Source organism: Cervus elaphus, chromosome 3 (assembly GCF_910594005.1).
Source record: "Cervus elaphus chromosome 3, mCerEla1.1, whole genome shotgun sequence".
In the NCBI taxonomy this organism is placed as follows: domain Eukaryota; kingdom Metazoa; phylum Chordata; class Mammalia; order Artiodactyla; family Cervidae; genus Cervus; species Cervus elaphus.
The window spans coordinates 43,621,099-43,693,187 of record NC_057817.1 but is presented as its reverse complement, the minus strand read 5'-3'; the positions used below and the strand labels follow the sequence as shown (position 1 = coordinate 43,693,187).

General features: G+C 37.6%; 1 protein-coding gene and 1 long non-coding RNA gene across 3 annotated transcripts; both read left to right on the top strand.

The window, feature by feature from the left end:
• Nucleotides 1–18,930: 18,930 nt before the first annotated feature.
• On the top strand, nt 18,931–62,331 carry RAP1B (RAP1B, member of RAS oncogene family). 2 transcript variants are annotated; one of them, XM_043887751.1, is made up of 8 exons: nt 18,931–19,123; nt 52,804–52,885; nt 53,887–53,955; nt 55,182–55,238; nt 56,105–56,245; nt 57,998–58,141; nt 58,777–58,893; nt 61,003–62,331. In XM_043887751.1, the coding sequence occupies exons 2-7, from the start codon at nt 52,829–52,831 to the stop codon at nt 58,861–58,863; spliced, it is 555 nt and encodes a 184-aa protein (XP_043743686.1). In that variant the 5' UTR covers nt 18,931–19,123; nt 52,804–52,828; the 3' UTR covers nt 58,864–58,893; nt 61,003–62,331. The 2 variants fall into 2 exon arrangements, with proteins under 2 accessions (XP_043743686.1, XP_043743678.1); XM_043887743.1 differs by having other exon boundaries at nt 18,932–19,114.
• A 6,583-nt stretch (nt 62,332–68,914) lies between these two features.
• On the top strand, nt 68,915–71,178 carry LOC122683840. Its single transcript, XR_006337841.1, has 3 exons — nt 68,915–69,141; nt 70,238–70,240; nt 71,168–71,178. It is a non-coding gene; the product is annotated as an uncharacterized LOC122683840 (long non-coding RNA).
• The last annotated feature ends 911 nt before the right edge of the window (nt 71,179–72,089 follow it).

Below are 72,089 nucleotides of genomic sequence, written 5' to 3'. Positions count from 1 at the left end.
ATTTCTTTCACGCCTATAAAAAATTTTAAACATTAAGAGTAAGAAACTGATCCACACATTATTCGATGAAGTGAATTTAATTTCTAACCTTAAAAGCCTTGGATTTTGTAGAGAATATTGTATCAGAATGTTGGAAAATAAAGCATGACCTACTTCAAGTAAAGACGCCTTAAATAAGGTCTGTTTTAAATAGCACGCCCTAGAGTATTCACCACAAAAATTGCCAACCATTTATCAAGTGAGCTACCAGTATGTGTGTGTGTGTGTGTGTGTGTGTGTGTGTGTGAGAGAGAGAGAGAGAGAGAGAGAGAGAGAGGGCATCTCACCCACTGCTTTATCCTCCAGACATTTGGTAAATAGACTTGTGATATCGTTTTTGTTTTTGACACCAAATTATTTAGCCTTAACTTGACCCTTGAGCTTGAATGCAATGTGAAGCAAGGTTAGTCACATTTTAAGGGAAAGTATGTAAGCATCTGAGACCCCTATTAGATTTCGAAGTTTTTGTTACTGGATTTTTATCAAATAATAGAAATCCCACAAAGGAAGGAAGGAAACGAAGGAAAAAAAGGAAGGAAGAAAGAGAAAGAGGGGAGGAGAGAGGGAGGGAGCTTCAAGCTAAGGCAAAAGAATATAGCCACAGACCTCCAAATCAATAGGAGAGTATTTCAAAAATAAATTTGAAAGATGACGTCCATCAAATGCTTCAAAAGCAAAATTAAATGAAACACACACACACAAATAAATAAATAAATGAAACACTTTTAGTGAGACAAAAACATACTGTTTGTGTATTTATCACACACATTAAAATTCAGATTTACATTCTGTAGCTTTGATGACAAAGGAACCAGTCTACTGCTGTAAATGAGAAGAAGAAATAAAGGTTTCATTGGTCATAAAATGCAGCTACTTAGTAGGAACTGGGAAAGGAGTCTGCAGGCTTGTGGCTGTGGACAGTTGGCCAAGCACTGCGATATGACGTCTTATACAGCAGGGCAGAGGTGCCCTTTCCATTAAAAATCACAGTTCTGGGCTCTGTTTCAGCCTTGCCGTTTAAGTTACTATGTGGTTTACAGTGAATTATTTAAACTCTTTGAGTGCATTAGAAATGATGATACAACCACAATTAGGCTACGTAGTGCGTTTGAAACTCTTAATTTAGAAAAGTAGTTTGAATGAAATATCAGTGGCATGATTTCTCCCATTTCTATTTGTTTTCAATGTATTTCAGGTGAGATGAGACTAAAAATATATACTTCAAATATGGCAATTTGCTCCATGTTTATGGCAAAAAAGAAGAGGTGTAGACAGTGAATTCTTACTAATGGGTCTCTTCTCTTGGGGTTACTCTTCATGTTCCAGGCAGGGGAAAAGTGTGTAAAATTGTAGAAATATGAAGTCCATTAGATGAGAGGTGTGTTAATCAAGAATAAAAGCTCTAGCAAATTACACAGCCTACGTCCTAAATTTTGTTTTCTTGATTAAAGTTAGATTTTTTAAAATGCTAATTATAGTGAAATTCAATAGCAGAGAGAAGGGAAAAGTAACCAAACTGACCACAATTTATTTTTCTTTAAGTCAATTCGTTAATTGGCTTAGAATCCTACTGTTAAAAGAAAGAGGACTAGAGAAGATTATTTTTAGCTTGTTGCTCTAAAATTCCTTAGCGCTTCTTTCAGCTTCATGTCAAAAGAAGAATAAATGTCTAAAAGTGATAAAAGGTTAAAGTTTCTTTCACATTGGCAGCCTGGTTCTAATGACCAGACAGTTTGATTTAAAGACATCAGACCTATGTTCTGTTCATTACTAGTTCCCAACCTCTGGCTTATGTTGGTGGAGGTTTTACCATTCCCAGCATTAATGTATTGTGGTTGAGCGCTTTATCACTTTAAAACATACACCACAGCCTCATATGTATTCATTTCAAACTATTTACCAGCTCACTGTTTTTTTTTTTCTTCCATGAATAATGCATAAGAGAACAAGTGGAATCAGCCTTTTATTTCTCCACCATCAAAACTAAAAAAGAAGAAACTCCAGTGCCAACTCCTATTGAATACTTTTCCAACCTAAATCTTTACCACTGAATCACTGGGAAGCCCTGCTTATTCCATCTTGGATGACTCCGTAGGACCAACCTCCATGTCTTACAGACAGTATATATTCAATGCATTTTGCTATTACTTTTCTTTTTATGAAAGGTATCATCTTTATAGAAAAGAGAATGAAGAAATAAAAAGACTTGCCCAGGGCTACAAACTGAGTAAAAAAAGAAAGTGCCAATTTGCAAGATAGCTTTAAGGTGTTTATCATTCTATTATTAAGTGGGCCAATAAAATTATCCCCATCATTGAGTTACTTTATCAGAGGACTTTATTTTATTTTATTTTTTTCTTTGCAATCCCACGGACGGTAGCCTAACAGGCTCCTCTGTCCATGGGATTTTCCAGGCAAGAATACTGGAGTGGGTTGCCATTTCCTTCTCCATATCAGAGGACTTTAAAGGGACGTTCCCAGATGTGCCTGACTGTGCTCGCATAACTTTAGGCCATTCATGGTAAAACCACAAACCTCACCACCTCTGAGGTCACTAAAAGCTTTATTTACGGGAATGATGGCCACACGGAGGTTAGACTGTTGACTCAGATCTGCCTCAAAGCACGGTGCTGTCGGTTGTCACAAGGTGGAAGGGGCTGGGCTCTTATCCAGTATGTAAAAGGCTTCCCAAAAAGTCCAGGTAAGGCAGGCAGTTGCAGGTGACTCATTGTTCGGAGCCCTCATCCTGAGTCATTCTCCACCAAACCTCCCAGGATAGTGTTAAGGAGAGACAGAGCCAGAGCATCCTGACCCCAGGGAACTGTGAAGTAAGCCACTCTTTTCTCTGATTGCCCACTCTTCTTCTCTGTGCTGCCTTCCTGGCCACGACTGCCCCTCACGCTGCCACACCTTGTCACTATCACTGATGTCTTCCTCAAACTCTCTTTCCTGATTCTTCAGAACCAGCAATTAGTTTCATAGCAAAGAAGCTCTTTTGTGCTAAGTTGCCCCAGTTGTTTCCAACTCTTTGCAACACTGTGGGCTATAGCCCTCCAGGCTCCTCTGTCCCTAGGATTCTCCAGGCAAGAATACTGGAGTGGGTTGCCATTTCTCTCTCCAAAAGAAGCTCTTACTCCTGGTCAAGGCAACCTCTTCCTTGCCAGGAAACACATTTTCATCCCACTATAACCTTTTAAAGCTAAGGCCACTGTTCTCATTCTCTAGTCCAAGGATGACAAGTAGGTTTCATCTCACATGTTAATTCCAGCTGGTTGGTTAGTGGGGCCTGGGATGCTGGGCTGGTCAGGGTGCTAAGGACATACCTGGGCTCAGAGGTGGAGAGGACTGTGAGAGTGAGTCGGTGCTCTGGGCATGGGCATGTCTCCCATGTGTTGGTCATCCCTGACCACAAGGAAGTACTTTCAACAGAGGGAATCTCCAGAGATTCAGGAGAAAAGGAACCACCACCATAGCAGTTCCATGTGACTGACGTATTTAACTAGATCAGCCTCCATGGCTTTCTGCAAATTATTTCATTCAAGAAACCTCACACTTTGCCATACGCAGAATCAGTTTAGACCAGAAATGCTATCCAGCAAATACAATGTTCTCATGAAGTTTTAACTAACATATTATCTGAAGCACTGTCCCACTTTTATATTTTTTTCTTGTTGTTTCCTTCCAGAGTAAAGGTTGGAATTCTACCTCTTGGTCCTAGTTATAAACTGGGTGATTACTTACTGTCTTTTTCTCTGGAGAGCCCCAGCTGAACACATTATTTTTAATTTTCCTTTCTAAAAACAATGTTATATAATGACATTGGGTAGCTACCTCACACCACTGAACTGAAAATGCTGCGAGAGTTGTAGAGTGATCTTAATTTACTACATATTCATGGAAATATGAAATATTTGAGAAATAAATAATTCTCATCACTACCTTCAGATCTAATACATTTCCAAGCAAGTACAGAAGGCATATTTTCACTTAAAAATATCCTTAAGTGCATTTGACTTCCATGTAATTTGCAGAGGTGCTGGAGGCCACAGCTACCAATTAAAGACCTCTTGTGGCCACCCCTAAGACTTTTGCACTTGCCATTGACAAGCAGACTGCTTCAAAGCCTGTCCTTTCAAAGTCCATCAAAGTGACCACTGCCAATGTGTAAAAAACCATTACCAGCAACAGGGGTCTCCTTGCATTCACTATCAGAGGTACTGTCTAGTCACCAAGTCACCACAAATGCCAATTGTGCAACCAATGAAGGAACCAAGACAAGCCCAAGAAAACCTGGAAAGTGGAAAAATGTCTTCATGCTGGCCTTTAGCTGTCATCCAAAAAAGACTTTAAGCTCTGCAAGGGTGGAGACCATGTCTTTCTTACTCATTTTTGGAAACTTTAGTAGCAGAGAGTATGATACACAGCTGGAACTCAAGAAATCATTATCGAATGTGTAGCTGATGGATGGAAGGATGCATGAATAGGGGGAGGATGGATGGATGGTTGGATGGGAGGATGAATGAATGTTGTTCCCTTTCGGTCCTTTGTGTTAACATGCTGGCATTGGCGTGAAATAAACAACAAACCCCCAGATGGCTGCAGAAACATTTGATAGTTTTAGTTTGACACAGGAAATAGCTATCAAGCAGATGATTTTTTTTTTTTTTTTTTTTTAGTATCAGGAGAAGCCTTTTTGATGTCGTACTCAATCTAAAAGATGTTTTCTTCCTGTCACGGTTATTGCAGTATGACACATTGAAGAGATAGAAAAGAAATTTCAGGGTATTTGCAGGCAACTGTAGAAATCAGCATTTTCCTTGGAGAATGATTTCTTAAACCCCAGTAATGCCTGAATCTGTACAATAGCAAATAAGAATGGGAATAGCTGCTAAAGAATGGGAATAGCTGCTAAAGAATGGGAATAGCTAGAGCTATATAAATATAGTTCTTAAAAGATTCCCTCCCTAAAGTTTGAATGCTTAGTGTTCAATGCTTAGACTCCATTGTCTACACATGATTTACCAGTCCTGATAAGAGAAATTCACTACACTAGGGTGGATCAGTGAGGGGATGGAATGGTTCTGGGCATAAAACATTATGAAGCCCAAATGAGGTTCAGCAAATAATGTTGGACTAAAATAGAGATTTCTTCTTTCTTAATTATTTTTACCTATAGGTTTTACTGGTAACTCAGTCAAAATGACTGAATAGAAGAGAGAAGAAGCTTTATTGAGATATAACTTACATACCATAAAATTCATCCTTTAACAAGTATATGTTTCGATGATTTTGGTAAATCCATGCATTTGTACAACCATCACAGCAATCTAGCTTTAGAACATTTTCTGTCACCTTCAAAATTTCTGTCATTCCCATTTGTAGTTAATCCCCACTCCCAGGCCCAGGCCAGGCAATTACTGTTCTGTTTATATGTCTCTGTAGATTTACCATTTCCAGAAATTTCATATAAATAGGATCATGCAATATATAATCTTTTGTGTCTTTCTTCTTTCACTTTGCATGGTGGTTTTGAGATTCACCTATGTTGTGCATATATCAATAATATGTTTCTTCTTACTGCTAAATAGTATTATATAATAATACCACATTCAATTTAACCAGTCAATGGACATTCAGATTGTATCAATATTTTACCAAGAGCCAATGCACATGAGCATGCTAAGTCACTTTAGTCATGTTCAACTCTTTGCAATCCTATGAACTATAGCCCACTAGGCTCCTCTGTCCATAGGCTTCTCCAGGCAAGAATTCTGGAGTGGGTTGCCATTTCCTCCCCCAGGGGATCTTCCTGATCCAGGGATTGAACCTGCATCACTTACGTCTCATGCATTTTCAGGCGGGTTCTTTACCACTAGTGCCGCCTGATCCACTTTTTAGCTATTATGAACAATGATTGTGTGAGCATATTTAGACAAGTCTTTGTATGAACATATGTTATTTATTTCTATTAGGTATGTACCTAGGAAAGGAATGGCTGGGTCATATGCTAAATTTATGTTTTACTATTTAAGACATTGCCGAACTATTTGCCAAGGTGGATGTATTGTTTCATATTCTCACCAGTACTGTGAATGCATTCCAGTTTCCCCACACCTCCTATACTTGATAAAGTCACTCTTTCATCACAGTCATTCCAAAGAGTTTATACTGGTATCTCACTGTGATTTTTAATCTGCATTTCCCAAAACAAGAATGTCAAACATCTTTTCATGTGTTCATTAGCCATTCAGATAGCTTCTGGTGAAATACCTTTCAAATCTTCTGCCCATTTTTCAATTAGTTAGTTTGTCTTACTATTATTATTATTGAATTTTAAGTGCTCTTTTCTCCTGGACTCAAGTTCCTTGTTAGATATATGATTTACAAATATTTTCTAGAAGTATTTGGCTTGTCCATTCTTTTAGCGGCAACTTTTTTTGTTTCTGTTTTTACCATTTTAGCCTACTTTTTCTTTTTTGAATTTATTTACTTCTCAAGTGAAGGATAATTTCTTTACAGAATTGTATTAGTTTCTGCCAAGCATCATGAATCAGTTAATGGCACCTTTTAAAGAGCCTAAGTTTTTAATTTTGATGAAGCCCCATTTATTAATTCTTTTCTTTGTGGACTGTGCTTTTGATGTTGCTTCCATATTTTTTCTTTTATTGTTTTTATTTTCTTTGTTTTACTTCTTTTCTTGATATCTGATATTGTCGTGTCTGTATTTATGCCTGAGTTCAGCCAAACAGGTATTTCATAATGAAGTGTTTATCTGATTGTGTTCCTCTTTCTTTCATAAAGTTACATATTAAAAGAGCCCCACTGGGTATTTTTGAAGTGAGGAGAGCCCATTTGATGATTTCAATGAATATTATGATGTGTCAAAAGCCAGATAATAATAGTGATTTATCTGGGGCTTACTATGTGCCAGGCACTGTTTTAAGTTCTTTGCTGGTATTAGCTCATTTAATCCTAATGTTCTCATGTAGTAAATATTATTATTATCATCACTCTAGAGAAAAGCAAACAGACACACAGAATACTTAAACGAGTTGCCCGGGAAGTGATGGGGCTGGTTTTCAAGTTCAGGCAACACAGCTCCAGAGCCAGCGCTCTCGACCACCTCACACTATTCTGTCTAAGCAACTGACTGTACAGGCTGACTCCCCAGATAAGATCTGCGTCTGTAGGAATACGCGGCAGTTCTCTAAGGCAGTGTTAGCCCAGCCCCTCTTCTCTGGGAGCTGCCCATGGGGACGGTTCCTGTTTCTGTTGTGTGAACTTGTCTCGGTGCGCATCCCTGCCCCTTCCTGCCCCCACAGCCACTGCTGATCAAGTCAACTGTGAACACTCACCTAAACTGAACACAGTATTCTCACTCTTACTTGAGGCTTAAGATATACTGGAACCAGGAGCCAAGTAAAGTCGCTGATTGCTGTAGGCTGGGACCTCTACCAACCTCCGCTGCCATCTCAGAACCTTCCTCGGTTCCTCTCTTCCTGAGATCTGTAGTGGCTTAGCTGCTAAGCTGTGTCCGACTCTTTGCAACCCCATGGACCAGGCTCCTCTGTCCATGAGATTTTCCAGGCAAGGATACTGGAGTGGGTTGCCGCGTCCTCCTCCAGGGGATCTTTCCCATCCAGCGATTGAACCTGGGTTTCCTGCATTGCAGGCAAGATTCTTTACCATCTGAGGCACAAGGGAATTTCCTGAGACCTAGCTGACCCGTAATTCCAGGATTCCCCGAGATACCTCCCTATTCTTTTAATCTGCTCCCTTTCTGCTTAAGGTACCTCAGGCTGGTATCTGCTACTTACAACCAACAGACCCTCATTATCCCAGGCAGCCGTGACTGAGGCCCACACTGTCCCAGGGTCCACAGTCAGCCCCATCGCTATGTGGGTTTCAGGATTCCTACCCAGACTCGCTGGGCTCCTGGGGCACTGGTGACACTTGCTTGTCAAGACTACTTCTTTTCCCAGAAGTAGTCTTTCTTGGCTTTCCAAGAGACAACAAGCTTATGTGATTAACTGTGCTAATGAGAGAGAAAGCAAGTACTGGGAGTGCCTGCTTCTGACTCCCAGGTATATACTCTAACTAGGGCTTTCTGAAGACAAAGTGCCCTTTTGTTTTCCAAACTGAGCGGCTTTAATAGTGGCTATTTCAGGTCAAGAAGGAGGTGAAGAAATATTTCAGGGTGAGAGGGGTGTTATTGTGCCCTCTGGTTCACCTCCTCTGGTTGGCAGCTTCCTGCCTTAGCAGAGGGCGGGGTGGCAAGTAGAGCCACCGTCACAATCGTCCATGGACGGTTGTCATCTCCAGAAGATGATCTCAGAACCTGAGCAGCTCCATTAGTGACACTAACTCCAATGACAGTAACAAGCAGCAAGAAGTTCTGGCTTGGAGAGTGTGGTTTGAGAGAAAGAACACAGCATTGGAGCCAATCTACATTTAAATTCCAGTTCAGTGCTCACACAGGCAAGTTCCGAGCCTGTTTCTTCATCTTTAAAATGCAGTGATGACCCAAAAAAAATGTTTCTTAGTAAATAAAAATTTTTTAAAAATTAAAAAAATGCAATGATGACAATGGTCACATTGAAGAGTTGAGGATTTGTTTGCAAAAAGCATGGCACGCTGTCTCCTTTGTATTATTCAGGTTTACCCTTTTCCAAAAGCAGCAACGTCACAGCTTTTTCTACTGTTTCTTCTTCTACATACACACATACACACACAGATTGATGAAAAATGATTCACAAAGAGATCATAATTCTGAGTGTAAAACTGAGACATTTCACAATTATAGTTCTGTAATTATTCAAGTTAGCAGATGTATTCTCAGTGCTAGCTTTCCAGAGAGCCATGATCCAGGCTGGAGGAAATTTCCCTGTGGTTGCAACTTGGAGAGTATCTCTTGGATTATGCAGCAAATGCCACCAAACTATTGAAAAACTATCTCAAGTTTCAGATTATTCAAAAATCAACATTATTTTCTTTGCTACTTATTTTCAGAGAGATGAGAGAAAGTGGCTGAAAATTTCATTTCCCAAACATAAAGGGATAGTTTTAACATGATTCCAATACCTTTGTTTTTTCCACCAAACTTTGCAAACTCATCAAAATGTCATGCGGTTTGTCAGTATCTCTGGATCAGCTACCTTCGCAGCTGATCTAGATCCTGAATCACCTTCCTGGATCCACATAATTAAGAGATCTAAATCTAGAGTAAATTTCCAAAACCCATAGGAAAATCTACCCATCTAACTTGGGCTTTCCTTGTGGCTCAGCTGGTAAAGAATCCACCTGCAATGTGGGAGACCTCAGTTTGATCCCTGGGTTTGGGAAGATCCCCTGGAGAAGGAAAAGGCTACCCATTCCCAGTATTCTGGCCTGGAGAATTCTACGGACTATATAGTCCATGGAGTCACAAAGAGTTTGACACGAATGAGCGATGAAGTAGTATAATCTTTAAAAGTGAGCTAAATGTAAATAAATGATCATAAAATGACAGTGTCTAACATTGCGTGCTATGTGCAAAGCAACATATTAATATAAACGATATTAGACTTGTATTTAATTCTCACAAGCCTTTGCTTGTTTGTTTAGGGAGGAAACAGACTTAGTAAGGAATCGTTGCTCTTCCCATCATATATTTAAGTACGTACTCTTCTTAATCCAGATTTTAGGTGAAGCAACTCAAACTCAGGATGTGGAAGTAGTGTGGATTCTCAAAGCTAAGTGAAGTGAAGGAGTCAGAATTTGAACACAGGTTTTCTGACCCAGAGTCCAGTTTCCTAACAGTTTTTTTTAATCGTAGTAAAATTTGCGTAACCTAAAATCTACCAATTTAACCACCTTTATGTGTGCAGTTTCATGGCATTAAATACATTTACACTGCTCTGCACCCTTCACCATCATCCATCTCCAGAACAATTTCATCTTCCCAAATTAAAACTCTGTACCCATTAAACACTAACTCCCCTTTACCCCCAGCCTCTGACAATCACCATTTTACTTTCTGTCCCTATGAATTTGACTACTCTAGGTATCTCAGATAAGTGGACTCATGCAAATTTGTCTTTTGGTGGCTTGTTTATTTCCCTTTGCATAACACTGTCTTCAAGGTTCGCCTATGATATAACATGTTTCAGAATTTCCTTTGTTTTAAGGCTGAATAATATTCCATTGTATGTATACACCACATTTTGTTTCTCCATCTATCTGTCAGTGGACACTTGGGTTGCTTCCACCTTTTGGCTATTGTGAGCAATGCTTCTAAAAACAAAATAATCTATTCTCCCCGACACTTCAGTTCTTTGGGAAATATACCCATTAACTAAGACATTGTAACTACTTTCCTTCTCTTGGCTATTGGTTAGTTATTCTTTGCTTTTTGTTTGTTGATTGTGGATGTCTCTATTCATGAAGCAATTATAAATGTGTGATTTTTCAGGGTGATTCTTGTGTCATCTTAAGCTAGTAGCACGGAGAACAGCAGGAGGAGGCCAGGCTATCTCACACCTGGAGTAAACGCAGGAACATGCAGGCACAGTGGTGAAACAGAATTTTTCAAGCCAAATACATTTTAAACATAATTTCTCTCCCTTGGCTAACGTAGCCTTTTGACATGCTTTGTTAGGCATTAAGGACATGACAAGTCACGGAAGAATTTAGATAGAGACAGTTAGGAGGGGCAAGGGATCCTGGTGAAAAGAAGTTGTGGTTCTGAGGTCTACAGAAAAGCAGGAAGGAAATGTATAAGCACATTAGTGATGTTAAAGTCCGTCTTAAAAAGGCAAAAGGATATAATTAAAAAAAAAAAAGAAATGGACAGAATCAGCTAGAGCAGGAGGGCACTGAGAGATAAATGTCCTTAGAAGGCTGTTTCTGTCACTATTCAACTTTTATCAGACTTTTACCAGTTTTTATTGGAATCACACTGAGTACTTTCTCATATACATTCAGTTCAGTTCAGTTCAGTCGCTCAGTCGTGTCCGACTCTTTGCGACCCCATGAACCGCAGCACGCCAGGCCTCCCTGTCCATCACCAACTCCTGGACACCTTACATCAAAATAATCTACTCCCTCTGATATACACTCAAGTAGGACTTGGACTCTTTTTTTTTTTCATTTTAAGCTGGGTGAAGGATCTATCAGAATTGTCTTTGATAGTTTTTCCTCTATTGAAACCATCCTTCACTACTTTATTACTATAGCAGCATGGCTGGATGGAGAGACCAGGAGCCGCTGGGAAAGAGTCTGGGGCTTCGATTCTGGCCCTGTTTCAGACTGACACCGTGGTCCCATATTTTTTACTTAGCCTCTCTCAATCTGTTTCTTAATCTGAAGACAGGGATAAAAATATCCAACTCAAAGGATTTTTTAAAGAAGCAAATGAGATAAGTTCTAGTATGCAGTATATTCACTTCTTATCTGGATTTTGAGATAAATAAGTAGTTTTCAATCCATCTTCCATATTTTTCTACATAATGTAAATATGTGAAAGGAAGATCCTTTTTTTCTCAGTCTAGCATTTGTAGATAAATATGTGTAATATCAAAGCTATAGGATTTTTTCTAAAGCTATAGGATTTTGCCACAATTATCCACCAAAATCATATTGTTTATACAGAAGTTGAAAGATGAAAAAAAAAGGCACATCACACAAAAAAAACCACAAATGGATATCTACTCAACAAAAGGAAGAGAGCTATCAGAGACTGAAAGAGATTTAAGAGGCATAATAATTACATATTGTGTTTGAACTTGTTTGGATGACAAATGGAACAAATCAACAGTAAGGAGCCATCCTCAATACAATCAGAAAATTTTAAATTTGGCCTGGGGATCATATTTTGTTAAGGAATCTTTTAAAAGTTTATTAGGTATGATAATAACATTGTGGTTATATTTTTTAAAATGTTCCTATCTGTGGGAAATGCATACTAAATTATTTATAGGGTTTTCCTTAAACTACTCCAACCAGAAAAAAAAAAAAAAAGAGGGGACAGATGAAACAAGAGTGGCAAAAATTAGGATAAATGTTGGAATTGAAGGATGTGTACATGGAGGCTCATTAATTCTTCTATGTGTAACTGAAATTTTCCATTATAAAATGTTTTTTTTTTTTAATTAAGACCACTTTTATTGAATGGATGAAAGGAAGGGCAAAAGTACATAAATGAACCAGACGATGAAAATGGAGAAAAGTGGTCATATTTTAATGGTTTAGGAAGTATAGTTGATCCTTGAACAACATGGGTTTGAACTGTGCTGAGCCACTTATATATAGATATTTTTCCAAGAGTAAAAACTACAGCTCTATAGTACCTAAGGTTGGTTGAATCTGCCCATGAAGAACTGAGGATCTAGAGGACCCTCCCAACTCATAAGGAGGTCCAACTACAAATTATACTCAGATTTTGGCCTAAGTGGAGGGTCAGTGGCTCTAACGCCCATATTATTCAAGGGTCAACTGTAAAGTCAACAGGACTTGGTGAAGAATTTGATATGTGGAGTAAGGCAAAGGGAAGTGATAGTTCTCAGTTATAGGGAGCTGATACTATTTGTTGATAGGAGGATTCCTGGAGGAAGAGAATGTTTGGGGAGGTCAGCCAAGGTAAGGTTTCCTGGAGGCAACTGGTTCTATGCATCTGGAGCAAAGAAGTTTGAACTGCAGATATAGACTTATGAGCCACTGGCACTTAAGTGGCATACAAGCCATAGGAAAGACTAGAAGTGCCCAGAAGCAAGTATCCAAGAAGAAAAGGGCCCGGGATCAAGCCCTGGGGACTCCAACCCCTAAAGGTCAGGAGGAAGAAGGGCTAGCATAGCAAGCGGAAGATGAGAAAGTTGGAGAGAAAAAACCATGAGAGTAAGGTGCCATGAAAATTAAGGGAAAAGTGTTATAAATGTTGATTAGTAGCAGTTGAAATAGTACTTTTGGAACTGTGTTTTTCAGTGTCAATGGATTAACACAGGCTTTTTTTTTTAACCTTTCCTAATAAGTCATATTTTAAGGTATCCACACTATAGACTTTATAGCATTGTTTCCATTCCATAAATATTTTCAAGTTACAAACTGTTGACGTGAAGAAAGTTTAGAACACAGCCAACCCTTCACTGAGGACCGTCATGTCATTCAGTCACTAAGTCATGTCCGACTGTCATGAGCAAAGCAAAAGGAAAGTTTAACAAGCATTTGTTGAATTCTTGCTATGTTTGTGTAAAGTTTTATTGTGCCAGAGGATGCAGTATGAACCAACATTTATTGAGAATCTTTTCATGATGACGTAGCCAACATTTATAGAGTACTTAGTTTGTGGTGAGTACTATTCTATTTGCATTGTTAACTCTTTTAACCCTCACAATAAAACCCTAACATAGGTTCTATTGGTGTACTCCTTTTACAAATGAGAAAACAGGAACCAGAAGTAAGTTCCCTAAGATGAATGGAGACTCCATTTGAACTTGTAATCTGATTCTAGCACCAATCCATTTAATTGTTACTCTATATTACTTCCATTTTTATACAGGATCCCTTATTTTAAAATATCAAAACTATATTTTAAATACTTTTATGTACATTTTAAAGATTACTAATAAGAAACTCTGAAAGGTTAAGTAACTGCCAGAGGTCACAAATCCACTTCGATCAGCTTGGAGAATACAACCAAGACTGGCAAGATATCCCCCCAAACTACATTTTTATTTCTAATATGTGATGCCAAGCAGTTTGGTAAGTACAAAGAAGTGTAAGATATGTTTGGGTTCGCAAAGATCTCAGGATGGAGAGAAGACAAAAGCAATTTAAGTAAGGCAATATTTGATAAGTACCAAATGAGTGTTACAAACAATAATTATTAAGGAAATTCAAAGAAGCAAGAAACCGCAAGGTCTTGAGCGATGACTAAGATTTAGAAAATTACACAAGAGACAGAAGAGATTTTCTGGCTGAACAAAGCCTTAATAAAGGAATAACAGGACAGTATGGTGCCAAATGAAGGTAGCCAAACTAAGATATACATTTCAACTCTACCCACATTTTTATATACAGCCATGGTCACTTAGCCTTTCTAGGCTTTAGCCTTCTCATCTGTATAATGGATTATTCAAACCAACCTCCTGGAACTGGTCATCATTACTGAAGTATGTGATGCATACACTGGACTTGGGAGTGATTGAGAATAAAAGCCAGGACTGTCATAATTATAGTCTGAGAGGACACCTAACTTTTGAGCATCTTTGGCATTAGCTGTTTGATTTGGAGACAGCCCAGATTCTGAAAGTACTTTTATGTGGTTTTTGAAGACTTTCTTAATTTAAGTTTCTTTTGAAAGTTTCACAACAGGGGGAATTTTGTGAAGCTGGTTCTTCCAGTGGTTTTCTGCTTCAACATTTATTTGCATGATGGCTCTGGGAATGTCATTTTCATTTGTATGGTTTTTCTCAGCTATAGCTTAAGAAAGGGGAAAATTTTTAAGTATAATCTGTTCCTTACACTATAGACATTATCAATGACAAAATTATCGACCTGTTAAGAGTTATTTGACGTGGTGTAGGCAGACCTGGTGGTCGAACCTACAACTACTGAAATAGAGTGCAGACAGAATTTGAAACATATCTTGAGACAAATAAGCAGTTATTATAGCTATTACACAGAGTAGAAACCATGCCAAACTGCCTCACTTTTCTTATATATAAGTATGAGGTTTCCTCAAATCAGAAATCTTAGAGAAACACAAACTACCCTAGGAGAGTATGAGTCCTAAGTTGTTTTCCTATAATAGCAATGGTCTAATATGCTTATCTGTTCTCTCACATGATTAAATGCTAGAATTTCTAAAATAACTGCACAGAGTTTGAAACACAATTATGAACCAAGAAAACAGAACAAAACTAACCTGGGATTTAAGTCATTGTTTTTTCTCTATTGTATAAACAAACAGCCTTCTTATCCTTCTCAACCTCCAACCCCAGCTATGAAAGGTGTTGCAAAGAAACATAACTACATTTATATAATCATATATTACACACACATACACACACACATGTACACACTTACACAATAAAAAACTTGTAACAAAGTGCCTTGAAAGGATCAAATTTTAATATTATCCATTTGTGAATGAAATAATATAATAATATTTAACATTAATGATTCTCAATGCTACTGATAACCATGCTTAATTGGAAGTTAAACAGCATGACTCTTGTTAATGTGAATAATCATTAATTGTTAATTAGGAAAGTTGTAAATGTGAAGGTTCTTTAAAATCTAATTTTGCATTGGCAATAAGACCTTTACTTATATGGACCGTTGAAATGAAACTAATGAGGTATAAATGGTATTTGAAGTACAACATTTAAGAGAGCAAATACATAGAAAATCATAAATATAATATCAGGTTAAATACAGCAAGAATTATGGGTGAGCACACTATTAATTCACTTCCCCTAAAAAGGGGAAAACTAATTTTGAGCTGCTTCTTCTAGTCCCAGGAGGTAAGACATGGTTATTTTCTCTATCTTACAACAGTTTCGTAAGGCAGAGGTTATATATCCCCATGTTGCAGATGAGAAAACTATGCCTTGGTAGAATTAAGGAATTTGCCCAAGACTATGCAGCTAATTGGCTTCCCAGCTGGCACAGTGGTAAAGAATCTATCTGCCATAGCAAGAGATGCAAGAGATGTGGTTCATCCCTGGGTTAGGAAGATCCCTTGGAGCAGGAACCGGCAACCCACTCCAGTATTCTTGCCTGGAAAATTCCATGGAGAGAGGAGCCTGGCGGGCTATAGTCCATAGGGTCACAAAGATTCAGACATGACTGAATGATTGAACACCACCATCACATGCAGCTAGTAAGGGGTGGAGCTGAACTCTGACTCTGGTGCTCTCCACTATTCCACAGTACTTAAGGAACAGAAAATCCAACACTGCCTAATAGAGGAAAACAACCATGCCAAACATGAGAAATATATATCCTTATCTTATAGACTTTACCTCCTAGTACCAGTAGGACCCACTAGATGATTTGAGGGACCTAGTGCAAAATGAAAATGCAGAGCTCTTTGTTCAAATATCATTAAAAATTTCAAGATGGTGACATCAGAGCTCACTGAAACAGTTATGGGGACTTTCTAAACACAGAGCCCTATCACGTGCCCGCAAAGCTGGCCCTGAGTACAGCGGGGCAATCAATGGCAGCCCACCGCCTGTTTTTGTTACAGCCATGAGCTAAGAATAATTTTCACATGTTTAGTGATTCTTTTAAAAAGAAAAATATTTGAATTACATGAAATTCAAATTAGTATCCATAAATAAAATTTTATTAGAAATAGTCACACTCATTCTTTATGTATCCTATGGCTGTTTTTGCACAACAGAGGCACAGTTGAGTAGCTGTAAATCTGGCCCACAAAACCTTAAATATTTTCTGTCTGGCTTTATAGAGAAAGTTTGCAAGCCACTGCCCTAGTAGGAAGGTAGAAAATAAGTGACAAAAAAAGGGAGCAGTAGTGTTACGGGGATTCAGCAGAGAAGAGACCACATTAAATTGGAAAGATGCTCTTTCTTGGAGAAAGTAAATGGACCCTGAATGAAGGGCAGAGGTAGGAAGGGGCATTCCAGGCAGAGGAAATCACCTCTGCACACCAGAGAGGTGGGGAAGCACTATGTCTGGGCAAGATGAGAGGTCTACTCTGACTGTAAGCCATTTTTAAGTGGAAGGGAAAAATAAGATACAAGGATTTTAATTTTAGTAGGGCAGGAGAGTAACTGAATAGTCTCTTAGGAAGAGAGTGGCTTGCTTAGTAAGCTTTAAGGTAATATCTGGCAACAATGTATAGAATGGATGACAGTAGGAACAGAAAGGAGGCCAGTCAAGGTAGGAAGGTGCCCCCGAAGTCCAAGAGTTAAGAAGAAATGCCAACCCAAACAGCGTGGTCTCAGGAGAAATGAATTACTATCTGATAGACGTGCCAATTGACTGATGGCTTCAGGAAAGGCAGAAAAAGGAGTATCAGGATTTAACACTGGTAATTTAGTCTAATTTAAATTAGATGATTTAGGGTAATTTAAAAGATGATTTAATTAACAAAGGAGAAGAAACTGGTTTGGTGACAAAGGTGATGGGTTCAGTTTGCACACATGACCTGTTGAAGTTGCCAGTGGAATATCGTGGTGAAGTTTTCAAGGTGATAGGAGCTTTCAAGAACGCAAACCCAAAAATGAATTCAGCACTTAAAAGATGTTTGCCCGGAAAATCCCATGGACATAGGAGCCTAGTGGACTACAGTCCATGGGGTTGCAAAGAGTCGGACATGACTTAAGTGATTGAGCAAACTTACATGCTTAAAAGATGTACAGTCTGGCATTCTCCGCATAGAGAGAAGAGCCTAATACACATGGGACGATTTCAGTCTAACAGAAGAAAACAAATGTTTTTCTTTTCTTACAAACGTATTTTAATTAAACTATTTTACATATTCTCTCAAACTCGAAATAATTCTAGCTCCAGTCTTCTAAAACCGACTCTTTCCAGGGGAAAAAAGAAAATCAATTGCCCAAAGGTCAATCAAACAGTTTAAAAAGAGAGAGAGAAAGGAAAAAACAGTATAGCCAGGTAACATTGCTTCTATGAACTCAGTTTACAGACTTTTCAAAGTTTTATGCAATAATTGAAAGGTCAATAAATTCAAGTTTATTGGAGATTCATTCATTCAGAATTTACAAGAATTCCTACAGACTGCTCTGACACTTGCCTTTGAAATCTCCCTTTTAAAAGGGTTTTCTAAGGAAACAAATTACCAAAATATGTAACATATTCAATCAACCTAAATCATGAAACATCCAGAAAGCATTTAGATACAAAAAAACTAAGGATAATTATAGTTCATTCTTATCTATTCCTCTAACTTAGTTTTCAATTACTAGTATTCTTAAAAAGAGTAAAAGTAATCATATTTTCACTAATCTTCCAAATTTACAAAAATTCATAAAAATGTATTTCAAGAATGCTTTATAACAGGGTCCAGTTAAACTATGGACTAAGCAAAAATAAATCTTTAATGACCTCCCAGTCCCAAGTTCTCCCTGCACTTTGCTGTTTGAATAATTTTGTCCATCAAAACTCAATGTCATAAAAGCTAACATTTTGTATAAAGGGTAGTTGTATTTTAGTCTTTTCTCTAATAGTGGTAAATTCCACTGTTAAGTCCCCACCCTTTTTGAAACGAGGCATTTTGGAACAGAAAGTGCTTTCTGTTGCCCAGTAGTCACATCATAAAGACCTCTATGGGTAATTCTTTTAGAGTGCTCGAGTCAAGCATTTAAATATGTGCTTTATTTTACTCATTTGGTTGATTTAGGTACAAAGTTGTTCGGGATTATGGACCGATTAACTGAATTTGACCGGGTAATTTGGAAAGAATTAGAAAGAAGACACCTGACCTTTTAGGAGACACCATTTCAAGAATGAAAAAGACTGCCCTGGCCTAGGCACCTTCACGGGAGCTCTAGGTGTGGCAACAGCACTGTTACTTCTCCGGCCACTTTCCCCAACACAAAGGAATACGCGAGCACCAACTGTTTGGTGGTGTCGGTGATTAAACTACAGTTTGCACTAAAGGCATCTTTTGAGTTTCGGACGGTTTCTAAGCCCTTGGCACCAGTGTACCCCCGCTAAGTTCTCAGAAGTCAAGGTGAGGCCGAAGGGGCGAGGTGGAGGAAGAACGGAAACACCGCGGAGGAAACGCTGCGAAAGGGACCCGGCGGCGGCACGAATGGCCCCGCCCCTCGGCTCTCTCGCCCCGCCCTTCGGTACCGCCCCTTCCCGGGCCGCGCACCCGCGCGCCCCGCCCGCGGACGGAAGCGAGAGCGAGGCTGAACGCCTGACGTCAAGGCGACACCGCCAAACCTCGCCCAGAGTCAGGCGTGTAAACCAGCCGGAGCGGCGGCGGCGGCGGCGGCGGTAGCAGCAGCAGCGGTAGCGGCAGGACCGCCGTGGCGCCGGGAGCAGCGACCCGGAGGGAGCGTGAGGCGACGCTGGCTGCGGGCACCCGGTGACAGCGCGAGAGGTTCGCAGAGTGCGTGCGTGGCCACTGAGGGGAGCGGCGGCGGCGGCCGCGCGGGGCGGGGGCCGGGCGCCTGCTGAGGGGAGCTGCTGGGGTGCGGCGCGGGCCGGGCGGGGCGCGCGCGACGGTCAGGGGGCCAGGGCGGCGGCGGCTTCGGAGCGCGGCAGGTGGTGCTGGGGCCCGGCGCCGGGGCGGCGAGCGCGCTGCCTCCCAGGCCGGCGGGGACGAGCCGCCGCCGCGGGGAACAGCGCGCTTTGCGGAAGGGGTCAAATGTCTGAAATATGGCGGAGGAAGTGAGAGCCCGAGGACCCCCCCACCCGCCTGCTCTTTTCTGCCCGCGGCCGCCGCTGCCTCTCAGCTGCCCGCCGTCCCTCGCAGGCTCCCCGGAAGACTCATCTCCCCGCCTCGGTTCCTTCCCGGGTGTGAGTGGAAGTTAGAACGGAAACCAGAAAGTTGTCTTTTGCGAAGACTCAGCTTCCCCCAGTCCGGAGCAGGGGCGGAGAGCTTTCGGGGGAAACCACTCCCCAGCCCTTTTCGGGCTTGAGCCTGACAGGGGAAAAGTTTGCCTGAAACCGGGCTGCTTTGCTCCGTTTGTTGCGGGAAGTGGCAGGAGGAAGGCAGCGGAGGGAGCCCCACCTAGTCTGGAAGCAGCCACTGCGAAGAGAAAAAACTGTTAAAGGGGCCTTTCCCATCGTCAGCAAGAGGAAATCTCTTTCTCTTTCAGAGGGAAAGAAAATCCAGGAAGTTTGTCCTCTTCTCTTTTTCGGACATCTCGGTGTGTCTAATCCTAACACTGTCAGCGCCATGAATATTATTTAAAACTACCCCCATTGAATCTAGACATCCTAGTTTTTCTTCTGAAAACACCGATAGCTTTTGGGGAAAAGACTTTCCTTGCTGAGTTAAAGCTGACGATTTGCTTCCTCTTCGCTTGCTACCTCTTACTAGTTTAGAACATTTTTGCCCTGCAGCTCGTGGTCGGAGTGAAGATGAGCAGTTGTGTGTTACTGTAATGGGAAATCACGTTTTAACGGGGTAGAAAGTTGACACTGAATGAAGATTGTGGTTTTAATATTTTAAAATTTAAGCTGATTGGATTTTTGTTTTGCTAGTAGCATAGCATCTACTATATAAACATCTAAAATATAATTTATAATTCTTATAAAACTTAAAACTTTCAACTCGAAAATTCATTTTTTTATCCTCTTATTTTGTAATTAGAATGCTGTTTGGACTTGCTCAACAAAATCTTAGCAAGAGGTAACATAAAAAGGGGAGACGTTCATTTAACTTAAAGCTGGTATCACTCGTGAAAGCTGAACCTTGAATAGTATTTGAGTCATAATGTAGTCATGGGACTTTTTAAGGGCCGGAAAGGGCTATTTAGATCATCCAGTCCCACCCTCTGAATTTACGGTGGAGGAAACTGAGGCCTAGAAAAGATAAGATAACTAGTCAGTGGTCCTGCTGACTTGAAGGACAGTAGTCTATCCATAGTAGAGAAGCTGGAGGAAAAAATACGACGCTTTTGTGGTGAATTATTACATTTTGTAGAGGATTAAACGTCCCATCATACTCCAAAAATATAAGTACCTTAGTGTAGAAGAATCCTTTGGGTAGTTTCATTATCAGGTTTTAAGAGAGGAAGGTGATATTCAGAAAGATTAAATAACTTTAAGGACACAGAGCCGTGAATGATAGTCTTATTTGAGCCCATCCATGCTTTCGGTCTCTGCATTATTGTGAAGGTGGTTTCACTTGCATTTTCTTTTTGTCATAATAATAAAGTGTGAGACTCCCTTATCTGAAGAAGCCAGAAAGTAAATCTTTGAAACACCTGTATCCAGTTTGGTTTTAATGTGCCAGGTATGGGAATACAACTGAAGAACCCAATAATAAACTGACTTAATTTTAAAATGTGGTATGGGTTCATGCCAGTGTTGCTGCTTCTGCCCTCTAACACCCTCCCCCACCCTATGAAAATCGTCTCTTCTTTCTATGACAGGTATCGCTTCCTGCCGTCTGTTATGTGTTGTTTGTTATCCCACTAAATTATAAACTCCATGTATTGTTTGTATGCCCTGAAACACAGCCATAGTATCTTAACGTAGAGACAATACCGGTTTGTTAAATGTAAGTACCTTGAGGGTAGGAACTTGATCCATTTTATTCTCTACTGTATCTTCGTTCCTAGAACCTTGCCTATGCATGCAGTGTTTAGCATTTATATTTAGATATTAACTAATGAATATTTAAAAGAGATGATATTTGAAGAGATCTTTGTATTCCTTCGAAAAGAAACATTTCCACGTTGGCTTTGGAGCCATTTTAACTTTACAGATTGATTTTTATCCTCAAAGCAATCCTGTACTGGGGCAGTTCAGTACTTTCTCTTAGTTGTATAAAGTGAGAGAGAGTCCCCATGGTAAGGAGCCACCGTGTAAGAAGGGTGTTATCAAGTGCGTCCTCTGATACAATTCAAGATTGGTAGAAGGCGGATGTGGAGATTAATAACATAGTAACTAATGATACATGTTGTTTTAACTATAAAGTCTAAGCTTTGAATGGGAAATAATCCATGTTCTGTTTTCTTTGACTTTTGTTGTAGGTATTTGATCAGTGTTTATTAAGGCAGTGAAATTAAATAGGGAATGGATTTCACAGAAATAGAATTTGGTTAATTTTTCAAAGGTGTCATTTATTTTTCTTCCAAAAGTGTAAGTAGACAGCTTTATTGCTGAATATCAGGATCTTATTGGTATGCATGTGTCATTTTCCCAAAGACTTAAAATAATGTGTTTCTGGGTTATGTATTGGTAAAGAGGGAGTGGTTATTGATCTGTAGTGTTTAGATTTGACTGACACGGGGGTAGTTTAGTATTTATGAACTGAATAGTCGAAAGCTGTCTTCTCTTATGGCAGTGATGTCACATGTTCAGTCTATAGAAAATCTTGATAAAGATTGGTTGTAAACTTTGTAAGACCATGTAAGGTTGTAACTAAATTTATGCCTTTTTGTTGTTGTTGTTCTTTCTCCTATCAATTTTGAAGACTGTTAATAAGAGTTACCCTTTTCAAATTGGATTTGTTTTAGAAAAAGTTAAGAAACATTTTGGCTGGTGCAATGATTCATTGTAACATTAGACATCTGCAAATGACTTGCCCTTGTGCTGAAAACCTAATGTTTTTCAGTGTTCTTAAAATATTTTGCAGTACTACTAAAAGGTACTAATTATTACCTTTTGAGAACTTAAAAGTCTTTTCATTTATTAGTCCTTTGGAAATTTTATGAATACAGTGGAAGCAATTGGTACAAGGAATAGAATGAATTTATCTATTTGCATAAAGACTGGCTTGCTGTTTAATCTCGTAGTTAGTTTGAACCTATTTGGTCACTGGATTCTAAGACCAATCCCTTTAATCTTATAATTTATATTTTATAGAAAAGTTACCAGGAACTTTTTTGCTGCCTTAAAAAAAAATCACTTTTTAAAGTACACCACTAACAGAAAGAAATATCAGTTCTCCATATTCCTAATACTGATGTGTTTATTACTGATATTAGTCAAATCAAGGCTACAGAGCAACTGATTATTATTTCTGTAATGTCTTAAAGAATTTTTCATTGTATCAATAGTGGATCAAGATATTTAAACTTTTTAAAAAGAGCCAGCCTTAAAACTTACAAAGGAAAGAAATGACAATTTGAGGAATGTACCAGGGTTTTAATAATATTTAAATTACTTATCAAAAGAAAAAATACTGGGGGAATTCCCTGGCGGTTCAGCAGTTAGGACTCCACACTTTAACTGCACAGGGCCTGGGTTCAATCCCTGGTCAGGGAACTAAGATCCCACAAGTTACCCTGAGGCCAAAAAAAGAAAAAGGACGTATATTTGCCACATGAACTGAAGAATTTATATCTGGAATTTACTGTGTAGAACAATATTCTGGGATATTACTAAGCCTAGAACTGTATATGAGGTGCTCAAGTACTAGAAATATGTTCACGTTTAAATTAAGAATCTTAGTCTATTAAAGACTTACAGAATAATTATCTAAAGTTCTGATTTTGAATTTTATATTGGACTGGTTCCTAATGCCTAACACTTGTAGTTTTGACAATTTCGTAGTGTGCCTGCACTCGGTGGTCTTGTCCCGTGGTGGGTGGTGAAAGGTTTTAACTTGTACGGGTAGACTTAAAGATATTAAAGGAAGAGAGTATCTGTTTAAAGCAGTTACAAGTAATTTTGATCACCTATACATAATTTTGATCACAAGTGATTTGTTGAAATCATCACTTATACCACATGATAGAGCTTCTTCTTGAGTTTTCCAGTAGTTGCTTTGAGTATTTATTTCAGTAAATATGTACTTTTAATAAAATAGTTTTTTCTCCTGTATTTAAAACTTAGCATTTTGCTAAGTAACTTTATTTTGAAAGTATACAGTGGACTAATTGCCCTAATGGTGGATCACTTCTACCTGTTGCTTTCCTCTTCTTTGCCTTGTGGGAAAGAAATAAAGATGAAAGAAAATCTGTTTTGTCCATTTAATAGCAGTTTTTGGCAAAAGCTTCTAAAGAGGAAATGGAAAATGTTACTCAAAATTCTAATTATCTGTGTTTTCTATAATTTTTTCTTTTTAGAATATATTTTTCAAGTCACTGTGTTCTAAAAATGGAGTTTCTAAAAGCTCTTAGATACTGGGAATAAGGACTATAAATAAAGCTCTTTTTGTTTAATAGTTTGTTGGTGTCAAAGTGGTGTGCATATTGCATCCAACTTTTACCTTGTGTTTTAAGGTTGTAGTGAGACTACATTATGCTAGCATAGTTACATCTGCTGCTTCTAAGATTTGTAAGTTACCGTTAAGCTCCTTCGTATCTATAGCAAGACTCAGGAATCCCTCAGGAATCTTGCATTCTGTACTGTACAGATAATAACAAAGGATGGTAATGAGGTGTATAGACATGTGCATCTATTATTGTGCTGCTCTTGGAATTGTTGAACTTGAGATATTATACAAAAGTGCTTTGAATACAGATAAGTATAATCAAGAAAATTAGTATCACTTGTAATCTTTACCAGTGCAGTGAATTTTAAGGCAAAATTTGTACTTCTTTTCTGAAGTTTTTCTAACCTCTTTGCTTCCTCGGTGGGAAAGATGGCATGTACTCCTTAGAGATGTTGAGTTCAGATGTTCAGTGCAGTATTACTCATAAATGTTTATAAAATACACTAATGGGTAGTACTCTTGTTCTTTATGATAAAGCTTCTCTTCACCTTTAGCTTTGCTAGTGCCAAGTAAAGTTGACTAGGTTACTTAATTTTAAAGATTCCTACTAAGGTGTGAATGAGAACTAAGGAAGAAAATTGTGATTGTGAACAAATTGTCTAGCTCAGTGGTTTTCAAAGAATGGTCAAAGGAATCCTGGGGATTCCCTCGACATTTGCAGGGGTTCTACAAGTAGAAAACTTTTGACAGTAATACTGAGATGTCCTTTACATTTTCACTGTATTGATAGCTGTACCAATGTACAAAAGCAAAAGTCGATAAAGCTTGACATCTTAAATCAGGTCAGAGTACCACATTGTGTTAGCAGTCATTGTATGTATTCTTCATTGCCATATACTTACACTTTAAAGAAAAAAGAAAACCTAAACACACTTGATGAAGAAGTTTAAAGATAAAATCAGACATCAACTTTGTACACATCATTTTTTAGTATACTATAACTAAATAGAAAGTATGCTTAAAATACTTTTTTTTTTTGCTCCTTACTGAAGTATAAGGGTTGGATCTACGGAAAGCATTTGTGTGATTATTTGAGTTGCAAGCTGAATTAGCCACTTTTTAAATGAACTCTGTTTTTACTTAGAAGAATGCTTGACAGACTGAAGAAGTTTTTCAGACTTGGGTATTAGATTTCCTCTAAAAGTGAACCTGTTGCTTTAAAAGGAAAAGATTGACAGTATTTATGAACAATGGTTAAAGTTCTAATTTTCAAGTGAAAATTAGAATTTTGTAAAATTTGTGTTAGCCACTGTGCTCTTCACAGCTTCTCAATATCTTAAAAAAATTTTCCGATGATATTGGTGATAATGAACATGGTTTTTAAAATACTATGTAATAAAATATGTTAATATTTGAAGATCGACATAACTCTATAAGCCAGTATTTTCCAAGTCACCAGTGCATGAAAATCATGCCAGGGATAAGGAATCCTTCCAAAGTTCTAGCTAGACCACTGAGTCTTAATGTGATAGAGAACACAAGGTTTATTGATAAGGTTACACATTCCAGTATATTGCAGCTAATAGAGGTTGATATAGCATCAGAAGGGATTATCAACATTTATTTGAAAGGCTGTTAAGATACTCCTGTTTAAGCCCATCTGTTTGTCTGGTTATTACTTTTTTGTGTGTATTACTCATTTTTCCGTGCTTTACAATTTTCTGAACATATTTTTGTTGGGGGGAAGAGAAGAATAGGAACCATAGATGAACGCTGTGAGGCACTGCTTTCATGTGCATGATCTTGGGATCTCTCATTAATGTATAATCATTTTAAGTTTAGTTTCTTGGCAGTTTTTTTTTTGTTTGTTTGTTTCTGTTGAGCAGTCTGTTCAACATTTTTTGGGATGGGTGGGGGAGCACATCTCACTACTTGCAGAATCTTAGTTCCCCAGCCAGGCATTGAACTGCTGGGTTCCCTGGCAGTGAAAGCACCACGTCCTAACTACTGGACCAGCAGGGAATTCCTCCCATTCGATTTTTGATCACAGTAATAGATTAGGTAATTTTTAAAGCCACTTTCTGGTTTTAATACTTGTTTTGTACATCTGATGACTTAACCATAGATAGGTTGCATATACTGTATTGAAGTTTTGACATAACCTTGAATAGATTTTTAATAGTTGTCTTTCAAAATTTTAGGATATGTAGTAGCTTTCATCTGGTGACTCAGACAGTAAAGAATCCGCCTTCAATGTGGGAGACCTGGGTTTGACCCCTAGGTTGGGGTGATCCCCTGGGGGAGGCATGGCCACCCACTCCAGTACTCTTGCCTGGAGAATCCCATGGACAGAGGAGCCTGGCGCCTACAGTCCCTGGGGTCACAAAGAGTCGGGCATGACTGAGCACAGTACAGTAGCTTTCATACAGGGAAGCTATGTATATTTTTCCCCTTTCGAGCTTAATAATGTCTCCTTGACCTGAGAATTTGACATGTTGTTTAGATACTTTTCCAAAACAAATGATGTTTTTACCTTCTAGAAGAAAGTTCTTTTTTGTTTATTTAAGAACAAACCTTATTAAGCAACCATTTTTACAAAAGTCGTGTCTTAGGGTTATTCCAAATTTTTAAGGATTTTTAAGCTAACCTGATTGCAGTTCAAGTAATACGTTTCAGGTTATGAAAGAAGTAAGATACATAAGTTATAGTTTGTAGTGTACCTAGTTTCTTGGAAATTTAGTGCCAGTTATTTCCCTAGAAATAATGGGTACGTTCTGTGAAGAAACAGAGTATTGAGTCTGACCATCACTGCTTGAAAGAACAGGGTTTGTATCAGAGAGAGGATACGATGTAGTTTAGGGAAGTGTAAAAAGGTAATAACTTCAGGATAGTTTCAGGGATTAAGTATTATAGAATTCCTGCCTCCATGAGCTAATCCTGCAGTAAGGTAGGGGCGTTTAATAGGAAGCTTTCATGCTCCCTATATTAAATAATTAACTGGTCAGCCATTCTGGTTGTTCTGAATTAGACAACATACTAAGATCATATTTTATGTCCTGGACATGCAAAGTAGTCACAAAGTTGCCACTTGCTTGTATAGTTTTTATTTGCTAGCTAAAGCATGTTTGAAATTCCCTCTATTTTAGGCTTTTTTATACTTAAGCTTTTTTTTTTGAGAGCTCTCTCCCATATTTGGTCATCCTTCAACAAAGAAAAGATTAGATTTGCAAGCTTTTAAATACAGAAGAGCATTTATAATACTTTTATATTGTTTACATGAAAGTAGTGATAGTAATAATAGGCAATGAAGAGGCGAAAGGGCAGGAAGTAGGACAGAAAAAGAGAGAATGGTGATGAAGAAGTTCTCTTTCTAAGGAGCAGGGCTGCTCCTGAGCAAAAATGGTAAACTCCACTTTGAAAAGCACTATGGTGCTTTAGTGATTGATACATCTTGTCTGCCAGAGGATCCTATGTGGAGGATAAATCAATATTATCTGTCAGTTAGAAATTATGGTATTAGAGTAAAAGTTTCTTCACTGTGTTTGTGAGTTGAGAGTACTTTTGCTGTTTTTACTCTCAATTTGTACCCCCCCTCCTTCCCCTGCTATGTCCAAAGTCTGTTTTCTATGTCTGTGTCTCTATTCCTGCCCTGCAGATAGGTTCATCAGTACCGTATTTCTAGATTCTATATATACATGTTAACATAGGACAATAGTTTTTCTCTTTCTAACTTCACCCTGTATGACAGGCTCTAGGTTCATCCACCTCACTAGTTGATCAATGCATTCCCTTTTATGGCTGAGTAATATTGCATTGTGTATGTGTACCACAACTACTTTATCCATTCATCTGGCGATGGACGTCTAGGTTGCGTCCATATCCTGGCTATTGTAAGGAGTGCTGCTGTGAGCACTGGGGTGCCTGTGTCTTTTTCGGTTGTGATTTTCTCAGGGTGTATGCCCAGTAGTGGGATTGTTGGATCATTTGCTAGATTTATTCCTAGTTTTTTAAGGAATCTGCTTTCTGTTCTCCATAGTGGCTGTATCAATTTACATTTCCACTAACGGTGCAATAGGGTTCCCTTTTCTCCACACCCTCTCCAACATTTATTGTTTGTAGATTTTTGATGATGGCTAGTCTGACAAATTGTATAATTTTAGTTAAGAGAATACAGTGTTCAATGGTTTGTCCTTACCAATTCCCATCATAGGCTATTTCTTACCCTGGTTTTTTTTAAGTGTTACATTTATTTCCAGCTATAGTCCCTCATTTTTTAGGGCATCTGTCTCTTGAGGACTCATTCATCTGACTGCCTGTAATTGAGAGCCAGTCGTTCTCAGTTACTGTATGTTATGATTAAATTGTGTTATTATGCACAAAAGGTTCTTAGCAAAGACATGAAAAATTAATCATCACAAAATGTAAATGGAAGTTCCAAATAATACCCAAATGAGTGATATAGATGAGTGCTTATAGAATCAAGGTAAGAAGTGAAAACTCTTAGACTTTAGTAGTCCAAGATGACCTTGAAAATGAGGTGAGAGTGTACATGATATTGAAGGGGTATGTAAGTTTTAGACTAACAGTGAACCCCAGGTAGACAACACAGAAATTAGAAAAGTGCAAAGTATGTTCAAGAATATTTTGCTGTAGCAGATGTTTGTGAAATGGATTATAGGTCCATACTTTGGGGAAAGATTTGTTTTGAATTTTAGTAAGAGTATCAAGCACTTAATATTTCTAAAGTGAAGCACAAATAATTACAGTAAATGGGATAAATAAAACTGTAAATAGTTTCACATCAGTGCTTAGGTGAAATCTTTCTGTATAAAAATTTTATATTAGGTCAGGTTTTGCCGCTAAATTAAACTTTAGGTTTCAGAGATTTTCTGATTTCAAATTTTCTGAGAAACTGGTCTTAAATAGTGGAAAGGCTTTATTCTTCATTACTTTGTGTCTTTGGTGAGGACATCAGGATCTGACAATGTTACTTTGAAGAAGTTAGTATAGAAACAGTCTCTGCCAAGGAGTTCTTTTTGACACAGACTTAGGGTGGAAGGCACTGCTGAGGGTGATAAGTCTTAAAAGGTATGGGAGAACCACCTAATTCGAGTCCAGTTAAATGTCTGAAAGTAGTGGAGATTCTTGAGTGTATATTAGTGCCTGAAAAGTAGTGGTGGTTTTTTTTTTTGTTTGTTTGTGTTTTTAAATGTAATGCTTGAGAGCTCATATTTTAGCTAAGGTTTCTTCTTCAATTTTGAAAGTCTTATACCCTGCAGTTTGCCTCCCAATTGATAGATTTCTAAGAATTATATAATACATTTAATTGTGAGCTTAGAGCACAAGAGAAAATTAGAATAGTCATATTGTAGGACTAACATAATCTCTATTGTAACATCCTTGGTGGAATTACTTGGTATTGACAAGGAAAGAATTTTAAAAATATGAAGATCCTACTTTGAACTCAGGATTGATCATGAGAAGTACCTGCCCATTTTTTGTGTTTTCCACATATGCTCACCTTATTCTAGCAGCCTAATTACTTCTAACTTCAGTTCTCATTGCCTTTATCCATTTGGTGTATATTAATGTCCAAGAATGCAAACATGTGTGCTGTTTTTAGATATTGACTTGTATCCATAATTGCCAAGACAGGCATGTTTCAAAGCTACTCTATTTTAAAAAGTGCTTATTAACCTAATAATTATACTAGTAAGTGGAATAATGTATGAAAAAGCCAAATGTAAGCATTGTTTATGGCTTCCAAAGTGTGGCGTGCCTTTTATTTTTCTAAGTGGTCTTTATTTTACTGGGTACTAAGTGCATCTGTAAATAAACCGAGGAGGCTGGAGTGTAACAGGAAGAACTATTAAATTAGACTACGTTACACCAGTGTGGGCATTAGCTAACATAAACTGCTGCTTAGATTAAGATAGTAAAATTATTAGAGAAAATTATGTTAAGTACCTGTGCTTCCACTGTCTTCTGTTAGTTGGTTAATTTTTCTCCTTTGAACTTGTGTCACATTTATTAGGAAATTTTCCATTAGGAGTGCCCTGGTCTTGAAATTTCACTTAGAATGTAATGCAAATTATAAACCCACAGTCTAAAATTATGGCATTCTTATTATGGTTTCAAATGCATTTGGGGGCAATCGTATTAAGCTTTGTCATTAAAATCTCAGAAATGTAACACTAAAATGAAATAAAAATTTGTGTAGTCATTTGTTCCTTCTCTCATAGAAGACTAATTCTGTTTATTTCTGAATTCAGCCTTATGTTGAAACAGACTGTAAAGTTCTGTTTAAAAAGTGTTCCCCCATGCTTGTGGAGGGTAGTATATTATAAAATCTGAATATCTATGTTAAAATAAATGTTTGTGACACTTTTCCATTCATAGAAATGAAAGTGATTTGTTTTAGAATCCTTACCTTTAACTTGAATTCTCATCTATCTGCTGGTAGTAAAGAGCTTCACTTCTGATTTCTTGAAATGCATGAAAACAAATATTTTCCCTAACTAATGAGGATATCTTCGTAGTTGATGTAATCATTTCATTCTGCAACCTGTTCTGCAAAAAGTATTGAACACCTTTGGTGTAAGTGTTAAATTTTGGACTCACAAATTCAGGAGGCTTGGAGAAAATGTGGCTTCACTAGGAACATAGTAAAATATCTGGTTAACCTTCTTACTCCCCCAAATAGTCATCCCTTTGGAGTGGTGGTGCCTCTTCTTTTGTGTGATGTGTGGAAGCTAAGCTGTTAATAGTGGATTATTTGAACGACTAAGGATTGTTTAAAATATTTCTGGAGGCCTCAGGAACACAAAGACCTTTCTGTACTAAATTGGGAACACTTAATTGGAAGCAAAAAAAAAAAGAATAGTACAGGCTCTGGTAGACTCTGACCTTTCTTTGCTAGGAATATAGGTCTTAGGATCTTGAGGAAAGAAGGTATTATCAGTCTTTTAGAGTACTTTTAAAAACACAGACATATCCAATTCCTATGATATTGAGAGATGTTATTGATAACCACTGGTCTAATATCACTTAATTCTCCTAGACTTTTGGGGCTTTAAGATTTAAATTTGATCTGACCTTGAGACATCCCGTCCAACCATTCCCATCAGTGCCTTCGATTAGCCACATCTTAAATATGCATGGCTCTTTGCTTCCTATCCCGCCAGGGTATGGCCAATAGCCTGGCCAGGCTGCATCTATCAGAAACATAATATCTGACTATAAATGTCTTATATGAACATACAGACGTGGGTGTTCACGTTTATCTTTAGAGAGACTCACTGTCTGAAAACACGAAGACCTAAATGAGTCTTGGTGGATAATCTTGCTTTATAGAAAATGAAAATGCCAAGTACTAGCTTTTGCAGGCTCCTTGGTAGCTGGGGCACAAGGACTTGACATAGGCCCAAGAAACAAAGAACTTTTAAAAATAATCTGAAAGGAAACTTTGCGGAGCCCTAGGCATGAATGCTTTAATGCTGGGCTGTTTGTTATATTAGCCACTCCCATAATCAAAGCTCGAAGATTTAATAAATCAAATTTAGCGTCACATGTAAAGAATACACTTTACCCAAGATACCCTTTCCAGTTTTACCTGTAAAACATGATGGAGTTTTGGGATATGTTGGAGTCTCACCTTAAGTTCTCCTAATAATAATTTTGTCATCCTTACAAATAAACAACTGAACCTGTTGACCAAGTGAATAAGGTGCCTCTTGAATGTTGTAAAATAGAGCTACATCAGCCATGCCAGAACCAAAATTGTTGTTTTTGAGACAGTCCTAAGCATTCACATGAACCATTCTCGATTCCTTTCGGGATTTTCTGTTGAGGTTTTTTCATATTATTTTGCAGCTAATTCATCTTTGTGAAACTATCAGACAACAATGCTGACTTTATAAAATATTCTACAGCAGAAGTTTTCAAAGATCTTTATTTACAATCCTGTTTCTCCTTTCCCTAAACCGTAACAAACATTGATCATTGAGAACTGTATTCTTTTCCCTTTGTGTCCAGAATCATTATTAACAACTGCACTCCAGGTAGCCATTAATATTTTGAGTTGCTATTTGAACAAAAGCCCTTTTGCCACCAGTAAATTAATAAACAGAATCTATCCTTAGGACAGTATCAGCAAAGTTTCTGTAAAGGGCCAGTTAATAAATGTCTTGGGCTTTGTGGACCACATAGTCTCTGTCACAACCACTGACTCTGCTGTCTTAGTATGAGTAACTGTAGACAGTACGCAATTGCATGGCTGTGTTCCAACAAAACATTACTTACCTAAGACAGACATGGTAAAATTTGGCCTGTGGGCTGGAGTTAGCCAACCTGTGCTCTGGGGCTGGAAACTGGTTTTGATTGATTCAACAAATAATTGCCTTTGTATTCCAGGCACTGTGTTAAGTGTTGGTTATACAGCAATTAACATTATATATAGATCTCTGGTCATGAGGTATTTAAACCTTAACTGATTTTTTTTTTAATGCTTTCTATGTGCTTAGTCAGTCATATCCAACTCTTCTTGACCCCGCAGCCTGTAGCCCGCCAGGCTGCTCTGTTCATGGGGATTCTTCAGACAAGAACACTGAAGTGGGTGGCCATGCCCTCCTTCACCAGATCTTCCCAACCTAGGGATCAAACCCAGGTCTCCTGCATTGCAGGCAGATTCTTTACTGTCTGAGCCACTAGGGAAGCCCTTTAATGCTTTAGGCATACTCAAAGCAGCTTGAGGGAAGATGTAAGAAATAAGTGAAGTAAGTGTTAGTCGCTCAGTCGTATCTGACTGTTTGCGACCCCACGAACTGTAGCCCTCCAGGCTTCTCTGTCTATGGGATTCTCTAAGCAAGAATACTGGAGTAGATTGCCATTCCCTTCTCCAGAGGAATCTTCCTGACCCAGGGACTGAATCCAGGTCTCCTGCATTGCAGGCAGATACTGTTTGAGCTTCAGGGAAGTCCAAAAAACATGGCCTGCCCTGTATATTTGCCTCATTTGTCAGTACAGATGAGATCTTAGGCAAATACCCTGAGTGCCGTGTTCCATGGTAGTGGTATTAACAGTAATCTCAGGATGCTTTAGATACCGGATGGTGAGGTATGAAAGTTAGCATCTTGTTATAAAAGGGTGGGGTGGGGGGGCGGCTAGGATGCGTGGGTCTAGTATCTGCGCTGTCTGAACGTAATAGCTGCTTCGTATTCATACGGCGTTGTGGGATGAAACGGAAATGACCAGTTGTCTTAACTGTCTTCTGTTGGTCTCGCAGTTTCTTTCCTCTATGCAGCATTGTGCTTCTTAGCTCTTAATTTTGATTTTCATCATCTTTGTTATAGATTTTATCTTACAGATCAATTCATGCATTTTAAAAGTAGGTCATATATTAATCATATTTAATAAAATGCTAAACTTTTCTGTATGTATTATAACTCCTTTTATTCATTTAAAAAGTACCTCATGTATTAACAATGCATATATGTATGGAATCTAGAAAAATGGTACTGTATCAACCAATTTGCAGGGCAGCAGTAGAGACACAGACAGAGAGAACAGACTCATGAACAGTTGGGGGTGGGAGGAGAGGGTGGGAAAATGAAGAGAGTAGCATAGAAACATACACAATACTGTATGTAAAATAGATGGCCAGTGGGAATTTGGTGTATGACTCAGGGAACTCACACCAGGGCTTTGTGACAACATAGACGGTGGGATGGGGTGGGAGGTGAGAGGGAGGTTCGGGAGGGAGGGGATATATGTGCAGGGCTTCCCTGGTGGCTTCGTGCTAAAGCAGCTGCCTGCGATGCAGAAGATACAGGAGCCCTGGGTTCGATCCCAGGGTTGGGACGATCCCTTGGAGGAGGGCGTGGCCACCCCGTCCAGTATTTTTGCCTGGAGAATCCCAGGGACAGAGGAGCCTGGCGGGCTACAGTCCATGAGGTTGCAAAGAGTGGTACACGACAGGTGACTGGGCGCGCACATGCATGGTTGAATCATGCTGAGCTATGGCAGAGATCAACACGATATTGTAAAGCATAAAGCAATTATCCTTCAATTAAAAATTCATAAATTTTGACAAGGGGAAGTGCCTTTAATTTTCTCCATATTGGTATAGTTTTCTTCAAAATATCCACTACTGTTGATTACAAAATGAGTCAGATCTCTTGACCAGTCCTCAGAGATCTTCATTTTATCTTAGCTGTAGACTCTCTCTGTTTTTACTGTCTTGTTCTTTTTTACCTTGAGATTCGCTCAGACGGTGCTTTCTCTTGTGGTCTGATCACATTCCTACATTTTGCCGCCTTCTGTGCTTTTGCTTTCACTTTTCTCTGGCACGTTTTCCTTAATGCCAAACCTTTTAGTCATTTGCTGTCTTCATAAATCTGTTCCTGACCCTTTCCTCAATTTCCATAGTATTTTTATGTTTCTCACATTTCCCATGGTTTTTGTCTCATCTTTCTTAGAAAATTGTAAGCTTCTTGAGAATAAGTATGTTTTGCTCATCTTTGTAACCCTCATGATCATTTGCCCTGAATGCATATTCAGATACTAATTCGATGAAAGCTGTAATTTCCTACTTAAGCAAGGGACACTGTTCCTTCATGACAAATTCCTTGGAATTTATCCAAATGAGAAAAGTCACGTCAAAATACATTGTAAATTGTAAAGGCTGTACAAATACTGTTTGTTACCGTAAACACTCAAACTTGGCTCATACAGGTGCTGCTATGCACAGTTTGCTTTTTAATTTCCATGTTTTGTTTCAGAGAAGAAAATGATAGTGAAAAAAGAAGCTTTGTAGTCCATTTGTAGGATGTTTTCTAAGCTTTCACAGTTCCACATCTTTAAAGCTATGAAACATGAGAGAAAGAAAATTCCTATCAGTACGTGTTCCACCAAAGGTGACCAGCCACCTTGTTTTGCTCGGACGGAGAAGTTCCTGCAACACAAGACTTTGAATGCTAAAACCAAGACTGTTGGTCAGCCTAAGTCCACTTTATGATGTAGCTGTCTTTCTTGCTTATAACTGTTTGTTGTTGTTGTTCAGTCTCTGAGTTGTGTCCGACTCTTTACGACCCCATGGACTGTAGCCTGCCAGGCTCCTCTTTCTGTGGGATTTCCCAGGCAAGAATACTGGAGTGGGTTGCCATTTCTTTCTCTAGGGAGTCTTCCTGACCCATGTCTCCTGCATTGGCTGGCAGATTGTTTATCACTGAGCCTCCTTGGAAGCCCTATAACTGTTAGGAAGTTTAATAAATGCCTGGTAACTAGGCAATTGGCTTCGGAGGAGAGGAGTGTTGGGACACTTGGGCTTTTATTAAGTTTCTGAATGTTACTTATTTTGGACAGACATTCTTTAATGTTCAAATAAAAATGCATTTGACTAATTGGAATATGTGTATGATATTATCATACATACACATATTATCAGAACGTAGTGCTAAATTTTTTAACGTCTGTCACATGATTAATGCTTTATTTAAATGTATTTTTTTTATTAGATACAGCAAAGTCCAAGGCAGCTTGAAATTTACCTCAAGTGGTTTAAGCTTTGACCATAGATTAACAGAGACTGTGTTTGTAAAGAAACATCTAGGGTAATGTGTGCATAGTCATTCCTGTGCTGAAATTAGCTTTTGTGTCTGTTCATGTTATGTAAATCAGAGTTTGGCTGAGATATCTTTAATAGCAGGTGTATAACTTAAAATGGCTACTAAAAATCCTTAGAAATTTTGTCAGCAGTTAAGCCATTATGGGACAGAAACTATTCTGGGACACTAAACAGTGTCCTTAATTTGATGGCTAAAATAGGCTCTTCTGGGATGGTTTTTTTGGTTGTTATTCTTTCATTATTTTTCTTGTTTTAAGAATGTGAATAGACTCCATTTGGTATTTTAGCTTTTTATGGTTCTTTTTGCCACCTCGTGAGACTTGCAGGCTTATACCCTGGACCACATTGTTGTAGAAAAATTACTTTTTCCCTAAAGCAAGTGTATCCAACATTATAGTCTTCTCTAGAAATGTAAAGAGAGGTCTGAATGTTGAAAAAACTTGAGAAGACAAGAAAACAGGAACATTTACATTGAAGTTGAGAAGAGCTATATCCTTTTCACATGAGAAGGAAATCTGCCCTTTTTTGCTGATAGTAGTTTTTGTTGATTATTTTGTTGTTGTTGTTGATTTTTAATAGGTACATTTTATTTTTAGACTAGACTTTCTTTAAAAGAATATGGAGTAAACACTGGCGATAGTGTCACTATAGCAGTAGTATCTGTTCCTAGAGAAATCAGAAGTAGGATGTAAGGTGCTTACTCTCCCATGTACAAAAGGCTTCAGATAATGAGGAAAAAGACAAAGTTCAAAGACACAGTGTAGGCAAATAATTTTTCTATTTTATGGTTTGTTGTAAAATACAAGCTAGTCACTTGAGTGTTTTACACTGAGAAACTCATTAAACCTAGAAGGGTTTTTGGTTTTGTATGCATTTTTTCTGCTCATACTTCTTTTTCTCATAAACAGGCAAAAGACTCCATCAGAGTTCATTTGATAAAGGTTTACAACTAAAATTATAAAACCTTAAAATTGAGATTTTTTTGTTGTTAAGTTGCATCTGACTCTTTGTGACCCCATGGATTGCAGCACACCAGGCTACCCTGTCCTTCACTATTTGACGGAGTCCTTCCCTATCTCACAAACTCATGTCCTTTGAGTCGGTGATGCCTTCCAACCATCTCATTCTGTTGCCCCCTTCTCCTCCTGCCCTTAGTCTTTCCCAGCATCAGGGTCTTTTCCAATGAGTCAGTTCTTTGCATCAGAAGGCCAAATTATTGGAGCTTCGGCATTCCAGTGAATATTCAGGGTTGATTTCCTTTAGGATTGACTAGTTTGACCTCCTTTCTGTCCAAGGGACTCTCGAGAGTCTTCTCCAGCATCACAGTTTGAAAGCATCAATTCTTTGGCACTTAGCCTTCTTTATGGTCCAACTCTCATATCCATACATGACTACTGGAAAAAACCATAGCTTTGACTGTATGGACCTTTTGTTGGCAATGTGATGGCTCTGCTTTTTAGTATGCTGACTAGGTTTGTCCTCCCAAGGAGCAGGCATCTTTTAAGTTCATGGCTGCAGTCACTGTCCACAGTGACTTTGGAGCCCAAGAAAATAAAGTCTGTCACTGTTTGCTTTTTTCCACCATCTATTTGTCATGAAGTGATGGGACCAGATGCCATGATCTTGTTTTTGTATGTTGAGTTCTAAGCCAGCTTTTTCACTCTCCTCTTTTCACCTTCATCAAGAAGCTCTTTAGTTCCTCTTTGCTTTCTGCCCTTAGGATGGTGTCACCTTCATATTTGAGGTTATTGATATTTCTTCCCACAATTTAAATTGTACATTTCAAACTAATAAGCCAGAAATATTGAGTGAAACATAACTACACATAGTACATTTATAATCTTGCTAAACAAATCTGTGTTCTATTCTATACCTGAAGCATTTTGAATACAGACATTGAGCATCTTTCTAATCTCTTTACCAATAAAAGATGTTACTGCCATGTCCGTACATTGTCAGTTTCTCCTCCACTGTCTTTGAGACCTGTACCAAAAGGTGGAAGATCCGTACTACCAAATCTGTTCGTCTTAGGTTCCCTGTCTGATTTAATGACCTCTATGTCCATTTGTTTGATCATGCTACATCTCACTTTCCTTTCCTCACCCATTCTAGTCTGTCCCCATGTTCTCTTGATTCTGACTTAGACATTTCTCAAGTATCCATTCTCTTTATTCCTTCTATCACTGTCCTGACTTAAGTCATGATCTTTTACCTGCACTAAACTCCTTCCTAGAGTTCAGAAAACTAATACTCTTGTTCTGTTTTCTTTTATAACACACATGTTCATTTCCCAACTTAGAAACTTTGTTTTTCAGTTTCTTACAGAGTACATACAGGTCAGGAGTCCCCTTCCTCTTATACCTACCGCCCTTTCCCATGTACTCATGATGTAATGAATTCTCATGCTAATCTTTTTTTCCCAGAATGCCCTCATCTCCCAGTGAATCTGCCTATTTCTTAAAATATCCACTGGTCTGTATTAAATATCCATTTAGGGAAACCTTGCCTAGCATATCCTTGCTGGTGGTTTAGTCTTGCAAGTCATGACCGACTCTTAAAACCCCATGGACTGTATTCCGCCAGGCTTCCCTGTCTGGGATTTCCCAGGCAAGAAGACTGGAGTGGGTTGCCATTCCCTTTTCCAGGGGATCTTCCCAACCCAGGAATGGAACTCAGGTCTCCTGCATTGCAAGTGGTCTCTTGCGTGAGGAAGACGTGGGTTTGGTCCCTGGGTCCGGAAGATACCCTGGAAAAGGGAATGGCTACTCACTCCAGTATTATTGCTTGGAGAATTCCTTGGACAAGGAGGTTCATGGGCTGGAGTCCATGGGGTCACAAGGTGTCAGACACAACTAAGCATATCCTTCTAGGCAGCCAGTTCTCTTCTGTGCAATAGTGTTTTGTTCTGTAAACTCTACTTGATTGTGAGCTAACACAGTACAAATGCTATAAACATTTTAAAGTTCTAAACTTACAAAGCATCTTCTAGGATATAAAAGCTACTGAAATAGAGCTTTTATATTTGTTTTTTCTCAAGTTTCTGGAATGCCCTACCTCTTTATCTTTGCAATTAAAGCTAACATCTCTTATCTGGTCATGAACATTCAAGTGTGTAATAAATTAATGTTTTCCCTTCATATTTGCATCCCATATCCCCCTTTTTCCACACGAGAAATAATGAGAGCCCTTATGAGGTAATGGAGTGGAGAGAATGGAATTGATTTCAGAGACATCAAGGTAGAATGGATCAGACTTGGTAATGGGGTGAAAAAGAGAGACAAATGACAACTCCCTGGGGTATACGATTTTCTGTAGTATACTATAGTATGCTTTTGAAGCCTTTCAGGTGCTTCAGGTTTTAAGCACTGTAGACAGTTAGATAGGATTAAAAAAAAAAAATTAAGTACCATTGTGTTAAGCATTTTGCATGGAATAAGTTACTTTATTTGAATTTTTTTTAACTTAAGGAAGTACTATTTTTTCCCATTTTCAGATGAGGAAATGAGGCACAGAGAGGTTAAATAACATGACCAAGATCATGTAGCTAATATGTGTTAGAACCAGCATTCTAACCCGGGTAATCTGATCTAAAATCTGTGCTCTTTAACTGTTGTTATATTTTCCTATTTTGCATTTGGTTTTTTTCCAATTTAAAGTATAGTTAACTAAGGCCTCTTAGTTATGTGTATATGTGGAATTCTAAGATAGTAGCAGATAATAAAGCAGTGCCCACACTGCATTTACCTAAATTCAGTTCAGCAAGCCCAGCAGCTCTTTGAGTCATTATGTATGCCTATAGAATTTATTACAGCTAGATCTGACAAGAGGGAAAAAGCTGACAGGTAATTTTTAGGACATGTCCGAGGAGCTGGGGGACCAGGAGGGACACAAATCCAGCTGATAGAAACTAATGAGGTGATCTTGAGCCCCCATTAATTTATTCTTACCTGCTTTTGAAACATTGTTGGGGTCTCCATTTTTTGTGATTTTTTTGGGGGGGGGGTTCACTTAACTACCTTGCTCATGTATTGACTAAGAAATCTATTAAGCTTTCTTTATGTGGCTCTTCCGCAGTTGTCAGGTTACTGATAGTTATACTCTAGTTAGTATATTCTCTCAGAGATGTGATCAAGTACTGAACTGAAAGGTAACTGCAGTAAAAAGTTCAATAATAAAACTGGAAACAGCTTCAATTGCACATCATAGTGTATGTTGGAATAAGCTTCATTTACTGACAATATTAATCCAATATTAATCCATGAAAAGCATGAAAGGAAGAATTTTTTTCCTCTGTGAAGTGTTATAAATACGGTCAGGCTAGAGAAGATGCTATGAACAGTTTGATGGTCTGCAAATTCTTTGCTCGAGTATATTTAGAAGTCTAGTTTACAAAAAAGACCTTTTTCTTGGTGGAGTATAAAATTAGTAAGATTACAAACATTTGCCATTTGTCCTCTCATCCATAGTATTCATTTTTAAGGTACTGTTTATTTTGCAGTTCCCTGTTAGTAGTTTGGTTTTGTTTGTTTGGGAGGGTGTTTTGTGTTTTTGGCTGTGTTGTGAGACATGTAGGATCTTAGTTCCCCCACCAGGAATCAAACCTGTGCCCCTGCATTGGGGGTGCAGAATCTTAACCACTAGACCTTTTAGTTCCAGAAGCTCCAGACGTTTTATTTCTAAAAGAGACTTTGAGCCAGTGTTCAGTTAAGTTCAGTCACTTCAGTCATGTCCAACTCTTTGCGACCCCATGAATTGCAGCACGCCAGGTCTCCCTGTCCGTCACCAACTCCCGGAGTCCACCCAAACTCATGTCCATAGAGTCAGTGATGCCATCCAACTATCTCATCCTCTGTTGTCCCCTTCTCCTCCTGCCCTCAATCTTTCCCAGCATCTGGGTCTTGTGTTTGGACGTCTCAATTTTTCCTCCAAAAAAATAATTTCTTAATCTACTCAGAAGTTTTGAACTCTAACATTGTGTCTAAAAGATTAGTCCAGATTCTTTCAACATTTGAATAGTTAATTTTATTTAAGAGTGAGAAGAGGGCATAGTAATCCTCTTTAGGTACTAAAATACTACTTTCGGAGTAGGAGGCAGGAAGGAGAAATCAAATATCATCTCTTCCAGAAAGTGTTCAGTGGGAGAGGTAGTGTCACTTGACTTTAGGAACCAGTAGTTAAGTGTTTTTACTTAGCCCTTTATAGTTTAAGATCACAGAATTTCAAATGGGCGTGGGGTAGGGGTATATAGGGAGGGTTGTAGCTAAACAGCTTGAGGATAGGAAAATCACTTGAATTACCAATGTTTTGGCAGAATTTTATTTATTTTTAATTGAAGGATAATTGCTTTACAGTGTGTTTGTTTCTGCGTTACATCAGCATGAATCAGCCACAGGTGTGTGTGTATATATATGTCCCCTCCCTCTTCAACCTCTCTCCCATCCTCTGCCACCCCTCTGGGTTGTCGCACAGCATTGGGTTGATCTTCCTGTGTCACACAGCAAATTTGGGGAGAATTTTAATTTGTAGCTATTTGGAGATCCTTCTGACTTAATATTTTAATGGAAACGAATTATAAAATGTTGCTGTCACTTTTTAAGTATTGATTTTTATAACCTGACTTCCCTGGTGGCTTAGACGGTAAAGCGTCTGCTTATAATGTGGGAGACCCGGGTTTGATCTCTGGATTGGGAAGATCCCTTGGAGAAGGAAATGGAAACCCATTCCAGAAGTCTTGCCTGGAGAATCCCAAGGACAGAGGAGCCTGGTAGGCTACAGTCCATCGGGTCGCAAAGAGTCGGACACGACTGAGCAACTTCACTTTCGTTCTTTCACTTTCTTATAACCTACTTTGTACATTTATTAATGAGATTGATTTAAAGAATAAGATTATAGAGTTAAGAGCATGTAAGTGTCTCTGGAACCCAAAAGTTGTTGGTTTTTGTTTTTGTTTTTTTTTTTAAGTTGTTGGTTTTCATACTATTCCTGCTCTAGAGCATTTTCTTTTTGACTGAAGTTACAGTTCCTACAGGGCAAGTATAATAAACTAATTTTTTTTAATTTAATTTTTTGAGATATATGCCCAGAGCATCTCGTGTATGTATGTGTTTATTTTTTGGCCACACTGCATGGCATCTGGGATCTTGGTTCCCCAACCAGCGATTGAGCCTGTGTCTCCTGCAGTGGACGTGCAGAGTGTTAACCACTGGACCACCAGGGAAGACCCTTAATTTGTGTTTAATGTCAGGATTTGTGTAATTCATTTTCCGTTGGGATTCATGATAGTCTGTTAGCAACTAAAGAACTTAAATGGCATTTTATCTAAAAATAGTTAACTTGTTAGTGGCCTTTTAAAAATTTTAAATACTTCTTTCCTTTGCTGAAATGAATTATTAGTCTTTAACTCATTCTTTCATTTGACAAACATTTCTGAACCTAATAGGGAACACCAAAATAAATATGGTAATGACTAACATTTATGGCTTTTATAGCCAATTTGTGTTCTTATTTAACCTGCCCACTAACTGTGAAAATTGGTATCACTGTTTTATAGATAAAACACAAGCCTAGAAATAAGTGAAAACTCATTGGTAAATTGAATAAATAGCCAGTTTTCCAGATCTTCTTATTTCTGGAATCCATGTTTTACAACCCTGGACTGCAAAGGTAGTATAGTTTTTACTTTTATCATATAAGGAGAAATTAACTTTGGTCCTCAAACTTATCTAATATTGATAACTGAATTGGCCATACTTGGCTAAGGGAAGTTTCTAAAAATGTTAGTTGAGTATTTGGTTTCAACTTCTTAAAATATAGGATTGTTTTGTTCATTAAAACATAGATCCATCATTTAAAAAAAAATGTGTTTGCTTTTTAAGATAATCTTGATTTCAAGCATTTTCATGGTAACTATGGATACAGATTTTGTTGCTGGATTAAATAAAGTTTACCAAGTTCCTTTGGTTTGATGGTGTGTTGTATTTTATCCGGGATAGAATTAAAGCCACCTTTAAATAGAATCCATTATTCAGTGTTTTATCGGTCAGCCTGGTGACATTTGGTCCCCAGTCCACATTTTTGCATATTTTATATATAAACTTTTCTCTTGCAACGACCTTTTGCTGCTTTTTGTATTTTACTTCCCAGTCTTAATCCTTGTAATCAATATGTATAATTCTGTACAACCAATCTCTTCATTTGGGTTGATAGTTGAAGTATATTTCCTGAGGGAGAACCTCATGCCCACGCCCTAATCTTAAATTAGTTTGAAAGAACCCTTGATTGACCTCTCAAAGCATTTTGGACTAGCATGCCAGAAGGAAGAAGAAAATGTAGACGGCTTTTGCATCTTGTGTGCCCAGTAGTGTAGCAAATGAGTAGGAAGATTGTCCTTATTGTTTCAAGCCTTTTTATTTAGCTTTATTATATTTGAAAGATAATTCTAAAATGTCTATAATATTAAACCTCCATTATGTAGTTAGGAAAAGAATATTTACATTATCATTAAATTTTATTACCAAAACAGAATTTCACAGTTGGCCCTTGAATAGCATGAAGGTTCGGCAGACAAAAATTCAAGTATAACTTTACAGTCAACTCTCAGCATCCAAGGAGTCAGCCCACCTCCAGTTGTGTAATACGAATTTATTTTTTTAAATAAGTGGACCCCACATGGTTGAAACCCATGTTGTTCAGTGGACAGTGATATATCATTTTATACTAACTAAGAAGGAGGAGTATAACATTAAGGATACTTTAAAAAAAAATTATTTCTCTTTATAAATCTTCAAAACTTGATGTAACAATATATTTTGGAATTGAAAGGGACCTTAGAGTTCATCTAGTCCAGAAGTAAAAGAACTAGTGGCCCAGAGTCCAGATCTCCATAACTCAAGTAAGTGTGTTGGTTTTCACAACATTCACAGTTTTTAGGTTTGGAATGACTTTAGCTGTGTAAGTGTTCACTCTACTTGGCCTTAATCCACACTATTCCTTAATAGTAACACCTTGCTCCTGGAGGCATTTTACATGCCTACAACTTCTAAAATGGAGCCAAGCCTCTTAAATCACAAGATAATATTGCCTCTACAACCTTTTGTCTCCTCTTAGAAAGCCAAACAAGAGACTGTATGACCGAGTCCTGAAGTGTCTGATGCAGCCCGTCAGAGAGAGGGGCAGTCACTGAGGGCTGAGGTGGTGGCTGAGAAGACTGCAGACGTTTCTGACATACCCTCCTAAGGACTGATCCTGAGTATTTTTGCGTCAGGAACATTCTGTCCCGACCCATGTGCTGTTTTTTCTACAGTGAGGGGTAATGATGAATATCCTCCTGTATAGAGTTAGCAGAGGAAATCGCCAAGGGGCATTTTGTGCATATTGAACAATGCTACCTCATAAGACCAGCTATGTTTAGAATCCTCCAGAAATCCCATTTTTACCCCAAGAGGCACATTGAAGTCTTGAGCTCTCTTGTGGATCCTAAACAAATGTCTGTGACTATCTCAAATCCAAATTTAAGTTCAGCCACAAATTAATTGGAACATCACCCCACCAAAGATGTTGATTTAAAAATACTGAGCAGAACAAAGCCTGATAAGAGTCTTTCATTGAAAATAGGATTTAATATGAATTTGTTGAAATGACTGACTGCTGAGCTATATAGTACTTTGACTTTAAGACCTTCATTACCACCCTGATTAAAATTTTAATCTCTCCATTCCTTGCTGTCTCCCTTAACTAGTTTTATACTTTTTTCTCCATAGTACTTGTCAAATTACCATGTTTTATATTGATTTTGTCTTCACCCCCCCCCCCAACTGTAAATTTTGGGGGCAGGGTATTTTATTCACTGCTTTATTCTGTTTGCCTGGAACAAAGCCTAACATGTAGAAGGTACTCACATGTGCATGTTAAATATTGAGTGCTATAATACAGTAATCTTGATAGAAGGTGTCATTTCTTAGATTTTCTTTTTAAATTCTCAGGTTTTAGCACAATTCTTGGTTCAGAGTAGGTCTTCAGTAAATGTCAGCATGAACTAAAGAGCCAAGAGGTGTTTTACTACATCTGTTTTTCATTTTGTAATGGTGTCTGTTTAAAGCTTCCCCAGGGTTTTTGCTTGTTTGTTTACTAACTTGTTTGGCTGCATCAGGTCTCAGTTGTGGCACATGGGATCTTGGTTGCGTCACGCGGGATCTTTCTTTGGGGTACGCGGACTCTCTAGTGGTGCGTGGGCTCAGTAGTTTCCGCAGGTGGGCTCTCTGGCTATGGCATGTAAGCTTCACTGCTCCACGGCATCTGGGGTCTTAGCTCCCCCACCAGGGATCAAAACCCATGTTGTCTGCGCTGCAAGGCTGACGCTAACCACGTCTAAGTCCCTTCCCAATGAGTTTTAGATTTATAATCTTGTAGTTCTTAATCAGGGACAGTAATGTCTGACCTTGGGTGTGCCCTGGGTCTTGTTAATGAAGAATATTACATGCAATGTGTGTGCATGTGTATGTGCGCACGCTCAGTCATGTCTGACTCTGCAACCCCATGGACTGTAACTCACCAGGCTCCTCTGTCCATAGCATTTTCCAGGCGAATAGTGGAGTGGGTTCAGATTTCCTACTTCAGGGTATCTTCCTGACCCAGGGATCAAACCCACATCTCTACGTCTCCTGCATTGATAGGTAGGTGGGTTCTTTACCACGGCACCATGTGGGAAGCCCATTATATGTAATACAGAATAGTAAATATTTTTATCAATATTTTATAATGATTATTCATTGTGAGATGAGTGATTGGCTAAGCTTGGCATTTTTGAGTTTATACTGGCCATCTTTTTTTCTCTGGTTTTATTGAGATAAAATTGATGTACAGCACTGTAAAAGTTTCCAGTGTTCAGCGTAATGAATTGACTTAGATACATTGTGAAATGATTACCACAATTAGTGAACACCCATTGTCTCATCAGATAGAAAGTTAAAGTAGGAAAGTGTTTCTCCTTGTAATGAGGACTCTTAAGATTTACTCTGTTAAGAACTTTTATATAACATAAGCAGTGTTAGTTTTATTTATCACGTTGTACATTATATCCCTAGTACATACTTACAACTGCAAATTTATACCTTCTGACTGCCTTTATGTAACCCCCCCCTTTTTTTTTTAATTTCAACTGATTTCACCATTTTTAAGTTACAGTAACATGCTACAATTACAAGACAACTCTATGACTCCTCTTTCACCTTCTGGCTTTAATGTTCATTTGTGTATTATAAATTTACTGTTTATTAGTAATAAAACTGTCAGGAAAAAAATGAGCAAACTATTTTTCTCCCTAAACTACATTTTAAAATGATGCAAAATACTGATAGATTAGTATATATTAATATATATATATATATTACTTTTTGTATTGACAGCAGGAGTTTCCTATAAGATACATTCCAATTTCAGAGATGTTAAAGTATATTTTTAAAATGCCTCTTAGAATTTAGTGGCATATAGTAAGTAGAGCTAAATTTATAATATAGTTCGGTTGGTTTTTAACATAACCTATTCCAAAGTAGTAATAGGAGTAAATTAAGGATGGAAACCCACAATGATGGGAAGATAGTCTTAGGCTATGCATTGTATCCTTTTGCCTACCTAGAAGAAACTGTCTATTAATAAACTAGACAAAAACGGAATAGCAGTGCTCCTCCTACTTTCTTAGTGTTTTATTAAACTAGTAGGTAAAAGGGTAGAGCAGTGATTCTAGATGAGGGAACATCAGTTCTGCTGCACTGTATTGAGCAGTAGCCCAGACCATTGCTATTACAATTATTTTTAAAGCTTATCTTTTATTGATTATTACTATGTGCAAGGACTCTTGAGGGAAATTACCACATTTCATATGCCAGTCACTGTTTGAGGTTCTGGGGATATAATAAAAGACAAACATTGTCATTTTTGTGGAGTTTAGGTTCTTGGATATCCATCTCACAACCTTACCGTATAGGCATTACTGTCTCCATTTTCCCTGTAAGGAAAGTGAAGCTCTAAAAGGGTTCATGACTTGCCAAAGATTATACAAAATCAGGATTTAAAATGTAGATGCTATGAACCACTGTGCTATGCTGTCAAAATTATCCCTCTTTGGGGTTCAGTGAATGAGAACAATTGTTTTTAGTGACTCAAACAACAATTATCATAACCCCTTTGAAATTCTGATATAACTCTACCCATCTTAAAATTATGCATGAAATTTTAAAAACTGAACTAATGGCCATTGCCAGCCAATCAGAGTTGGCATTCATAATGAAATCCTTTTTTTATCCTTGGCTTAGAATCTGTAAACAGTTTTTCAAAGCTGGTGTAGTAGAAGGCATAGATTTGAAAAATAGGTATTAGTTCCAATCTTGGCTTTTTTTTTTTTAAGGAAAATGCTATCCCAAGAGTTGGTATTTAATAGGATTTAAATAAAAATATTTTGCTTTTTTATCCATATAAGGAAATATGGCAAAAAAATCAATGAAAGAGGATGACTTACTTCATTTGTGGTTCCTTCTTATCAGTGTTGCTTGTTAGAAAGCTGCTTATTGGTTAGTTAAATGTGTTTTGTCACTGTGTTTTTGTATTTGAAAGTCTGTTGATGATTTTCATATTTCCTACTTGAAAATTTGAAATGTTTTCAATTTCCTGTGAACTTAGGGCTCTGCAGTTAAAATTCTTGTTTGTGTTACTAAAATTAAATTGATACATGTTATTTATAATTACCACAAGCTGGAAACAAACCAAAATATCCATGAGCTGGTGAATGGATAAAGAAAATAACATCTGTATCCATACTATGCTTTTTATCAATAATAAATAGAAGAAACAAGTTACTAATAAAGCAGTAATATGCGTGAACCTGTCTCATTCTAGTGAGAAGTAATACCATGGATAAATGAAGCAACTGGCAAGAAAGAAGGACCCTAGTCATCTCATTAAGAAATGTAATTCCCCAAAATGTTTACTTTTTATAGTATGTACAAGTGTCCTGTCCTTGTTCACAGCTTCCCATTTCTTAGAAAACAAAACCCTTGTGGTTTAGTTTTTTTTTTTCTAGCTTGTTTACTTTGTGAGGATCTCAGAAAATGCTCAACTATTGTAGGTTTTCTAATTTTTCATTTTCAGTTTCCTGTTCAGGTCTTTAGACCATTTGCAGAAAGAAGGAACGTGTCTCTCTTTAAAATTTCCTGAAGTTAATTTTTATATTTTGTTTCCTGTGTTCATTTTGTTTACAGTTTTAAATGTTGACCAGTCTACCCCTAAAATAGTATATTTCCTAAATAGGTTCTTCTCTCAAGGCCAGTTTTTGGTTTGTTTTTTTTTTTAAATATGCTGGACTGTTTGAATCTGGTCTTTACTGTCCTGCTCTTAATCTCTTTCTTCTATGATTAAATACTTAGTAATTCAGTTGGGATTCTACAACAAATTTCTGTTCGTCTACCTGAGATTTAGAAAAATCTTTAAACATAACTCCAACTAAATTCTAGACCAGTTTTTAAATTCAATTTCTACAGCTCTGACTTCTACTCTAGCAATTTAAGAGACTGTTGTTTAGTATAATTTTTCCTTTGCTAAGAAACCCTCAAGAAAGGTAGTGCATTTCAGTGGTATGGTCAAGGAGTAAGTGGAATAGAAAGGCATTGTGGGAAGTATAAAGAGACAGTCGTTAAGGGAGAGTAAGTTTCCAAAGGTTTGAGCAGGGGAGTGAAGGAAGGCTGTCTTAGTCATCTTATTTGAATCTTTGGAATACCAATCAGAGGAGTTGATTATTGAATGTTATTCTTTTCTCATAATTTTTCTGTGTTTCTAATTCCTCTGAAAGTGTTAATTTTTACATTTTAAAAATTGGCCATAAGTCCTGTTGTTAGGCTGTAATTGTCAAAGTCCCCATTTTTGTAATTTACCCATGTAAGTGCAAGAGTCAAGATTATATTGGAAGTTTATAGAAGACACAGAAGTTTTTCCTAGAAAACGTATAGCCTTGACAAATAAGAAAGAGATCACTAGAGTCAAAAAAATGGTGTTGGGGTAATTAACTGGGAAGAGACACATTGGGAACTGTTTGGATAATGGAAGTGTTTTAAATGTTAATGAGAGTTGTGTTTGAGGTTGGAGGGTATTGGCATATGCCAAAATTCATTTAACTGTATGCTTAAGATATGCTTTTTTACTGGATGTAGATTATTCCTCAATATGATATAAAGTGAAAATGAAAGTAAAGTAAAGGTCGCTCATTCGTGTCTGACTCTTTGCGACCCCATGGACTATACAGCCCATGGAATTCTCCAGGCCAGAATACTGGAGTGGGTAGCCTTTCCCTTCTCCAAGGGAAGTTCCCAACTCAGGATCGAACCCAGGTTTCCTGCATTGCAGGTGGATTCTTTACCAGCTGAGCCATAAGGGAAGCCCAAGAATACTGGAGTGGGTAGCCTATCCCTTCTCCAGGGGATCTTCCCAACCCAGGTATCAAACCAGGGTTTTCTGCATTGCAGGCGATCTTTACCAACTGAGCTATGAGGGAATATGATATGATATAAGTGTGCTTTAATTTTTTTTTCCATTGAGGCATTTTATTTTCATATTTGTATTATCCCTAGAAAAAGAATCCCAGGAATTTCTCTCCTGTGTTTTTTTATCTTGGTTCTTCATGGTCCGTGATGCCCGCTGAAGTTGTCAGTTCAGTGAAACCATACTGACAGGTTAGGAGCATATTATTCTGCCATTTTTCGAGATCTTTTAGTGGCACATCAAATCTAGGGGCTGATCGCTCCACACTTGTTTGACCTGTGTGTCAAACAACAGTTTTCTCAACTCTGCAATCATTGATTTCAGATTCGCCAGCGTAATCATGCTTCGTTATCATATGACCACAGAAGCTGACTGGAGCAAGCCTAGGAAGAACCTGGCACTGCCTCTCCTTTCAGCGTTATTGATGCCCCTGAGAGCATCAGCTGGGACTTTCGTGTGCACGATATAGCAGCACAGAAAGATGACAGAAAGAGTTTAAAAAATTCTTCTTAACAAATGTGTTCTTACACACAGATCTTCAGGTCTCTTGACCAAGCCAAAGTTAGGAAGGTGCCCCATAATCAGCCCCACAGTTCATGACCCTGTAATGCTGTCATGAAAGTGAGTGACCCACGGTGAAGATTGCACTCATCTTTGCCTGAATTGGTCACTGATTGTACTCATCTTCAACCTTTAGTGCTTGGGGCCAGTTTGAATTTCACTGGAGGCTTTTCAGACCTATGTGTCCATCCATTCCAAACAGCTCTCCCTTATACAGTGAATGTAAACAAAACAGTCCCGGACAAAACAGAACATGAGACAAAATTTTGCCCAGGAAGACTAACAAAAAGCAAAGCAAGTAGCTGAAGAATTATGAACTAATGGCAAAAAACATATTAAATAGTACACTGCGGGCCAAAATCAAAAGCCTAAATTGCCTTATACAAAAACCTACTTGGTATAAATCCTAGAATAACAGATTTAACAGTGTGAGCTCAAGGAACTGATTGGAGCACCCATCATTGTTTTTACTGACTCATGTGATAGGAAAATCTAAGAACAAACAAGTTGGACACAGGCAGCCCATTCAGTATGCTTGTCTGTCTGAGGGCATCACTGGGAATGATGCCAGATGAGGGTCTTAAGTGGACTGTCAAAGAATGAGCGACACCATTCAATAGCTGAACTTACTGATTACTTAAGGGAAAGCTACCCTGGTCTGATACTGCCTGCCGTGAACAAAGCAGACTACTAGTCTTACAGAGTCTTTAGGAAATTTCAAAGTCCAAAAAGCCTCAAACTTTCAAAGGCAGGAATGAATGAATTATCAACTGTAAAAGCAGTGTCAGTCAAGTGAGACAGTTGCTGATTATTGGCATTTTGCTGGGTGTTCACTGAAGTCTGTCTCTCTCTCTTTTTTTTTTTAAGTTATAAAGAGTTGCAGAGAAGTGAATCAAAAAGTGGCACAGCCCAGCTGCCTAAAGGATAAAAGATGCAGGGAAATAAGTGTGTTTGTGTTAAAGTTAGTTGATTTGCTCTTTGGGATGCTGTTTAGTAAATTATTGACCCCAAAGTTACCATGTTCCCTCTAGCTGGGTTCAGAAACACAAATTTGAAGGTATCTTTCATTAGAGTCCTAAGTTTATTTTTAAATATTTCTCAAATATTAATGTAGGTCTGTGTGGTTGGATAATGTGTACGTGGAACTGAATAGAATTACCACCTAAGTAATCCTATTTTTAAATGACTTTACATTAAAAGAAATAAACCTGACTTCAGTTATACATTTAAAGAAAACAACTTATTTGTCATAAATTGAATGCACATTACCATGTGGGATATTCTTAAAACTGAAAGGTGGTTCAACTTTTATTTAATATCTTTTTTCATGAAATATCTGGTAAGAACTGTGCAGTTCACAAAAGTTAAGGAGACAGTGTTCCAGGACTGGAGAGAAGTCTATGGAAATGATAAGTTCACTAAGTTTAGAAATAAAATATAGGGACTAGTAAGTGGGAAAGTTAGCAGCTGACTTTTTTGGTGTTTTTTTAATTTGGTCTCTTCCAGACCCCACCCCCACCCCCCCAATTAAGGAATGGAGAAAAATACAGTAAGTGATTCATGTATTTAAAGGCACAAGTGAAGGAGGAATTTTTGAAAAGTCATCCTTGGTGTTAAACACGGCATCCTAAGGAGAAATAAGGATGGCATATAGTAGTAGTGTTAGTTGCTCAGTCGTGTCCGACCCTTTGGCAACTCCGTGGACTGTAGCCCCTTTCCAGGCTCCTCTGTCCATGGAATTCTCCAGGCAAGAATACTGAAGTGGATTGCCACTTCCTTCTCCGGGGGATCTTCCCAACCTAGGGATCGAACCCAGGTCTTCTGGGTCTCCTTCATTGCTGGGAGATTCTTTTACCATCTGAGCTACCTACCAGATAGATAAAACACAGGATTTCTTCCAAGAGTATGGACTAGAAGGAAAGAACATATAAGGAGGTTTAATACAAAGAAATATGTCAAAGTGAGTCCATTCTAATAGACTGACTTTCAGAAGTAAGAGGCTATCAATAATAGACTGGTCACAGAAGCATATTCACTAAAGTAAGTGGTTATCGGTGGGTTAAATGTGTTCAGACCAGTCGTGGTATTGTGTTACTATAAGTATAGAACTGTCATCTCTTGATTGAAGAGGATTTAAAGCCTGGTCTGGTGGCTACTTCTGTACCATAGCCACTGGCAAATTATTTTTTTTCTAGAAATGTGGGAGCTTTATATTCTCACGTTATTCCCCATCCTGGAAACTTTCAGGATCTTCTTTCTCTCTCAGTAGTAAGCTGAAATTTTAAAATGATGAGCCTTGGTATGGATTGTTTCTTTTGGGTTTTATGTTTATTTGATTTCCCCTGTTTCATCATAACTGAACATTGAGTAGACTTTTATCAGTCTGGACACTCATGTTCTTGAGATTTAACTTTTGATTCCTGACTGTTTTCAGTCTCTGTGCCACCCCATCCAGACACCGCCCTCAACCTTCTCTCCCACACACGCACACACAAACTTCAGTAATAGATATTTGGTCAGCTTTCTCTGCTAACTCATTTACCATTTATGTATCTCAGAGGCCAGCAAGTTTTTTCTGTGAATGCTTCATGTTAATAGTAAATATTTTAGGCTCTGTGGACCAGATAGCTTCTGTTATAAGAACTTAATTCTGCCATTACAAGACAGCAGCCACAGACAATACACAAATGAATGGATGTGGCTGTATTTCAGTGAAGCTTTATGTACAAAAACAGGGAGTTGGACTTGTTTGCAGATCCCTCCTCTATCCTGTTCATCTTTACCGGAAAGTTAGCTCAGTTGAGGGCAGGAATTTTATTTGCTATCCATTGGACATATCCTTGTACTTATCCTTGTACTTGTACCTCAACTACTTGTGATTCAGGATTGCAGGTGGTTCAGAAAAGGAGATAACATGTATCACTGCCATCTTTTCGCCGATAGAATACCCCTCCATGCAGTTTTTCAGTCCCCCCGCCCTTTTTTCTTGATAGAGTAAGTATTTTGTAGTAACTGAATATAGGATAGGGCTAAGAATCATGTCTAGAATTCTGCAATTTCTTTCTTCTGATGTTTTATAAAGAGCCCTACCAGTAGCATCGTTTAGTAAGTTTGTTTATGAAATGCTCCATCTTAGTATGGTATAGTACTCATTTTAAATAAATGCTTGAATGTTTTGTTTATATAAGAAGCACATGAATGCAAAGATATTACTTAAGAATTCTTTCTTTTTTTTTTTCTTAATAAGGTACTAGCTTTTACAGGTTTGCACCATGCGTGAGTATAAGCTAGTCGTTCTTGGCTCGGGAGGCGTTGGAAAATCTGCTCTGGTAAGACATTCCTACTGTACCCAAGCTACTCACTCTTAAGACATGTTCTTTTTCTGTTGAGCATTAGGTTTTGCTTATTTTTTGTTAAGGTGAAATCTCATTGATTTTAGAAGTAATATAATATTTTTCTTGTAATCTAGTCAACTTTTAGTTGTATCTGGGTAGATCATATTCTCTCTGGAACATGGGTTCCAGACCAGAATACAGTTTGGACTTAAGCACAGTTTGGACTTGAGCACATACAAATCTATGTCTCCGCATTTCAGAGCAAGATAGAAATAAATTTTGTTCGATTTCAGTTGTGAGTTGGCTTAAAATATAAATTTCATGTTACAAAAATTAAATAACTTTATTTTTAAAACTTTTTTCAAAGTTTACCTTTGACTGTCCCACCATGTTTTTTATATCAAGAAACAGTTAAGAAAGAAGACACAACTTGACAGTGGTAGTTAGGAAGGGGAGAAACTTACGGCAAGTAACTTGGTGAATAGTTCAGAGTTTAGCAAAGCCCCACCTTAAGATAGACTGACCATCTTACTTTGCCACTTATTTGTCACATAAACACCCAGCACAGAATTTGACTTGCTTGGATCAAACTGAGAAGTGTGTACAGTGGAGTATGAACTGCGTTTTCATTTGTAAATATATCCAAAGTGATGGGGAGGCATTGTGAGTGTGCACATGTGTGTGTTCACCAAATAATTAGCCACTTTCTAACTAAAATTCGCATTTAAGCCCTAAAACTGAAATAGGAACCATTTAACAATTTTTAAATATATGAGCTCTAAATTTAGACCTACCCAACAAGGAATGTTATGATTATTAATTTTTTAAAAAAGCTTTCTGAAGTAATTTTCCCACCAAATACTTATGTTTGAAGGTAGTTGTAGCTGTTTTTTTAATCAGTCGTATAACTACTTATGTGAAGTTAATGTTTTTGAATGTGCAGGCTTGGATTTGTTCTTTTTGAGGGAGTATAATGGTACGTTAATTTTTTTCAGACTGTACAGTTTGTTCAAGGAATTTTTGTTGAAAAATATGATCCTACGATAGAAGATTCTTATAGAAAGGTATGTTACTTTAGAAGGCCTTTGCTTTCAACTTTACTGTAAACATAAATTCTTAGTTTTAGCTTAATAAATATTAAATGTTGTCTATAGAGTATAGGATGAGGAGCAGAGTTAATTTATAAAATTAGTGGGGAGAACTCACATCTGATTATTTCCTGGCATTGCATGTTTACCATCTTACAAGAATCTTAATCACTCTTGCTGCTTTATCTCTCTGTCTTGCTCACAAAGAATTTTAAGTTTACACTGACCCCCAAGTTGTAATTTGTTGCAATTTGACTTTAGAGTTGAGACATCCATTTCAGGTGGTAGTTCCATGTTTCTCCCCCATTTCTGCCCACCAAAGACTGAATACTCTCAGGCTCCCTGCTTTTCATATAAAGATGTAAGTACAAAAGTCTCCCTAACCTTCCTATTTACAACTCCTTGAGAAAGTTCCACTGCTCGTAATAGTAGAAAAGTTTATTTCTATGTTCATTTATATAACATGCGACAATAAAACTTAATATGCAGACATGTTTAATTTAGAAGGGAGAAGATTACCCACCGCTTTAAAGCAGCCAGCCTGGACCCTGCTGTGCTGCAGACACTGCATTTCCATTCCTCTTTTGTGTCCACTGTCTGCCAAGACTAGAAACCCTTTCTGGACCCCAGCTCTGAGGCAGCATTACCCTTTTTTCCGCATCTGTATCTTTTTTTCCTAGGAAATGTTAGGTTTAAAGGGTAACAGGGATATATAATTTTATTTGATAGCTCTCCTTCCTTGCTACCAAAAATTTTGTTCCAATATAGTGAAGGGGATGTGGTTGTAAGCAAAGGGAAAGTATATCTAAAGTATGGCAGAATTGATAAAGATAGTTACTTCTGACATTATTGGAACTATTATTACATTAAATAAAAGTATTTTGAGCTGATTTGAAATTATTTCCTCTCCAGAATTAAGTGCTGAGTGATTCACATTGAGGTTGGATCTTGTATATCTTGTAGATACCCTTGTATTAAATTGAGAACTCACGGTTTTTACACTTAATGCAGTTTGAGGATCAGTAGACCTTAGTTATCCAGCTATTTTTTTCTCCTGTTTTGTTAAAGTATGTATTACTTGAGATTAGGATCAAAGTTGCTATAATCTATGTCTGTTTTAAATATTGTATTAATATTATATGTATTAAAGTAGTCTTATATACAGGAAAAAAAATGAAGATCTACCTTAATTTCCCCCCTAGCAAGTTGAAGTAGATGCACAGCAGTGTATGCTTGAAATCTTGGATACTGCAGGAACGGTATGTACAACAGTACCAAAGTATATGCACAACTTGTGCGGTGTTGGCCTTACAAATGCTAGTATTCTTACAGACAAACATTATTTAAAGTAAGGCTTGCATTAAATCCTAAAGATGTCTTCCTTATCTTCTTGAATTCTTTTCTTGTGTGCATGGGTCATTTACTGAAGAAATAAGTAGAAAATTTGTATGAAAGTTTTCATAGCTTCACTAGTACTTTTAAAGCAAGTTAGACTGTATTTCCATATATTAAATAATGTGGAAAATACCTGAGATTCCTCAGTGACTGTGTGAAGTATTTTGAATAGTATCTTTCATCCTTCAATATATTTACAGAACAGCTAGATCTGATGGTATCTGAAGGTGAAGGGAAGATGTACTCTGGATGTGTGGTATTCATTCATCTAATGTTTGAGTACCTGATACGTGTCGTGGCTTGTATTCATACACTCAAAAGCTTACAGTCTAGCGAAGGAGGAAAAGTGTGGGAAAATGGCACCATGTAGGTAACTTGCTGGTGGACCTGGGGGAACTGGAGCATTGTGAGCTAGCTGTGAGTAACTTGGTGATTTGATTTGGGTGCCTTCCGTATGGTGTCTTGAAAAGCTGCCTTCAAGCAGCCTTTGAAGATGGGACATTTCCACTTGAGTGCATTTACTGCACATGAATCTGCTCTGGTGTATTATTTTTAAATAAAACACTTATTTCTTGAAATACCAATTTTTCAAATAGCCATGGACTACAGTTTTAAGAGATGTTACATAACACTACTGCATTCTTCTTTGAGCGCTAATTATAGACTTTGAAAATTGTCAAATTAACTGTCAAAACATTTTTTTAAAAATGATTCTTTCTTTCAACTGTAGGAACAATTCACAGCAATGAGGGATTTGTACATGAAAAATGGACAAGGCTTTGCGTTAGTTTATTCCATCACAGCACAGTCCACATTTAATGATTTACAAGATCTGAGAGAACAGATCCTTCGAGTTAAAGACACGGATGATGTAAGCTGGCTTCATAATAAATATATTTTCTTTCAAACCCTTATTATAGTGCTATCCGGTTTAAAAGTTTGAATTTAAATCCAGTTTAAACTTCATCTGTTTTGAGAAGTTTGTTTTTCAAAAGCTTTTTCTTTGAAAGGGAAAAACGTACCTTTAACACTATATATAATGTAAAAAGTGATGTAACACTATATGTAATGTAAAAATACCTTCCTCTTGTGTAAAATAAAACTTATACCCTTCCTATTTTTTTCCCTTCATATTTTTAAATCTTGCGTTTGGTGGAGAAGGAGGAGAGGTGTCAGTGGCAAATATTACTAATAGAGCAGATGACGTTCTGGTAGATTTAAGAGCCTTTTTAATAAGAGAACAACATGTGAACATATCACAAGCAACTATGACAGAAGGTGCAAGAAAGCCAACAAATATGTTCAATTCTAATGCTAAGTAGCATGCCCCTTCTGAGTACACCATAATGGAGTTTAACCCTGTAGGAAACCTCAAAAGGATTTTTTAAATTCCTCATCACGCTATATATATAAATTCATCTTGCATCAGAATCACCTGTAAAGCTAGTTAAAACAGATTGCCAGGTCCCACTCCCAGAGTTTCTAATTCAGTAGGTCTGGAATAGGGTTCAGGAATTTGCATTTCTAACATATTTCCAGATGGTATTGGTGCTGCTGGTCTGGGCATCACACTTTTAAGAACCACTGTACTATGTATAGTTTAATTATAGCAAATATTTTGAGAGCTTGGGAGCACCTATTAGAAATATCCTCATTTCCTGGACTTCTGAAGCAGGAGGACTTTGGGGGACCTTAACATACTTAAAGCAACTTCAGTTGGAAAAGCTGTTTATCAGTGTCTCTGGTAACTGCTATAGTTACATTAAACAGGTATTTATTAGTATACTACTATATATCTGTTCCTTAAAAAGTCACAAATCTTGATTTTCTAGTTTGGATTTTTTCCAGAACTTCTTTGGAGAGCCAATCTCTAAAGGATTAATAGGAATTTTACAGAATAAGGATTATTTTTCCCTGTAGTGTCCAAAAACATGATTAATATGGTCTAGATTTTTAGTAAATTAAGGTGATTTTAATTTTTGGCTTTTAGTATAGACTATATGAAAAGCTAAAAATTCTACCTTGAATTTTATCTACCTTCTAAATTTCTCCTTTTTTGTGTTATGAAACTGAGAATGAGCTATTTGATAAATACTTGTTAAGAAACCAGAAAATCTGAAATTGATTTGTGTCCTTTGGAGTAACACTTTAAAACTTTGGAATATATTGACTTTTTATGGTATATCCTTTTGCATTTTCTTTTTAAAAATAAGTTCTGTGTTTTCTTACTATAATTAGTCCGTTTGTGAGGGACTTTCCTGGCAGTCCAGTGATTAAGTCTGTGCTTCCACTGCAAGGGCATGGCTTCAGTCCCTGATCAGGGAGCTAAGATCCTGCATGCTGCACGGGGTGCCTAAAATAAAAGTCCGTTTTGATACAATTTTCATGGTTTTTCCTCCCTCTTTTATAAGTAGATCATAGCTTGTTTTCTAAAAAATGTATGTGAGAAGTTCTTAGGTTAATTATTAATGCTTTTATATTTAACTGTCAGTTTTAGTACACATTATTAATTTAGTGTTTTTCTCTGGCATAATATAAAAACTAATCCTTATGGTTGACTCTTAGAATTTTGATTTGAATTTATGTAGCATATTTGTTTACTTATTTGTTTTTACCCGTTTAGGTTCCAATGATTCTGGTTGGTAATAAGTGTGACTTGGAAGATGAAAGAGTTGTAGGAAAGGAACAAGGTCAAAATCTAGCAAGACAATGGAACAACTGTGCATTCTTAGAATCCTCTGCAAAATCAAAAATAAATGTTAATGAGGTATGGTGTAATAGAACTCTTGATTTGGAATTTAGCATTCAGAATTAATGGAAAATAATGAGTGTGTATTAACACACCCCCAAGTTAATTATGTTAATTAGCATGCTAACAACCAATAATACTATTTGAGCCTCTTTATTAAACACTGGTGGTACAGTAGAATTTACCGTAAAATGAAGTAAGATTAGATGGAAAAGAATAAGGGTGGGGAAGACAGATTTAATCTTCAGATGTATGAACAATGTTATGTAAAAGATGAAAACAAATTCAAGAAGGCATGTCTGGCTCTTGCCTTCAGGGAACTTAAAATTATGTTGTAGAATAAGAATACATAGAGTCAAAGAAGAGTAAAGGATTGTTCTCTTTGGATGATGGTAAATGTTCTGACTAAACTAAGGTTTCTGCAGCTACTTAGTATTTACTTTAAGGAGAATGATGTCAGCCCTCCCAGAAAATAAACAGAAAAGCACTTGACAGTTACAAGAATACCTGGCTTTACTCTCATTCCTTAAATGAACAGAATATTTGCTTTTTGGAGGAGAGTTATGGAAAGTTCAGTTTTTTCATTGTACTCTTTCACTTGTAGTTTGGGGGGGTTTCCCTGCAAATTAAAAAAAATTAATAAATGTTTGCAGATCTTTTATGACCTAGTGCGACAAATTAACAGAAAAACTCCAGTGCCTGGGAAGGCCCGCAAAAAGTCGTCATGTCAGCTGCTTTAATATACTAAATGCATTGTAGCTCTGAGCCAGGTATGTTCATTTATCTTTTCTTCTGTTTTGTTTGTTTCCTCTAATTTTTAACCTCAACTTTATTAAAGGTCAAAAAAGCAAGTATAGAATTTTCTGTTGTAGAAAACAAATGGTTACTTCTTAGGAGTTAATATGATATCCTAGTAATTGAAATAATTATTTCACTTACATGTGATCATCAGAAGTAAGGTATTCCACATAAGTATTCTAGATGAGTTTATCCAGTATATACTCACATCTCAGTGGGTCACTGGTTTGTGCTGACAACATAGTGATGATCAAAACCAATCTTCTCTGCTTTCCTCTTTGTTACCTTAACCTAATTAAGGTCTAGTGTAAAAGTCAGACAAACCATTGCAAAATATTATAAATGTTGCTGGCGGAATAAATGCAGGATGGTACTGATAATTAAAACCCCTGACATCATGTACCAGACAAAGTACTGCCTATATGTTAGTTGAATTTTCACAACAATTCTGTGTGGCAGAATTATTATAATTCCCATATTACAGATGAGTGAACTGAGGCACAGAAAGATTGTTCAAGCCCTATAGTTAGTGAACAGCAGAGTCAGAATTGAATCTAATGATCTAAGTACATGGCTCAGAATTTGAACTCTGAACTGATTCCCAAAGTCCATAATTAGTCACTATGCTATTATGGGTACTATCAAGACTATTTAATTGGGGTATCAAACCAGTCAGATGTGAACTGTGGATTCAGGGAAAGTCTCAGAGTGAGAGCATCTAAGTTGAAATCTGATGGATAAGTAGAAATTAGAGGGTGAAGAGTTCCCGGGCAGAGAGAACCACAGATACAACCTTGAGATGAGACAGCAGAGGAAAATTGAGCAAACATCACTATAACACAGTTTTTGAAAATAGTCACAGCAAATGAGTTAACACCTGCAAAGCAGTTAGTTCAGTACCTGGCACGTGGTAAACCCTCATCTGTTAGCTGCTGTTTGCCAAGTATCATTAAGCCATTTTTTTTTTTTTACTGTATTCTTATCCTTGGAAACTTTGGATGTTACTAGCTCTGCTTCTTCCCATATTAAATGACCCTGTACAACCATAGTACTCTGATTCTGTAGTTTTCTGGAGTTTTGTCCCTTATCTCCACTTAACGACTTTCCGCTTAGAGATACAACTTTTCATTTTTTATTTCCTCTCCTTTCCAACCACTTGCCCATTCTTAACGGCACACTTGTGCCTGAGCTCACACTCCCAACTGTCCTTTCCAGTTTGCTCCAGTCGGTCTGCTAAGATTTAGAAAATTTAGGAAACTCATTCAGTCTCTAAACGAGGGCTTAAAGTTCAAAGCATTTGTGGAAAGTATTTCATCAGCCACATCTATATTAACAAACATTCTGGAGCAAGTCTGATTCCCAGAAAACCAATATAAAAAGGAAGTATTTTTTTAGCCCAGGCATATGTACAGAAAATCATCCCAAGTAAATAAATAAATGACAGACTGATAAATTCTGATTTTACCCTTGTAAGTTTAATTAGATAAGATTTTAGTGTAATAACAGCCTTTTCTGGCGTTTCTTAAGTAGGATCTGTTTTATAGAATTAAAAAATATATATCTGTCAACTGTAGAGAGCCTTCATGAAATAAATTTATTTTATTGACTTCTCTGCACCAGCTTTTTAGCCACTTACTGGAAGAGTAGCGAAGAAAAGTCTTGGAGAGCTTGGTTAAATGTGCATTCTGTACTCATGATGTAATTCTAGGATTATAAACACTCTTACAGACCAGCCATTTTGTTAGTATTGCTGCCTGTTTGATTCTAGTCAAGTTGACTTGATGTAAAATTTTAATAGGGTGTTTTGTTTTGTTTTTAGTTTTCCTGCTTTTAATCTTTGGGAGGTAATACAAAGAAATTTGCATTTAAGTACATTCAACTTTCATTTGAGTGGCTTTCAGGGAGGCAGCAGAATGTGTCTACCCGTGCTTTGCTGTGAATCATAGTACATGGTCATAATGTAATGATGAGAATAGGAAGCTGTATTATATTTATTTCTAACTGTTGTCTTAATATGTCCTTTTGATCTTTAGTATGCTATTTGCAACCTGTGTTTTCAATTAATTTTCTCCTTTTGACAGGTCTGAAGAACTGTTGCCCAATTCAACAGTGCCAGCATTCCAACTTTGTTAAACCTACCAACATCTTAAATGGACTTTCTGTGGTGGTACCCTTTAAGAGGCGGATGAAAACTACTACATCAGTTTGCACATTCTAATCACTTTCCAGTATCACAGAGAGATTTTTACTTATATAATAGTCCTAGAGTATGCAGCTGGTAAAACCAGAGGCTACAATCCAGTATTACTGCTAAGAGACATTTTTCATCCACCAATGTTGTACATGTATGAAAATGGTGTACTGTATACTTTAACACACCCCATACTTTGTATTGGAGAGTACAATAATGTAAATCCTAAAAGCACCACTATTTTAGCATAATAAAAGAAAGTCCAAAGAGCTCCTATATAGACTACTCCAGATAACTTTGCTTCTTTGATACTTGTAGCTTATTGTAATTTTTTTTAAGAAATTCAAGGTCATTATCATTGTATTGTACAAATAAGCGCTTTGATTAACACAGCTATATAGTTTTTTTAATTTTTAAAAAACCTGTGGAGACAGTGATCTTGTCTTTAAAATATGATAGTCCTTTCGGTATAATGTCTTAGATTAAAGACGTTGCCTTTAATATCTGTTGGGAAGGAAATGTCCAGACTTTTCAAATCTTTTATTATATGTTTCCTTTTTTGTTTACATAGGGAACAATGTTTATAGTTGTGTGTACAGTGGGGGTCTACAACAAGAAGTGTATATTTTCAAACAATTTTTTAATGATTTAACAATTTTTGTAAATCATTTTCAGGCTTCTGCAGCTGTAGATTCTCACTGTGAATCCCCTGCTTGCTCATGCATAAGTGTATTTGCAATACCAAATATACAGGTTTAGTATTTTTGCCTGTTAGTGATTGTTTCCTATGTGTAACGTTTTGGTTGAGATGTTAAATGGTGGAAGAGTACTGTGGATGTGAATGTGGGAAGTAATTTTAATCATGTGTAATTGGTCACAAGGCCTAAGTTGCAGTAACTATTGCTGTTTTATTTAACAATGCCTTGTTGCTTTGTATGCATTAACGTTTGGGTGTAAAGATTGTGTGTCTATCCAACAGGGAGCCACAGTATTTAAATTGACCAACCTAATGTTACAACTACTTTTGAGGTGGCCAAATGTAAACTAAAAGCCTTAATTAAAGTGGTGCAATTTTGTATAACTTAGCATCAGTAGTTGAATAAATTTGGATTGCCATGCAAGGGCTTGCATTATAATTACTTGCCACTTGAATGTGTTTTGTGTAATGTTTAACAGTGCTAGTTAAATAAATATGGGTCTAACTTCTTTTTAAATGTGATAGGTGCATTTTGCATAGTGTGGTTCCATAATTTAATGTTTGGGCAAGCCAAACTCATTTATTAATTACAGAAATGATGAGAGGAAAATGTCAGGTATTTTTCTTAGTATTGTTTGAATATCCACATAACCATCTTTTGAATTTTTCCTTTGGAAAGAGTTCTGTAAATCAAGCAATATTGCTTACGAACGTATGCCTTCTGGGTAGTGTTCGGTAGCTCTTTGAGGTATAGGAGGAAGAATTGAAAATACTTCAGCAGGTGTTTCACTTACGGATTTTTTTTAAACTATAGGATGCAGTTACACTTATGGTCATAAAAATCTTTTGATGAAGTGGACTCAAGTACTACTTTTTATATAATGGGTCTTTGTCTCAGATGTGCTGTAATTCCGTTCTTTTTTGAAATCTGTAAACGAATCTTAAGCTTTCTCAAAATATTTTCCAGCCACTGGAGAATATCAGCAGTTAATTAGTAATACCATCTAATTTAGGGATGTCTGTTAATCCCTTAGATACTTGGTATTTGAATGAGACATTTAGAAGCTTTTATTTCAAAAAGAAAGAAATCTTATTCCTTACATATTAAACTCACAGAGTTCCATGTATTTAAAGGTTCAGTGTATCTAAAGAAAAAAATGTTGTTCTCTCAGAAACTGCACTTAACACACTTGTTTTGGCAGAACTGTTTTTATTTATAGTCATTGGGAGAAAATTAAATCTGAAAAAAGGGGCATTGTGGAGCATTGAAATCACTTCAGTTTGTTATGTCCTGTTATATCTCTTTGGTCCTTTTTGGGGGCACCACCATTAATTCAGTTACCTTAATAAATGTTTGTTGCCTACCAGCTATGTGCCAGGCTGAATTCTAGGCTATTAAAAACAGATAAATACTCAACAGATGAACTTAAGTAATTTCTATATCCGAAGATAGAGCAGCAACCAAGATCAACTTAGGACCCTGCCCTCCTAGAATTTATACTCCGTTTAGGGTTTTTTAGCCTCAGCACTGTAAATGCAATGTGCTAGATAATGAGTTTTCTGCTCACATTATGGGATTTTTAGCACCATCTCTAGACTCTACCCACTGGATGTAATACCACCCCCAGGTTGAAACGACCAGAATTATCTCCAGATATTGCCAGGTGTCCTTAAGTTAGATTCAGGGAAGAGGGAGATGGGTATTGAAGGGCAAGATTGCCCCAGTTGAGAACTGTTGGTCTGATGGGAACCAGTACATTAATTACAGATACGGGTTAGGGATACAGAGTGGACAGTTTACTATAGTGAATAAGAACATGGGCTCCAGAACCATATTTCCTGGATTTCTAATCCCTGCTCTGCCACCTCCTAGCATGTAAGCCTGGGTAGGTTCCTCAGTTGCTTTATCTGTATAACGGGAATGTTAGTAACGTCTATTTCATAGGCTTTAAAGGGGCTACCCAGGTGGTGCTAGTGGTAAAAACTCTGCAACATAAGAGATGCGGGTTCAATCCCTGGGTTGGGAAGATCCCCTAGAGAAGGACATGGCAACCCACTCCAGTATTGTTACCTGGAGAACCCATGGACAGAGGAGCCTGGTAGGCTACAGTCCATGGGTTCACAGTCGGACACAACTGAAGTGACTTAGCATGCATGCACAAAGAGAGTGAAGTACTTGGCCAGTGTCATCCTCCAGGTCAGTATTTGTGTTGTTTCTTATTTTGTATCTTGCTAACAGAAATAGGGCTGGGGGTTGGCAAATGCACCATTGTCTCCCATACAAAATAACTGCAGCTTAGGAATGCAAATCATGGACTTTCTGGTGCTTAAATGGAAAAAAAAAGAAAACCTAAAGTCAAAAAACTCGTTCTTTTTTCATGTCCCCAAGGATACTTGGGAAAAGGTTTAAGTTTTTGGAGAAAACAGTGGTATTTCACTTTTTTTCTAAAAAGTGTAAAAACCCTGTTTTAACTTTCATGTTGATTCAGCTCTTTTTCTTAAATGTATAGTCTTTACTGCATGTGGATATTATGAGTAGTTTTAAAACCTCTATTTATGAAAATGTTTGCTTTTTTAAAAGTCATTTCATCTTTAGGTGTGGGGCAGCAAACTTAGAATCAGTAATTTTTACTGCAACATTTTTTATTCCAGTTTATCTGTTTTCATTGAATTTAATCCTTATTATTCTGTCTCTTTAAATCACAAAGTGTAGAGTTTATTAATATTTTGTAATCAGTACTCCTACGACCTTGTCTTAGAAATCAGTGTTTGCAGTTTTACCTCTCAAACTAACAGCCTTAACAAATTGTGACTTTCAAGACTCAAAAAATTGTAATCTCTTCTGTACTTTGTTGCAGTGCATCCATACATCTGATATTTCATGACTGCATGAGAGAAGTGAAAGAGATTGAAAATAGAACTAAACTTCTGTGCCCTTAACTGACCATTAAAAGAATATATGAGTCCTTGTTAGGATATTGATGATACTTATCAAAACTCTAAACCTATTAATGGAGCAACTAAGTTTGTAAGCTTAACATTAGTTTATCTTTGAAAGGTAGAAATAAGATACTGCTAAATAGGTCAGTTTTCTAAATGCTGCAGAAGCATTCCGTATGTTGCACATACTCTGAACTTGGTCCTTTAAAACCCTTTGGTATAGATTACTGACCTTACAAATGATTTATTTTTTCAAAAATTAGGGGTATCCACGCAAATTTTGTATCAAAATCATCAACAAATGCATTTGAAAAAAAAAAAACAAAACGCATTTGGTATCATATTTACTATGTTCCAAGCACTGTTTACTATGCTAGCGTGGATAGAGCAGGGATGTTCTGCCCTCACAGAGCTTAGATTCTACTGGGGAAGGGGGAGTCATCAAATGAGCAAGGATAATCTATTAAACTATCTCAGAACTTTCATTTGGGACAATTTAATGATTCAGGAAAGCATAATATCATTTAATATGTATAAAGATTTTATCATTTATCGGCAGTTAATTGATTGTCTGAAAGGGTATGGAGAGAATTTTTACTGTTCTTTTGTTGTGCTACAAAACAGTAAACCTGATTTTTAACCTTAAAAAAGCAGGTTAAACTTAGTTTAACCTGATTTTCCTTATACAATGTCTTAAATGAAAAATTATCCATATTTAGTGTTTGAGTCAGAACACAAGTTTTTTTCCTGAAAACTAAATAATGCAGATTCTACAGAATTTTAATATGAATAACGTATTCAGTTACATCAAAAGGTTACAGGAGTTTTCAAAAGCCTTCAGTGTTTCTCTCTGTCATTATTACTCATTCAAATTTCTATTTATAGTGTGTTAATTTATGTCCTCTGGGAGAACTAAGCTCATAATGGGAAATTCTGTTACTGTCAAACTTCTGAATAAGAAAGGTGCTGTGCGTGGAGGAGAGGGGAGTAGCAAAAAGTAAATGAGAGAATAAACCCAGTCCCTGTTGCCAAGGTTCTTAATGTTTCAGTGGTGGGGAATAAGCAAAAATCCAATACCTCATTTCTAACCACAGAGTTCATGCTCCATTATCCATACTAATCCAAGTGACCAACAGTAAAAACTGTATTTTGCTTTAAAATGTATGGACTGTTGATTTATATTTCTCTTAGTTTTATTCAGTTCACTGTTAATTAGATTCTCAGAGCAGATCAACCAGTGATGGAAATTAGACAGAAAGAAATAAGTGTCTTTAATACTGGAAGTGGGGAAGATGAAGTAGGTACAGTGCAGAGTGGGTACTAGAGAGCCGCTCTGCTGTTCTAAATGGGAGGAATAGGACTAAAGCAGTGTATTTTTTTTTCAAACTTAATTGAAGGAAAATCGCCTCACAGTATTAATATTGTGTTGGCCTCTGCCATATACCAACATGAGTCAGCCATAGATGTGTGGGTATATATATGTACTCTCCCTTTTTAATGTCCCATACACCAACATGAGTCAGCCATAGATGTGTGGGTATATATATATGTACTCTCCCTTTTTAATGTCCGCCCCATGTCTTACTCCTCTAGGTTTTTAGAGTCCCGGTTTGAGTCCTCGAGTTGTCCAGCAGATTCCCATTGGTTATCCGTTTTACACATGGTAGTACATATATCCTCCCATTACTCTCTTCATTCGGCCCACCCTTTCGCTAGCACATGCCCATAAGTCTGTTCTCTATGTCTGCATCTCCATATTTGCCCTGTAAATAGGTTCATCAGTACCATCTTTCCAGATTCTATATATATGTACTAATATACAGTATTTGTTTTTCTCATTCTGACTCCAGTTCAGTCCCTCAGTCGTGTCCAACTCTTTGCAACCCCATGGACTGCAGCACACCAGGCCTCCCTGTCCATCACCAACTCCCCAGAGTTTATTCAAGCTCATGTCCATTGAGTCAGTGATACCATCCAGCCGTCTCATCCTCTGTCATCCCCTTCTCTTCCCACCTTCAATCTTGCCCTGCATCAGGGTCTTTTCAGATGAGTCAGTTGTTTGCATCAGATGGCCAAAGTATTGGAGTTTCAGCTTCAGCATCAGTCCTTCCAATGAATATTCAGGACTGACTTCCATTATGATCGACTGGTTGGATCTCCCTGCAGTCCAAGGGACTCTCAAGAGTCTTCTTCAACACCACAGTTCAAAAGCATCAATTCTTTGGTTCTCAGCTTTCTTTATAGTCCAACTCTCACATTCGTACATGACTACTGGAAAAACCATAACTTGGACTAGACGGAGTTTTGTTGGCAAAGTAATGTCTCTGCTTTTTAATACGCTGTCTAGGTTGGTCATAACTTTTCTTCCAAGGAGTAAGTGTCTTTTCATTTCATGGCTGCAGCCACCGTCTGCAGTGATTTTGGAGCCCAAAAAAATAAAGGCTGCCAGTGTTTCCACTGTTCCCCATCTATTTCCTAAGAAATGATGGGACCAGATGCCATGATCTTAGTTTCCTGAATGTTGACTTTTAAGCCAACTTTTTCACTCTCCTCTTTCACTTTTATCAAGACGGTCTTTAGTTCTTCTTTGCTTTCTGCCATAAGGGTGGTATCATCTGCATATCTGAGATTATTAATATTTCTCACGCCAGTCTTGATTCCAGCTTGTGCTTCATCCAGCCCAGCGTTTCTCATGATGTACTCTGCATATAAATTAAATAAGCAGGGTGACAGCATACATTCTTGACATACTCCTTTCCCAATTTGAAACCAATCTGTTGTTCCATGTCCAGTTCTAATTGTTGCTTCCTGACCTGCGTACAGATTTCTCAGGAGGCAGGTCATGTGGTCTGGTATTCCCATCTCTTGAAGAATTTTCCACAGTTTGTTGAGGTCCACACAATCAAAGGCTTTGGCATAGTCAGTAAAGCAGAAGTAGATATTTTTCTGGAACTCTCTTTTTCGATGATCCAGTGGATATTGGCAATTTGATCTCTGGTTCCTCTGCCTTTTCTAAATCCAGCTTGAACATCTGGAAGTTCACGGTTCACGTACTGTTGAAGCCTGGCTTGGAGAATTTTAAGCATTACTTTACTAGCGTGTGCTGCTGCTGCTGCAAAGTTGCGTCAGTCATGTCCAACTCTGCGACTCCATAGACGGCAGCACACTAGCGTGTGAGATGAGTGCAATTGTGCGGTAGTTTGAGCACTCTTTGGCACTGCCTTTCTTTGGGATTGAAATGAAAACTGACCGTTTACAGTCCTGTGGCCACTGCTGAGTTTTCCAAATTTGCTGGCATATTGAGTGCAGCACTTTCACATCATCATGTTTTAGGATTTGAAATAGCTCAACTGAAATTCCATCACCTCCAGTAGCTTTGTTTGTAGTGATGCTTTCTAAGGCCCACTTGACTTTGCATTCCAGGATATGTGGCTCTAGGTTGATGATCACATCATCATGATTATCTGGGTCATGAAGATCTTTTTTATATAGTTCTGTGTATTTTTGCCACTTAATATCTTCGGCTTCTGTTAGATCCATACCGTTTCTGTCCTTTATTGTGCCCATCTTTTCATGAAGAATTCCTATCGTATCTCTAATTTTCTTGAAGAGATCTCTAGACATTCCCATCCTATTGTTTTCCTCTGTTTCTTTGCACTGATCACTGAGGAGGTGTTTCTTATCTTCCTTTGCTGTTCTTTGGAACTCTGCATTCAAATGGATATATCTTTCCTCTCCTCCTTTGCCTTTTGCAACTCTTCTTTTCTCACCTATTTGTAAGGCCTCCTCAGACAACCATTTTGCCTTTTTGCATTTCTTTTCCATGGGGATGGTCTTGATCCCTGCCTCCTGTACAATGTCACGATCCTCCATCCATAGTTCTTCAGGCACTCTGTATACCAGATCTAATCCCTTGAATCTATTTGTTACTTCCACTGTATATTCATAAAGGATTTGATTTACATCGTACCAGAATGGTCTACTGGTTTTTCCATACTTTCTTCAATTTAACTCTGAATTTGGCAATAAGGAGTTCATAATCTGAGCCACAGTCAGTTCCCGGTCTTGTTTTTGCTGACTGTATAGAGCTCCATCTTTGGGTGCAAAGGATATAATCAGTTTGATTTTGGTATTGACCACCTGGTGATGCCCATGTGTAGAGTCTTCTCTTGTGTTGTTGGAAGAGGGTGTTTGCTATGACCAGTGCATTCTCTTGGCAAAACTCTATTGGCCTTTGCCCTGCTTCATTCTGTACTCCAAGGCCAAATTTGCCTTTTACTCCAGTTATTTCTTAACTCCCTACTTTTGCAGTCCAGTTCCTTATAATGAAAAAGACATCTTTTTTGGGGTATTAGTCCTAGAAGGTCTTGCAGGTCTTCATAGAACTGTTCAGTTTCTTCAGCATTACTGCTCAGGGCATAGACTTGGATTTCTGTGATATTGAATGGTTTGCCTTGGAAATAAACAGAGATCATTCTGTCGTTTTTGAGATTGCATCCAAGTATTGCATTTCAGACTCTTTTGTTGACTGATGGCTACTCCATTTCTTCTAAGGGATTCTTGCCCACAGTAGTAGATATAATGATCTTCTAAGTTAAATTCACCCATTCCAGTCTATTTTAGTTCACTGATTCCTAAAATTTTAGGAATTTTAGGAATTTAGTTCTCCTGTTTGACCACTTCCAATTTTCCTTAATACATGGACCTAACATTCCAAGTTCCTATGCAATGTTGCTCTTTTTGACTGACTTTACTCTGTAATGAGCTCTAGGTTCATCCACGTCATTAGAATTGACTCATAGATTCCTTTTTAATGGCTGAGGAATATTCCACTGTGTGTATGTACTGCAGTTCCTTTATCTGTCTGTATGATAATAGACATCTAGGTTAAAGCAACAAATTTCGACCGCTGTGTGAAAGATAGCCCAGGAAGTGTGATGTTAGAGCGAGAGCCACCCCACCCAGTGTGTATGCTGCTTGGGTCTGTAAGCAGGAAGTGATTCACTGGAGCTGTGGTGAGAAAGCCCAAAGGGTTTTTTAAAGGAATAATTGGAGAATTGGTTAGTGGCTTAAGTGTAGGGATTGAAGGAAAGACAGACATAGTGGATTATATTAGCCAGACTGGAGAAGATGAACACCAATGGTGATAAAATACAGAAGCCAGCAAGGAATTTCGGTTTTTAGTGCATGAGTAGAGAACTTTTCGGTATGACAAAGTTTAAGCGAGGTGTTTTAAAGAGTATCTTCTGAGGACAGGTGGATTTTAACAGACTTTGAAGTCTTTGGTGTACAAAAGGCAACTGAAACTGTAGTGAACGAAATTATAAGGATTAAGTATAGAGAAATATAAGAAAACCGGGTCTAAATGGGGTGGGGAAGAGAAAGATTGGAGTGCAAAGAATTGCTCTTACAAAGATAAAGGCAGAGAAGGCAGCAAATAGCCTTCTATAGCCAGAGAATACAGCATCTTCGACGGCAAAAGAGTAAGACTGTGACCCCACTATTTGTCTTGCACTGCAGGCCAGCAGTAATTCATTCTCTAGATGTATCATAAGTTGTCTCTTCATATACTTCTTGGTAGGGAAATGGCTACTGATCTAAGGAAATGATAGGATAGTTTGGGAAATAACATCTTCTTATTAATACCAGGTCCATGTATGTCTGCAGGCATACTTCAGTTATTTTCAGGTTTAATTCAGACCACTGCAATAAAGTGAATATTGCAGTAATGGAAGTCAGTGAGTTTTTTAGTTTCCCAATGCATGTAAAAATTGTACTATAGTGTATTAAGTGTGCAATAACATGTCTTAAAGAAAAAAAACTACAAACCTCATTTAGAAGTACTTTTATTACTAAAAGATGCTAATCAACATTCGCGCCTACATCATGCCCTAATCTTTTTGGTGGTGGGGAATCTTGCCTCAGTGTTGGTGGCTGCTGATGGATCAGGGTAGTACTTGCTGAAAGCTAGAATGGCTGTGGCAGTTTCTTAAAATAAGGCAACAGTGAGGTTAGCCACATGGGTCAGCTCTTCCCTTCATGAACAACTTTTCTGTAGCATGCAATGCTGTTTGGTAGTATTTAACTCACAGAATTTCTTTCAAAATTGGAGTCAGTCGTCTCAAACCCTCCTGTTGCATTATCTACTAAGTTTACGTAATATTATAAATCCTTTATTGTCATTTCGGCATTTTCATAGCATCTTAACCAGGAATAGATTCCATCTCAAGAAACGACTCTGTTGATCCATAAGAAGTGACTCCTCATCCATTTGAAGTTTTATTGTGAGATTGCAACAACTCCATCGCATCTTCAGGCTCCACATCTAGTGCTAGTTCTTTTGCTACTTCCACCACATCTACAGTTACTTCGTCTACTGAAATCTTGAACCCCTCAAAGTCATCCATGAGAGTTGGAGTCAGCTTCTTCCAAGTTCCTATTAATGTTGATATCTTGACCTCTTTCTGAATCAGGAATATTTTTGGTTTGATTTTTTTTTTCCTTTCCATTATGATTTATTATAGGATATTGAATATAATTGCCTGTGCTATAGGGTAAGACCTTGTTGTTTATCCATTCTATATATAATAGTTTGCATCTTCTAGTCCCAGACTCCCAATCCAACCCTCCCCAACCTCCCTACCCCTGGGCAACCACAAATCTGTTCCCTGTGTGAATTTTCTGTTTCAGAAATAAGTTCATTTGTGTCATATTTTAGATTTCCACAGTAAGTGATATCATATGGTATTTGTCTTTATGATTTCACCTAGTATGATAATCTCTAGGTCCATTCTTGTTGCTGCAAATGGCGTTGTTTCATTCTTTTCTATGGCTGAGTTCTATTGCTGTGTCTGTGTGTATGCGTGTGTGTACACACCACATCTTTATCCATTCTTCTGTCAGTGGACATTTAGGTTGCTTCCACGTCTTAGCTACTGTAAATAGTGCTGCTCTGAACATAAGGGTACATGTATCTTTTCCAATTATTGTTCTGTCTATATATGTGCCCAGAAGTGGAATTGCTGGATCATATGGCAACTGTATGTTTTTTAAGGAAACTATCTAGTTTTCCATAGTGGCTGCACCAATTTACATTCCCACCCAAGTGCCAGAATGTTCCCTCTTCTTCACACCCTCTCCAGCATTTGTTATTTGTAGACTTTTTAATGATGGCCATTCGAATTAGGAATATTCTTAATATCATCTAGAATGGTGAATTCTTTCCAGAAGATTTTCAAATTACTTTGCCCATATCCATCAAAGAAATCACTGTGTGTGGCAGTTATAGCCTTATGAAATGTAGTTCTTTAATAAAACTTGAAAGTCAGAATTACTTCTTG

Bases quoted from the DNA above. Each gene is read 5' to 3' on its own strand.
- RAP1B (XM_043887751.1), top strand. From the start codon at position 52,829: ATGCGTGAGTATAAGCTAGTCGTTCTTGGCTCGGGAGGCGTTGGAAAA. The intron at 52,886-53,886 runs GTAAGACATTCC...AATTTTTTTCAG, and splicing joins GCGTTGGAAAATCTGCTCTG to ACTGTACAGTTTGTTCAAGG. The intron at 55,239-56,104 runs GTATGTACAACA...TTTCAACTGTAG, and splicing joins TCTTGGATACTGCAGGAACG to GAACAATTCACAGCAATGAG.